The sequence below is a fragment of the Apium graveolens genome, chromosome 6 (genome assembly GCF_009905375.1).
Source record: "Apium graveolens cultivar Ventura chromosome 6, ASM990537v1, whole genome shotgun sequence".
Classification (NCBI taxonomy): domain Eukaryota; kingdom Viridiplantae; phylum Streptophyta; class Magnoliopsida; order Apiales; family Apiaceae; genus Apium; species Apium graveolens.
Genome location: NC_133652.1, coordinates 4,779,037 through 4,851,125, shown reverse-complemented (window position 1 = coordinate 4,851,125; position 72,089 = coordinate 4,779,037). Strand labels below are relative to the sequence as shown.

Genomic DNA, 72,089 nt, shown 5'->3' with positions numbered 1-72,089 from the left:
TGGGAAGATTGTTATTTGATGCAAGTTCAGATGTGCCCAAATAACGCGGCTGATAATATCTGTATGGTATCTGATTTTTTCAAGCTTATACAATATTTCTCCACAATTTCAACCAAAATCAGTTATCTTGAAGAAAATGCATTGAGAAATGAAAGAATCAAATATGTACTCGTGAAACGATTTAGAACTCAGAAGAACTGGGAAATAGGATATGGGAGGGCGACAAACTAAACCGACCAGGCGACCACAAGTAACAATCACTTTGAGGCGGGTTCCTTATTAGCTCTCTGGATTATTTTTGAAATTTAGAACAAATGTTATTGTTTTCCAAGGCACAAAAAAGCTCGGAAATGTTGCAGGCATGGATATAGTCTATTTCTCTTCCGTTTAGAGGGGAGGTTACGAGAGTTTAATAATAGACCTTGACATTTTATTGAAGTACCTAGCTAGAGAGATTGATGAAGTAACAAGGTACAGAACAGGACTCGGAATTTTTGAAGAGACTACAGGAAGCATGAAATTGATAAACCCCTTTTTAATTTTAGTTTCACCAATTTTTGGTAACATCAACTTTTGGTTTCATTTATTATATCTTATAACTAACATAATAGCCCGTGCGAGGCACGGACCATTCTCTAGTTGACTTTCATTTTGGATGTTTGATGTTAAATAAAAAAAATTCATTTTGTAATGAAATTTCTACGTCGTGCAAGCTGAATGTGAAAGAAGTAGGGTTAAACCAGAAACTTAAAGTTGCAATTATTCATGACATACAAACGAAAAGAAAAACAAATTGTAAAATGCAAAGTTCTAAAGCATAGATGTAGAATACATAATATCTTTTTATATTAAAAGGAAAAATATCTTTGTAGACGATTCAGGATCCTTCTATTTTTTCAACTGCGTACCTAAATCATTATTGTGGTCAACTTTTATAAGTGATAAGCACTACAAGACACATGTGATTATATATTTCTCAAAGTGTTGGATAACAAAATATATTTATGATTTTAACTTGGAATGCAAAGAGTTTCAGAATGATATTCTTGAAATAACATCAAGTATTTATGTAATATTTTTAGTGTGTTAAATATTAAATTGGTCAGTAAAATGGAGCCCGTATATCAGTTTTGTTCGCCGATCTCAACAAGTTATCATTTGCAGTAACTTAAGGTGGTCTAATTATCAGTTTTTTCATCTTTCAATTTTAAAAATATGTGTAAATATATTTAAAAAATAAAAAATAAGAAAAAAATATGGCTATTAAAATTATATACAGAGTTTTGTTCTTAGATTTTATCATAAAAAGACAAAAATAGTTGCTTTTATTTTTGAAAAAACTTTAGTACGGGTTTTGTTAGAAAATAAAATGTATAGTACTTAATAATTTACTTGAAGTGTGGTAAATATATCACTCGCCCAATGATTGTTTATACTTTTTACTGATGAAATATTTTATAGTGTTTCAGTTTTTTTGTTTTCAGTCTTTGATAATTCTGGTTATGATAAATATTTTGGCTAGATGTAATCTTTGAGTTAAAGATTTGTGGATACTATTTATAGTTTGTGTAGGTCAAATATTTATGGGTATACGATAATTGAAACTTGTTGTATTTGGAATCGACTATGTCTCCGTCTAATTTCATTGATATCGTATTAAAGTGTCCGTACAAAATTATTATATTCATATCGACGACGTGTACTTAACAATATATGTATGTCACTTGAGATATGTATTTGAGAATATGTTATAGATAACTGTGTTGACATAGGTCATACATGGATTGTTTTCTAGTATATGGATTAATATAACTTTATTTTAATCGTTGACGACTTTTATTCGTGAATGATTTCAATCTTTCTCCATATACTAATTCAATAATAATATTTATTTATTTATTAAAATTGTTTTCATAAAATTCGACTCAACTTTTATAACTATTTGTTTAAATTTTTAAATCATTTTAGAATTTTATAAAATAATTCTATGACATTTGTCTTGAGTAATATGATTATACTTCTATAAATATTATAGAATGGATCCAATAAAATAATTTAATTTAGTGTGTTTATATATATTTATTAATTTAAATTTAATATATATTGTCAGTAATAAATTGGGATAAAATATATCTATTGAACCATTATATATATTCCATCGTAAATGTATAATACTTAATTTTAATTTAATTAACCATGCTTCATATCATGTGTATTTATTGAAATATGACATATATGTTAATTATAAAAATATTGTATAATAATATGATACAAAGTAGCAAATTTAAAAGAAAAATATAATTATAAGTTATTAGTAAGTCTCAATAATTGAAATACCAAATATTTATTCGTTTGAAGACACACAAGCATACTTAATATGTGTATAATTAACAACACATATGGTTTAAGTAGCTGAGTGGTTAGAGCTCTTACCAAAGCAATTGTAAGACCTAGGTTTGATTCCCTAGAAAAATATATTTTTTCTAATAAATAACACATACAAGGGTAAAATAGTCATTTTAATGAGAATAAAAAAACTCATTAATTTTATCACCATGTTCTCTTATTATATATAGAAGAGATTCTACTTTTGTATGTCTTTTAATTCTACTAAATTTTTGATTACACAATTTATTCGTGTTATACTTCTACATGTTTTACGATTCTATTAAGTTTGGTTTTATTTTTGTTATCTTATACTTCTACATGTCGTATAATTATATTAAGTTTAGTTTTATTTTTGTTTCCTTATACTTCTACCTATTAAGTTTGGTTTTATTTTTGTTTCACCCTTCTGGCTTTAAGTTTTGTATTATTTATTCCCTTATGTATTGTTAATTCAATATATTATACGTTTTTGGTTTCATCAACTTTTGATTTACCCTTTTGAATTTCATTATAACTCTAAATGTATAATTTTTATTCCTTTTTTACTCCTATATGACTTATGCTGTTCACGAACCGAGCTGTTCGTGAACAAGCTCGAGCTCGGATCGTTAAGAGCTCGTTCGGCTCGGCTCGTTAACGAACTCGAGCTCGAGCTCGAACATACAAATATGTTCGTTAAACAAAACGAGCTCGAGCCGAGTTTAGGTTGTTCGGCTCGAGCCGAGCTTTGGGTTGTTCAGCTCGAGCTCGCTCGTTAAAACTCGAAAAAATTATAATATATCCTGAATATTTTTATATAGGTATGATTTTTTTTAAAAAAATCCGACTTCACTGTATTTTTTCATCTTTCAACGATCATTTTGCAAACCATATGCGCTATATTTTGACATGATTTAGAATTTTTTTATTTTAGTTTCTAATTTTAAAATCCGGCTTCATAATTATATTTTAGTTAAGCTTTTTTTTAAAATATTTTTCATCGATCCAACTGTATGGATGTTATAAAAAATATATATTTTTTAATGATATAACCAAAGTTTCAAATCAAAACAATTTTATTTGATTTTCTATTTAACGGTCAAACATTAGTTTGACTAGTAACGCTAACTAGTATTTAGTCCGGATCTGTTGTTTCGATTATTTTAAAAATATTTTATATCGATCCAACCGTATGGATGTCATAAAATATATATTTTATTGATATAACCAAAGTTTCAGATCAAAATAATTTTATTTGGTTTGCTATTTTAACAGTAAAACATTAGTTTGACTAAAACTAGTCATTAGTGTTTAGTCTTGTATTGGTGTCTTGACTTATTTAAAATTATTTTTAATTGATCCAACTGTATGAATGTTAAAATAAATATATTTTAATGATATAACCTATGTTTTAAATATTGATAATTTTATTTGGTTTGTTATTTTAACAGTCAAACATTAGTTTGACTATTAGCGCTAACTAGTGTTTAGTCCTGATTCGTTGTTTTGATTATTTTCAAAATACTTTATATTGATCCAACCGTATGGATGGATGCCATAATATATAAATTTTATTGCTATAACCAAAGGTACAGATCAACATAATTTTATTTGGTTTGCTATTTTAACAATCAAACATTAGTTTGACTAATACTAGTAACTAGTGTTTAATCTTGTATTGGTGTCTCGACTTATTTAAAATTATTTTTAATTGATCCAAGCGTACGGATGCCATAATAAATATATTTTAATGATACAACCAAAGTTTCAAATTAAGATAATTTTATTTGGTTTGTTATTTTAACAGTCAAGCATTAGTTTGACTATTATCGCCAACTAGTGTTTAGTCATGAATTGATGTTTGAATTATTTAAAAAATATTTTCCATCGATCCAACCGTATGGATGTCAATATATATATATATATATTAGTGATATAACCAAAGTTTAAAAAAAAATTATTTGATAAGTTATTTTCGAAGTCAAATAGCGGTTGACCTGAATTTTTTCTGGCTCGACTCGGCTCGTTTATGTTCACGAACAAGCTCGTGTTCGGCTTGTTAGTTAATGAGCTCGAACTTGAACACGTTTTTTATTCGATAAGAAAGCTCGACTCCGCTCGGTTCATAAGAAAAAAAAATTAAAGTACGGCTCTGTTCGATCAAAACTCGGTTCGGTTCGGTTCGTGAACAGCTCTAACTACCGCAACCGATTTAGTAGAACAGTCGGAAGTTACCGACCAATTTTATATGTGGTCGGAAATGATAACATATGCGCACAAATTTGCACGAGAATAATAAGGTTTGTGAAAAAATATAACCACAGTAAAAATAAGTATGTGAGGTAATAAATCTTAATTAGACGGATTCTTACTAAAGACTAGTATTGGTTATTGAATTCGGAATTGTTGTCCCTATTGAAGATGACAGATTTCCGCATTAAATCTGTCGAATGTCGAATGAGTAATAAATTTAATAGATTTTTGTCAATAAATTCAGACATCCATTTGTCTTTAAATTGAACATCATTTCCAATTAATGTTTGGGACCTTAAAATTTGGGTACATATTTTTCTTCAACGATGTGAATACAATTAATAGTCTAGGGCATTAGCTTCTTTTATACAACAAGAAACAAAAAAAATCTTTTGGAGTGCTATGTTTCTCCTATCCTGTCCATTCTTGTATCTTCTTTTTCTAATCTGAAGTTCATTCACTGCATGGTCCATATAGGAATGTTCTTACTGGCTGCACAGCAAGTCCATTCACTGCATGTTGACATGAAATGAAGAAGGGTTCTGGAAAGCGGCCTCGAGTGTCTGATCAGATAATGTGTTCAGATCAAAGAAATCGTCAGTACAGTTTTCACTTTTCAGGGACCGGATCCAAGTCTAGATTCCAAGGAATATCGGGCAGTGAACCTGGAAAACGATTTTCTTGGTCCAGGATATTGTTACCGAATAAGGTGGATGCATCCGGATTCACATTCCACTCTGACTCTGTTGTTAATGGGGGTAATGGACTATTTTGATGCTCCATGTACTGAGGTATTAAATTTGAAGTGTTGGATTCCGGATACAAGTTTTGATTTGTTACCTCAGAGGGTAATGGTGGAAGAGAATCTTGCTGGTTGATAAGGGGATAGTTGGCCATATTCACATCCGTGTTCCATGGTGAATTTGTAGGAGGCAGAGAAGTCATTGTATGATTGTTGGGGAAAATCTGCTCCATCTCAATATTGTCAAGTAACTCCGAGGCCAATGATTTCAGAGATTCCAGATAACTTTGTTGATCATAGGAAGTGCCAATGTGCCTTGAAGAGAGAGAATTCATATCCACAGTCCGGCTCGTCCCATAATTAAATCGCTGTTGAGGGATGCTGTTGATAAAGTTATTCTCTTCAGTCTCTAATTCAGGCAAAGAATTGTCGACATCAAATCCTGGTAAAGGAGGCAATGAGGGTTCTTCCATATGATCTTCAGATTCTGGAAATGGAGGCAATGGAGAATCTTGTGCAGAAATTTCGATATTAAAACTTGGGATTGTTGGCACTGCAGATTCTTGATGATGAAAACCATTTCTCATTGTCAAATTATTTCCTGTAGAAATGATTTCAGGTCTGTTCAAACTGCCAAAGAGACGTGATTTTCCATCATTAGCAATTCGAAGACCCATAAATGCACTATTACTAGCGCTTGAGCTTGTAGCATGATTATCAGAATTGCTACACCATGGCTTAGTAGAAGTGCTCGTCAATATATTCCTCTCCTCGTCACCATAATATTGGAAGCATTTATTCGCCTCGTTCCTTAGGCTGTGTTGATTGTAAATGTTTTCTGTGAGGACAGAAGGCAATGAGGATACATCAAAACACCAGTAAGATGGCGGTGCTAGACGGACACTAGAGGCACCAATCCCCGTTCTTATTCCACAAAGCAAGGAATTACTGGAAGAAGGCATTGGAAGATAGTTCCCCTGGGAAGAGCCATACATATGTGGTGCCTTTTTGTAATTTGTTTCTGCAGTCAATCCCTGAAAGTTCGTATCCCTTTCCTCTTGGGATTTTTTTAAACATATACGATATTTCTGCACAATTTCAACTAAAATCAGTCATCTTGAAGAAAATGCATTGAGAAACGAAAGAATTGAAAATGTATTAGCGAAACTATCATCAACTCGGAAGGAACATATGAAAACAGGTAAATAGGATATGCGAGGGGCACAAACTAAAACCGACCACAGTAGAGATTAAAAAGTTTTGCAGAGACGTGATTACATAAAAGCGACCAAAAGTAATGGCAATCGCTTTGAGGAGGGTTTCATGATTCACTTTCCGGAAAATATTTGAAATTTAGAAAAAAATGTTATTGTTCTCGAATCGATTGGAAATGTTGCATAGCCGGATCCAGTCGGTTTTTCTTTGTTCAGGGGACAGGGGATAAGAGTTTAAGAGACCTGGACATTTTTCTGAAGTAGCTAGCTAGAGACTGGTTTTTTGAAGATACCACAGAAATGCATGAAATATATATAACTACATGGAGTATAAAGAGTGGGATCTGGAATAATTGATTTTGATGCCGAGATATATTGCACATGCATAAATATTAATATCTTGAATTATCTTGAATTGTTAATGTAAGATTATATATTAATCAGAAAGATTATCACTTGTGTGTAATAATTTATTAGGAATTTTAAATAAATCATAGATTTCTTCCTCTCAATGCAATAAATTATTTGGCATATCAGCAAGATTTGATGAAAATGCAATAAAATACCTGCAAATGGCTTGCAACATTTTCTCTGGTAAGTCCTGGTTCATCCATGAGTTCTACAATTTTCTTCGGAAAAACCCCTGTACAAGTATGAAATACACAATGGTTGCCACCCGGTTACACAGCCTTAGACAGTGGCGTGTGTGCGAGAGATTACAGTGAAGATATGAAAGAACTAAACAATAATAGTAACAAGTAAACTTACTATCCTCTCCTAGTTGTGCAATGGAATCCACAAATTTCTGATGCATTTCACTTGTCCAAATTAATCTTTTTTTCTTTGGAACATTAGATTCATCTTCACCGTCATCGAGTGGTTCACTCGAAGTCTCTTCACATTCTTCTCTTTTTCTGTTCTCCCTTGCCTGAATTGTTTAATCACCTGAATATGTATTTGCTTTATTACTCGTCTCACCCACAATGTTATTAGTATCTTCGCGGACTGTCACTGCCTCGGTTCCACGTTTTTCGTACATGTTCTCCATATATATCCTCTACACTCAAATCTTTCATAAAACATTAAATGTTATAAACTAAACATATGCATCGCACAACGAATTAAAAGATACATATAATTCATTTATATGTAAACGACCGCTAGGGCTGTTCACGAACCGAGCTGTTCGTGAACAAGCTCGAGCTCGGCTCGTTAAGAGCTCGTTCGGCTCGGCTCGTTAACGAACTCAAGCTCGAGCTCGAACATACAAATGTGTGTGTTAAACAGCTTGAGCCGAGCTTTTGGTTGTTCGGCTCGAGCTCGCTCGTTAAAACTCGAAAAAATTATATCTGAATATTTTTATATAGGTATAATTTTTTTTTAAAAAAATCCGACCACTGTATTTTTTTCATCTTCCAACGATCATTTTGCATACCATATGCACCATATTTTGATATGATTTAGAAATATTTTATTTTAGTTTCTAATTTTAAAATCCGACTTCATAATTATATTTTAGTTAAGATTTTTTTTTAAATAATTTTCATCGATCCAACCGTATGGATGTTATAAAATATATATTTTAATGATATAACCAAGGTTTCCAATCAAAATAATTTTATTTGATTTTCTATTTTAACGGTCAAGCATTAGTTTGACTAGTAACGCTAACTAGTGTTTAGTCCGGATTTGTTGTTTCGATTATTTTCAAAATATTTTATATCCATCCAACCGTATGGATGTCATAAAAAATATATTTTATTGATATTACCAAAGTTTCAGATCAAAATAATTTTATTTGGTTTGCTATTTTAACAGTAAAACATTAGTTTGACTAGTACTAGTAACTAGAGTTTAGTCCTGTATTGATGTCTCCACTTATTTAAAGTTATTTCTAATTGATCCAAACATATATATGTTAAAATAAATATATTTTAATGATATAATCATAGTTTCAAATAATGATAATTTTATTTGATTTGTTATTTTAACAGTCAAACATTAGTTTGACTATTAGCGCTAACTAGTGTTTTGTATTGATTATTTTAAAAATACTTTATATCGAACCAACCATATGTATGTGATAATATATAAATTTTATTGATATAGCCAAAGTTACAGATCAAAATAATTATATTTTATTTGCTATTTTAACAATCAAACATTAGTTTGACTAATACTAGTAACTAGTGTTTAGTCCTGTATTGGTGTCTCGACTTATTTAAAATTATTTTTAATTGATCCAAGCGTATGGATGCCATAATAAATATATTTTAATGATATAATCAAAGTTCCAAATCAAGATAATTTTATTTGGTTTGTTATTTTAACAGTCAAGTATTAGTTTGACTATTATCGCTAACTAGTGTTTAGTCATGAATTGGTGTATCGATTTTTTTAAAAATAATTTCCATTGATCCAACCGTATTGATGTCAATATATATATATATATATATTTTAGTAATATAACCAAAGTTTCAAAAAAAAAATTATTTGATAAGTTATTTTCAAAGCCAAATAGTGGTTGACCTGAATTTTTTCCGGCTCGGCTAGTTTATGTTCGCGAACAAGCTCGTGTTCGGCTCGTTAGTTAACGAGCTCGAGCTTGAACACGATTTTGTTCAATAAGAAAACTTGGCTCGGCTCGGTTCGTCAGGAAAAAATTAAAGTTCGGCTCTGTTCGATCAAAACTCGGCTCGGCTCGATTCGTGAACAGCTCTAACGACCGCAACCGATTTAGTAGAGCAGTCGGAAGTTACCGACCAGTTTTATATGTGGTCGGAAATGATAACATATGTGCACAAATTTGCATGAGAATAATAAGGTTTGTGAAAAAAAATTAACCACAGTAAAAATAAGTATGTGAAGTAATAAACCTTAATTAGACGGATTCTTGCTAAATATTAGTATTGGCTATTGAATTCGGAATTGTTGTCACTATTGAAGTTGACGTATTTTCGCATTAAATTTGTCGAATGAGTAATAAATTTAATAGATTTTTGTCAATAAATTCAGACATCCATTCTTTTTTAAATTGAACATCATTTCCAAGGAATGTTTGGGACCTTAAATTTGAGTACATGTTTTTCTTCAACGATGTGAATACAGTTAATAGTCTAGGGCATTAGTTTCTTTTATACAACAAGATACAAAAAAATCTTGTATCTTCTTTGTCTGATCTGAAGTTCATTCACTGCATGGTCCATATAGGAATGTTCTTACTGGCTACACAGTAGGTCCATTCACTGCATGTTGACATGAAATGAAGAAGGGTTCTGGAAAGCGGCCTCGAGTGTCTGATCAGATAATGTGTTCAGATCAAAGAAATCGTCACTACAGTTTTCAGGGACCGGATCCAAGTCTAGATTCCAAGGAATATCGGGCAGTGAACCTGGAAAAAAAAATTCTTGGTTCAGGATATTGTTACCGAATAAGGTGGATGCATCCGGATTCACATTCCACTCTGATGTTAGTGTATACTGAAAATATTTATTTGAAGTATGTACATTTATTTCTGGCCAGTTTATTTGAGAATCATTTGAATGTTTACATGTTGTCTAATATTATATATTGTGAACAATCTAGTATCAAATGGGATACAGAATATTAGATTGTTAAATACGGTTATATAATATAATAAGGTTCACAGCACAGGTGGTGTTGGACAATCCACTGGTATGACTTTAGTATTATTTAGATTAGTTTATATTGTCTAATAAATAATACTAGTATACTTTGTGTATATTGAAAAGATCAAATTTAGAATTGTTCCCTTAATACTGATTAAGAAGGAGAACTAAAATTCTATGTTATAATTAATGCTTAGGTTCTTAATCCGGAAATAGTAATTGACATGTGTATATTATTTACATGCTTTGATTTATATATGAAATAATTCTTTTGAATTATATCATTATATTTTGGGTGATGGAATTATATACATGGTGGATATTATTTAGTGAAGGAATCCATGTCCTGATAATATTCGGGTTAATGATGTCCCCTTGAAAGCTCAAAAAGATTTAATTATGTGAAACCCTGCAGGTGGAATTTATTCTGGCATAATTAAATAAAGGTTGAGTGGATGATCAAGGATAAAAGATATTAATTAAATAAATTATCAGTAATTTATTTAATTAATGGACATATGATATTTTAAACATGAGGAATTTAATAAGCAAATAATATTGGAACCGAATTAATTAAATTACGATATTAGGAAAGGTAGTGCAAATATTAATTCTTTAGTGGATTGAATTAATATTTAATTACATTGGGCTAGACTCAAGATGTAATTATAAGGCCCAACCTAATTATCCATGGTCCCTATTGTAGCCTATATATATTCTTATTCTCTTCTTGCTTGGCAATTGTGTGAAAATATATTGTAGCCACCAAGGAGCAAGAAGAGAGGATAACTTGAGAAGACGGAGGTCGCACTTCGCTCAAGGGAATTTGGGAATACAATAGAAGAGCGTGGAATCAACCATTAACAAGGTAATCCTCTTTTCGTAATCTTTATCGTAAAACGTAGTAACACCCTAAGCCCGTGGTTCCCAACAATTGGTATCAAGAGCCTGGTAATGGGTTCTACGTTTTATGATATAATGTCCATGTCGTAATTATATATGTGTGTATATAGTGTTTTGCTTGTATTGGTTTTGATGAGGTTGTTAATCCACTATTATGGCCATGTATATTTTAATTATGTGTTTGGATCCCACGTGATTTAATCGTGGTTAATTTTTGTTTTGGTTTCCACGTGATTTAATCGTGGTTGTAATTTACACGAGGGTTGATCGTGTTAGAATAGATTTTACAAAATTAGTTTTGTATTAGATCTATTTTTTTTGTAATTATTCCGGGTATTTTGTAATAGTTATGTGCGATCGGAAATCAATTCCGGTAGTTTTTTGTTCCGCTGTGCGATTACAAGGGGCTGATGTTGATGTTTGGATCGAACAAAATTAAAACAAAACTCACAGAAAAGCAACAGGAGCGCGCGCTGCGGCCGCTGCGGCAGCTGGGGCTGCTGCGGCAGCTGGAACTGCTGGGGCTGCTGGGGCTGCTGGGGGCGTCGGGGCGCGCTTAGGGCAGATTTTTATTTGAGAGCTGGATTTTTTTTTTCAAGGGCCATAATAGTGGAAAATTTATTTTAATTTTTTTCATTAAATTTTAATTATTGCTTTAATTTATTGATTATGTGTGTCGTTAATTATGTGTGTAATTCTTTTAAAATTGCATGTTTAACTTAATTAGGACGACATGGACATAAATTTTATTTATTGCTTTAATTAAATGTTATATGTTGCTAAAATTATGTGTGTATTTTGAATGCATGATTAGACATAATTATAACAACATAGGGCCCCATTTAATTTTAAAATTTCTCAATTTTAATTAAAAAAAAAATCTAAGTGGGAGAGAGAATTAATATGAAATTAAATCTCATGGTCTCCATTATTGGTTGTAGGTAATTTAACATGAAGACGAATATAAATTATATATACGTCACCCATCGTGGCATGTAATTTATGGTGTCTAGAATGTTATAAAAATTACTAGAACAAACTTCTTAAATTAATAAATTTTGAAAGGAATAAATACGGATTTTCTTTATTTCTGATTTGGGGCGATTTTGTCAAAAACGGGTTCATCGAACTTGTAAGGCTGTGGGTTTTAAGCGAGACCGATTTGACTCCTCCACTACCTGGAAATCAAACCATTGATGAATATTGAATTGAAGTATTCTATTCAAGGCAAAATTACGAATATTGGAAGGTATACACGCCACCCATCGTGGCGTACCAAGTTCCATAGATTTCGAATAATTTAAGATTTGATGATGGTATACACTTAGCTATGAAAAATAATATAGTCCACCCCAACGTGGCATATTGTTTAGTAATAGGACCGAAGTAACATTTAAACAAAATTAGGTGGTATACATGTCACACATCGTGGCGTACCAGAAGCTTATGGTGTTTATATGTTAGTGCATTAAATTTTAATAATTGTTAGAGGAATCAATAGATCTTAATAATTAATGCAGCCTTATTTATGTGATGTTTTTATGCATGATTCTCAGGATAAAATGGGCTTTAATCCACTATTCACCATACTTAAGGATAACAAACTTACCGGACCTAACTATAATGAATGGAAACGAAATTTGGACATTGTGTTGACTGCTGAGGAGTACAAGTTTTGCACTTATGAACCCAAGCCTGAACAACCTGCTGCTGATGCTCCTGAAGATGAGAAAGAGTATTATAAACGGTGGATTAAGGCTGATGAGATGTCGCGATGTTACATTCTGGCAGCAATGTCGGGTGTTTTGCAGCATCAGCATCAGTCTATGGCCACTGCTTCGGATATGCTCTTTAATCTCAAGGAACTTTTTGGAGATCAGAATAGGGTTGCTAGGCAAGTAGCCATGAAGGCTTTAATGAACACTCAGATGGCTGAAAGTACACCTGTAAGGGATCATGTTCTCAAGATGATGTCGCATCTGAATGAGATAGAGATCCTTGGTGCTGAACTTGACGGGGAAACCCAGATTGACATTATCCTTATGAGCTTGTCCAAGAGTTTTGAGCAGTTCTGCTTGAATTACAACATGAACAAGAGGCAGTATAGTCTCGCGGAACTGCTGACAGAACTTCAGGCAGCTGAAGGATTATTTCGGCAGAGTGTTCAAGTGAATGTGGCTGAGAAAGGTTCTTCCTCTAAACCGAAAGGTATTGAGAAGAAGAAAAAGGCTCAGACACAGAAAGCTGTGAAGGCAGTGGGAGTTCAGGGTGGTGTGAAAAAGCCTAAGGGAAAGTGCTTCAGATGCAAACAGTCAGGTCACTGGAAACAGGATTGTCCTCTTCCTAAGAAGACAAACAATACTGGTATGTCTCTTTCTCTAGTTATAGAAACATTTATAGCGGCTATATCTACGAGCACTTGGTGTGTAGATACAGGAGCCACTGATCATGTTTGTAATTCTATGCAGGGGTTCCAACTATCCAGAATGCTTAGAGATGGTGAGATATACGTGTTCATGGGAGATGCTACGAAAGTAGCAGTAGTTGCAGTAGGAGTTATTCATTTATCTTTTGGTTCTGATAGGATTTTGGTTTTGAACAATTGTCTTTATGTACCTTCTTTTAGAAGGAATTTAATTTCGGTTTCTAAACTTGCTTTGGATGGTTATAATGTTTGTTTGGATCGTAATGTTTCTATTATGATGAATAAACGAATTATATGTTCTGGTACATTGCAAGACAATTTGTATATAATTAATCCTAGTCAACCTGCACTGCAACTGCAATTTAGGGAATTGAACAACGCATCTTCTAACTCTACTAAAAGAAAGGAACCTTCTAGTTTGAACCAAACATATCTTTGGCACTTGAGATTAGGTCATATTAACTTGAGGAGGATTCAAAGACTAATAGTAGACGGGCCTTTAAGCTCATTGGCAGTGGAGCCATTTCCAGTTTGTGAATCCTGCTTGGAAGGTAAAATGACTAATAGGCCTTTCAAGGCAAAGGGGAATAGAGCCAAACAAGTATTAGAATTGGTTCACTCTGATTTATATGGACCCATGAATATCCAAGCAAGAGGTGGTTATGAATATTTCGTCACTTTCATTGATAATTATTCTAGATATGGGTACGTTTATTTGTTGCGCCGTAAGTCTGAGTGCTTTGATAAGTTCAAAGAGTACAAAGCTAAAACGGAGAAGCGACTTAATAAAAGTATCAAGTCACTATGATCAGATCGTGGTGGCGAATACTTGCTTGGAGAATTTAGGGAATATTTACCAGAAAATAGGATAGAATCCCAGTTAACTGCACCAGGCACACCCCAGCAGAACGGTGTAGCAGAGAGAAGGAACCGGACTCTTTTAGAGAGTGTTAGATCGATGATAAGTTATTCGGATTTACCCAAGTCATTTTGGGGACATGCCTTAGAGACAGCAACTTATCTTCTGAACTTAGTACCTTCTAAGTCGGTTCCTAAAACCCCCTTAGAATTGTGGACCGGGGATAAACCGAGTCTAAGACATATTCGAATATGGGGTTGTCCAGCACATGTGCTGAACAAGAACGCGGCTAAGTTAGAATCTCGTACAGAAGTAAAGTTATTTGTAGGCTACCCCATGGGAACGAAAGGATATTTATTTTATAGTCCGAAGAATCGGGATGTCATTGTTAGCACCAATGCAAGATTCTTGGAGGAGGACTATATAATGAATCACAAACCCATGAGTAGTGTCATTTTAGAGGAACTAGTGGGAGGGACAAATAATACCCATGAAGCTGTAGTACAAGTAGAACAACCACAACATAATGTACAACCTGTCACTAATACCGCACCAGTGCCTCGTCGTAGTGGGAGGGTTGTTCAACAGCCTGATAGATTCATGTTTTTGGGAGAGTCTTCAGACTTGGTCCCTGGTGAACATGATGATGATCCCCGTACATACGAAGAGGCAGTACAAGACAAAGATGCAGATCTTTGGCAAAAGGCGATGGAATCTGAGATAGAATCAATGTATTCTAATCAGGTCTGGGAGCTCGTGGAACCACCCAAAGGTATAAAACCTATTGGATGTAAGTGGATCTACAAGAAAAAGAGGGGATTAGATAAAAAGGTGAAAGCCTGGAAAACAAGACTTGTTGTGAAAGGGTATACTCAGAAAGAAGGTATCGATTATGAGGAAACCTTTTCAACGGTAGTCATGCTTAAGTCAATCCGTATTCTTTTATCTATAGCAGCTCATCTCGATTATGAGATTTGGCAAATGGATGTCAAGAAAGCTTTTCTTAATGGAAGTCTTGAAGAAACCATCTATATGCAGCAACCAAAAGGATTCATTAAGGAAGGCCAAGAGCATCTGGTATGTAAGCTTAAGAGGTCTATTTATGGACTTAAACAAGCTTCTAGAGACTGGAATATTCGTTTTGATCAGGCAGTCCAGTCATATGGATTTGATCAAAGTCCAAGCGAATCGTGCGTGTATAAGAGAAGTGAAGGTAATGCAGTGGTTTTTCTAGTACTATATGTAGATGATATTTTACTCATTGGAAACAATGTTGAGATGTTGTCATCAGTAAAGGCATGGTTGTTCAAACAATTTGACATGAAGGACTTAGGTGAAGCGGCATACATCCTTGGGATCAAAGTTATAAGGGATCGCAAGAAAAGGATGTTGGCTTTATCTCAAGAGCCCTACATTGATGAAGTATTATCTCGTTTTAACATGCAGAACTCCAAGAAAGGTTTTTTACCTTTTAAGCATGGAGTTGCTCTATCTAAGAAGCAGTGTCCTTCGACACCTAAGGATATAGAGAGCATGAAAGCAGTTCCTTATGCTTCAGCATGTGGAAGCTTAATGTATGCTATGTTATGTACGAGGCCTGACATCTGCTTTGCTGTAGGCATGGTTAGTAGATATCAGTCGAACCCAGGTCAGGAACATTGGAGTGCAGTAAAAACTATACTCAAGTACCTGAGAAGGACTAAGGAGTATATGTTAATTTACAAGGCCTCAGATCTATTTCCTTTGGGATATACTGATTCAGATTTCCAATCAGATAGGGATAAGAGGAAATCAACCTCGGGATATATTTTTACTTTGGGAGGTGGAGCCGTTATATGGAGGAGTGTAAAGTAGAAATGCATTGCAGACTCCACCATGGAGGCCGAGTACGTGGCGGCCTCTGAGGCTGCCAAGGAGGCTGTATGGTTCAGGAATTTCCTTTTGGACTTAGATGTGGTACCTAATTTTCCTTAGAGCTTGACGGTGTATTGTGATAACACTGGTGTTGTGGCAAATTCAAAGGAACCGCGAGACCACAAAGCAGCTAAACATATTGAACGTAAGTATCATCTCATACGAGGAATCGTAAAGCGAGGTGATATAGTTGTGGCTCACATATCATCAGAAGACAACCGAGCAGATCCTTTCACAAAGAGCTTGCCAACCAAGGTTTTTGACAAGCATGTGGAAGCGATAGGAGTCAGATGGATGGACACATAGTTTTTTATGTAATAGTGGATTAAATAAATACTGATGTACACATAGAATATTTTGAGTATAAGTGGGAGATTGTTAGTGTATACTGAAAATATTTATTTGAAGTATGTACATTTATTTCTGACCAGTTTATTTGAGAATCATTTGAATGTTTACATGTTGTCTAATATTATATATTGTGAATAATCTAGTATCAAATGGGATACAGAATATTAGATTGTTAAATACGGTTATATAATATAATAAGTTTCACAGCACAGGTGGTGTTGGACAATCCACTGGTATGACTGTAGTATTATTTAGATTAGTTTATATTGACTAATAAATAATACTAGTATACTTTGTGTATATTGAACAAGATCAAATTTAAAATTGTTCCCTTAATACTGATTAAGAAGGAGAACTAAGATTCTATATTATTATTAATGCTTAGGTTCTTAATCCGGAAATAGTAATTGACACGTGTATATTATTTACATGCTTTGATTTATATATGAAATAATTCTTTTGAATTATATCATTATATTTTGGGTGATGGAATTATATACATGGTGGATATTATTTATTGAAGGAATCCATGTCCTGATAATATTCGGGTTAATGATGTCCCCTTGAAAGCTCAAAAAGATTTAATTATGTGAAACCCTACAGGTGGAATTTATTCTGGCATAATTAAATAAAGGTTGAGTGGATGATCAAGGATAAAAGATATTAATTAAATAAATTATCAGTAATTTATTTAATTAATGGACATATGATATTTTAAACACGAGAAATTTAATAAGCAAATAATATTGGAACCGAATTAATTAAATTACGGTATTAGGAAAGGTAGTGCAAATATTAATTCTTTAGTGGATTGAATTAATATTTAATTACATTGGGCTAGGCTCAAGATGTAATTAGAAGGCCCAACCTAATTATCCATGGTCCCTATTGTAGCCTATATATATTCTTATTCTCTTCTTGCTTGGCAATTGTGTGAAAATATATTGTAGCCACCAAGGAGTAAGAAGAGAGGATAACTTGAGAAGACTACACTTCGCTCAAGGGAATTTGAGAATACAATAGAAGAGCGTGGAATCAACCATTAACAAGGTAATCCTCTTTTCGTAATCTTTATCGTAAAACGTAGTAACACCCTAAGTCCGTGGTTCCCAACAATTGGTATCAAGAGCCTGGTAATGGGTTCTACGTTTTATGATATAATGTTCATGTCATAATTATATAAACGTACTTGATGCTGTCTTTGCAGCTCTTGATGCCTTGAATTTTCGTGACATTAGAGTTGTAGTTTCGGAGACTGGCTGGCCTTCTGCAGGCGGGGAGAAGGAATTTGGTGCTGGAGTGGCCAATGCTGCATTGTATAACGGAAATCTTGTGCGCAGAGTACTCACAGGCGGTGGCACCCACTTAAGGCCCAACCAAACACTCAATGTCTTTCTATTTGCACTGTTTAACGAAGATCAAAAGAACGGACCTATTTCCGAGAGAAATTATGGTCTTTTTTATCCAAACATGCAAAGAGTGTACGATATTCCTTTGTCCTTGTATGCATTCAATGGTACAGGTCCGGGCGTCGATAATGAACCAGCTCCTTGCAAGTGACCCTTCTTCTGAAAATTCCAACAAACAATATCCTTGCGATCTTTGGATTTTCCTCTCTTCCGTGACTTCGATCTGCTACGCCTCTTATTCTGCCCCTTTTCGAACTTTATGCCTCTACTTTATGAAATTTTAATGTCAGCTGCCAAGCCAAGTTTTAGCAGTGAAGCAAACATGTTTTTCATAGCAGGAACGAGATAAGGCGTGTTTTGTGGGTCCATGAACACTTCATTTCCTATAGCGATGGCTTCAATCATGGTTCTTGGATAGAATGGTACTATTCTGGCCTGAAGCCATCTGTTGGTGAAATTTATGTTAGTAGCAGCAGCAGCGGAGAGTAGCTGATTAGGCATAGCAACTGTAACCTTAATGTTCGTATCAGCGAAAGCAGAAACAATAGAAGGATTAGCGTCAAAGATTTTAACACGGCTAATGCCATTGGATTTAAGAAGCTCTACAACTTGAGGAGGATCTGGAAGATCATTAACAACTCTACCATAGTTGACACCAATGGAACCAACATCAGAGGACACAGCTCGAAACAAGAACAAACAAAGCAGACATACTAGAAATTTTAAGATTGACATTGTCATTGGATTTACAACAATAGTTATGGAAACGAAAGAATAGCTAGGAAGATGGAACCAAATCAGGCTCAACAATGTTTTGGTTTGATGCAGCTATGTTTGATATATATAGGTTGAACAATATTTTGGTTTACGGTTTACAATATAGATTTGAATTTGATTTTGGTTTTTCGTGAACTGAAATCAAAACTCAATTAAAATTTGAATTGAAATCGATTTATATCTGAATGAAGTGTTAAAATTTGATTACAGTGTATATTTTATTATTTGATATGTATTTGGTTTTTTATATATTTCCTCCCAACAATAGTAAATTTATAAAGCAAATTTTATAATAATTATAAATCTCAATTGGTCGAATAAGAGTATTGAACTTAAAATATTAATGTTAAATTCGATAGATAGTTGTCAGCTAGTAACTTAAATTAAGTAACGATATTGCTAAATTTAACATATTTTTGTCTACTCTAAAGACAAAGCTATTGAATTCAGATAAGAATGTTTCTCATGCTGCCGATATAGCTTTGTTCACCATTTGTTAAGATGTCTCAGATAGTGAAGGAGACATGAAATTTTGCTCGTCTAAAAAATTGCCATTATATGGTTGAGGAACTGATTCTGCGTCAAGATTCCAAGGAATTTCGGATGGTAAGGAGGAAGAAGACTTTGTTGGTCCAAAATATCATTACTTCCTGGCATAGCATCCAAGTTCACATTCCATTATGACTCTATTAATAAAGATGGCAGTAGATTTTGTTCGTCCGTGACTTGTGGTATCGGGGTTAAAGTCGTGAAGTCCGGATAAAAGTCCACTGGCATGTCATATGGTAATGGTGGCAGAGGATCTTCTTGGTTAATTATATTTGTGTTGAGTGAATCTGGCTACTCATATCCATCCCAGCACTCTCAAGTGTCTCCCAGGGCGGTGTTTGTAGATAATTTTGCTGCGCACTCTCAAGTGTCTCCCAGGGCAGTGTTTGTAGATAATTTTGCTGCTCTGGTAAAATGCTATCAACTGGGAGGTCATGAATATAATCTCTCTTTCTTCTTGTTCCACAAAAATAAACTGAGTCCACCAATTCAGGTTCAATGTCATAAAGTTCTTTGCTGATGGTTTTCCGCACCCCTTGTAGCTCATGAGCCACGTTCTTGAAGTAAAAATAAGGAATGAGTGGAAGTATATACGGGAAAATAGTTATTTGATGCAAGTTAAGATTTTCCCAAATAATCCCTTTACTCATTCGATTTTTTCAAGCGTAAACGATATTTCTGCATAATTTCAACTAATATCGGTCATCTTGAAGAAAATACATTGAGAAATGAAAGAATTGAATATATACCGGTGAAACTATGTGAACTCAGAAGGAAAATATATATAAGAACTGAAAAATAAGAAGTGTGAGTGTGAAAGACTAAAACCAACTACTAAAAAGATTGAAGAATTAAAGAAGAAGAGAAGAAAGACAGAATTTTTAAGAGACCACAAAATTGCGTGAAATATATATAATGACATGGAGTATAAAGAGAGGTATTCGTAGTAATTGATTATGATACGACATTTATTGATCCTGTATAAATATTTATGTCATAAAATATCTTGAATGGTTAATTTAAGATTAGATATTAATCACATAGATTATCACTCGCGTGTAATAATTCATTAGGAATTTTAATGATATCATAGACTTCTTGCTCTCACATTTTTTAACATATCGTGTGATTGTCATATATATTTTGTCAAAAAAAAAGTTGTTATACACATAGTAGCTAGTATCCAGATTTGTGTATCGTAGTGTCGTCAATTCCTAGTGATAAAGAGAGGGATCTATTATTTAGTTTATTCAATTATTATCTTATACTTATATTATTTTTAGGCTTATAAGTTCTAGTGGGAAAATAAGTTCACTGGCGTTATGCACGAGTACATATTTTAATACTAGACAACGATATTAAATCTATACTCTTTATTAATAAGCGAAACCATGTATAATTTGGTGCTAAAAGTATCAAATTACCAAATTTTGGTATTTACCTGACATAAGTTAGACTTCTATTCTTTATAAAAAAAATTTAACACAAATCGATTTCTATTCTTTATAAATTTTATTTTCTTTGCAAACTACTAAGTAAATTACTAACACGAATCGATTTATATTCTCTGTAAACTTTATTTATTTATAAATTATATTAAAAATTTATTAAGTTACGTTAAATTCAGTAAAATAACATATATAGGCTGAATAATGTTTTGGTACACCTTTTACAATATAGATTTGAATATGATTTTGGTTTTTCATGAACTAAAATCAAAACTCAATTAAAATTTGAATTGAAATCGATATATATATGAATAAAAAAAATTGAAGTGTTAAAATTTGATTACGGTGTTTATATTATTATTTGATATATATTTGGTTTTTTATATATTTTCTCCCAACAATAGTAAATTTATAAAGCAAATTTTATGATGATTATAAATGTCAATTGGTCGAATAAGAGTATTGAACTTAAAATATTAATGTTAAATTCGATAGATAGTTGCAGCTAGTAACTTAAATTAAGTAACAATATTGCAAACCTTTACATATTTTTGTCTACTCAGGCAAAGCTATTAATTTCAGATGAGAATATTTTTCATGCTTTGTTCACCACATGTTAATATGCGAAGACAGTTGTTGAAATGCATCTTGAGGTGTCTCAGATAGTGAAGGAGAGATGAAATTTTGCTCGTTGAAGAAATTGCCATTATATGGTTGAGGAACTGAGTCTGCGTCCAGATTCCAAGGCATTTCGGATGGTAATGGAGGAAGAAGATTTTGTTGGTCCAATATATCATTACTTCCTGGCATAGCATCCGAGTTCACATTCCATTGCGACTCTAATGATAAAGATGGCAGCAGACTTTGTTCGCCTGTGACTTGTGGTATCGGGTTTAAAGTCGTTGAGTCCAGATAAAAGTCCAATGGCATTTCACATGGGAATGGTGGCAAAGGATCTTCTTGGTTACTGAGAATTGTGTTGAGTGGATCAGAGGCCGTGTAGGAATTCAGATGCCATGGTGATAGACAAGTTGTCGCATGATTGTTGGCACGAATCTGGCTACTCATATCCATCCCAGCACTCTCGAGTGTCTCCCAGGGCAGTGTTTGTAGATAATTTTGCTGCTCTGGTGAAGTGCTATTTTGCCCTGAAGAGCGAGAATATATGTCTTCACTCTGCAGGTTGGTCCCATAAGGCCTTTCTCGTTGAGGGATGAAATTGAAAGGATCATTCTCATCAGTCTCGAGTTGTGAAAAAGGGCTTTCGATATATATTTCTGGTAAGGGAGGCAATGAAGTTTCTTCCAAATGATTCCCTGTATCGAAATCTGGCATTTGTGGCACTGAAGGACCTTGAGCATAATTCTCAACATTAAAACTTGGGAATAGCTGCGAAGAAGATTCTTGACAATACAAGCCATTCCTCATTGTTGAATTATTTTCTGATGTAACAATGTCAGATCTATCCGAACTGCCAAATAATAGAGATTTTCCATCATTAGCAATCCGAAGTCCCATGAACGAACTATTATTAGTGCTTGTAACTGTCACATGATCATCAAGAGTAGAACTTGGCCTTCTATTCATAATGCTCTGCAGCTCCTCATAACCATATGCTCGAAAGCTTTTATTAGCTACCTCCGTCCGTTGATTATATTGATTATAGGCATTCCCCAGGTTGAAACGCAAAGATGAAACATCAAAGGATGAGTATGATGGAGGTGCTAATCGGACTCTAGAGGCCCCGATTGAAGTCCTTACTCCGTAATTCAAGAAATTACTTGAAGAGGACATAGAAAGATAGTTCCCTGATGCAATTTGAGATGATCCCATATAATGTTGGTGAAAGGTTCCCTGTGGATGGTACTTGTCCATTTCCTCTTGGGATTTCTTCAAGCATATTCGGTATTTCTGAAAAATTTCAATTAGCGGTTATCAGCAATCACTTTGAACAAAATGTACTGAGAAATTAAAGCATGTAATATAATGATAACTCATTGACTATCCCTTATTCTCGTTAATAAGAAGTCGAAAATTCAAATTCCAGTGAAAATCAACGTGTGCACGAGTATTTAAATTTCTTGTAGTGGACCTTAAATGATTGTGATATGATCCATACCGCATTGACTACCCCTTATTCTGAGTAATAAGAAGTCGAAAATTCAAATTCCAGTGAAAACAAACGTGTGCACGAGTATTTAAATTTCTTGTACTGTGCCTTAAATGATAGTGATATGATCAATGCGCACATGTACGAATATCTAAATATCTGTGTCGTAAATTTTCTTACATTGTTAATACTAGAAGATTAGATATTAATCTTACAGATTTGTATACATGCCTCAACTTGATTTTACCACTCGTGTGTAAATTTCTTTAAAGGAAATTAAATGAAGTCATAATTTCTTCCTTTCTATGCAGTACTGTGATATACTCAATAAAATATCAAGAATGAAGCAATAGAGAACCTGTAAATGGCTAGCAACATTTTCCCTGGTAAGTCCCGGTTCATTCATCACCTCTACTATTTTCTTCGGAAAAGCCCCTACACGAACATGAAAAACAGTGTGATTACAAAGTTGAAATGCATGTAATGAATCAAACAGTATAACCAAACAAACAATGACATTATCCTGTTAAAATTAGTTGCGGATCTGAATAATGAAACCAAACATACCAGGTATATCTCACTTGAAAGTAGCGTCGTGAAGGGAAAAATGTACGCAGATGTTATGCAAGGGAAATTTCGACAAAGACATTATTTTTAAAATACTATTAACAACGACTGAACTTACTGTCTTGCCCTATTTGCGCAATGGCATCCAGAAATTTTTGATGCATTTCACTCGTCCAGATAACTCTTTTTTTCTTTGGAACACGAGAATCATCTTCGCCTTCACTACCCGATCCACTGGAACTCTCTTCGCGTTCTTTCCTTTTTCTGTTCTCCGTTGTCCGAATTGTTTCAGCCCCTGAAGATGTATTTGCCTTAAAACTGGTGTCACCTGTAATATTATCAGCAGTTCCACCCACTGTCAAGGCCTCGAATCCGTCTTTTTCGTACAGATTCTCCATATCCTCCGTGCTCAAAACCTGAACAAAAACACAAAGTGTAAATTTCAGAGTAGCATTTATGTACATGTGCACCAAGTATGATAATATTTGAGAAACAAACAATGTATGAAAAAATAGTACCTTTACAACCAGTCGTCGAATTTTAATGTCGATGAGATCCTAGTCTAATGACGAACTGTATACGGATTTTAACAAAGATGAGGAAGGAAGGAAGATGACTTCTAAGAAATTGTTTCAGACAAAATGTAATGAACCATGTGTGATCTATATATAAGCTGTCTGAGCCTCTGAATTTGAATATATCAATGTAATATTCGGGATTCTTCCAAAATAATGATTTTAATTTTTTAAAAGTATGTTTTGTATGACATTTTCCAGAAATATTACAATGATTTAATGAATATACTCATTTAAATCTGTATTTGGAAAATTTTGCTTACTGTGAAATGTATTTGATTTGATTTATACTTTGTACGAGTATATTGTGTTTTTTAATTTCACTGATAAATAAAATGGAGAATGCATGGCTACTTGTAAATATACTTTCTTGTGCTTCCGAATATATTTAAGAAGTATTTTATATTATTTTATACTCGCATTTATAGAAGGAGTATTTTTTTGTAAATATGATGCTCATTTTGTAAATACATATTCGCACGGGTGGATCCAGAAATATATATTTAGGGGGATACCGAATTTTTTTTGAAAAGAAACTTTTATGATTTTGATTTTTTTTATCGTAGGTAACCGCAGTCGCTACCCTTCGGTGCGCACTGGATAAACTCTACGGACTCACGCAATAGCCTGCAAATCACGTGCACCAAGGTAAACCGCATTTAAGCAACAGCCTCTAACTCAGGAGTCATAATCATAAATTCTCCTCCCGTGGGATTTTGAATTTTATGGGAGCACTTTCATATATTTTCAAACATTTTAATGCCGAAAAAAATGTAAAATTTGATTTTCAAAAGTATCGAAAGTCGAATCCGTATGAAGCCCAATACGGCCTTTGCACAAGGCCCAGAAGGGACATTCCAATCTTATCTGCCATAAATTTTAATTGATAGGCTAGCTTATGATTCATGTAGATTTTGGGCCTTAATCATCAAGGCTCCTCATGGACTCGGTCTAAAATCTTCTGTTCAATTTTTATTGGGCCACGAATGGGTCTTCAAAATTATTAAAATACACATGAAATATTTTTATTCTTATTTAGTAAATAATAATTTGAAAATTATATATTTTTGCAAATTAAAAAGTATTTTTGCAAATATTTTAAAACAATGACAGTTTTTTTACAAAAATATTTTTAGACTTGGATATTTTTTAGAAAAAGCCCATAATAATTTTGGTATATATTTTTGTGTAATGTCATGGATTTCTGCTATGATCCGTAATTAGTGTTGTTATTTTCCATTTGTTATGAATTCATTAGTATATAAAATAATTTACATGTGATTTTTGACATATAAATGGCCCCGGATAATTAATTGGCTCTTCATAACAATTGGGCCGGGCCTGATCGAATTATTAAAATTATTTAAACCATATTACACTAATACGTCGAATTTAAGGTGGTAAAATAAATAAATATTATATTATATAATAAATCTAAATAAATTATAAAGTTCAGCCTAGTCTACACGGGTTTTTGAGGCACGGCCACAGCCAAGCCTAATAATAAAACAAGAAGACTACAATATTTAACTAAAACGAATATGTTGACATTTAGATATTATAATTAACTAAATTTAACAAACATGCATAGCCGCGTAGGGTTTGAACCTGAGTTATTTAATTTACCAACCTGAACTATGATACCATTTCAAATAATCAGTAATTCATCTAAAATCTTAAGATATTAGAGGAAGAACATTTTCTTAAATAATTGTGATGAGTTTAGGCGAATTTCAACCAAATTCTGGAAAGTAATAGAACAACATTCCTCCGTTAAGACCCTTACCTTAATTCGAGCATCAACTTTAAATCAAATATAGGATCTTAAAATAATTAAAACAAAATAAAAACAAAAAACACCATTTTAAATGAGTAAAATTTAGACAAAATTATACCAAAAATACTAAGTTTCTAAGTTTTTTTGCGATTTACTATCCTCTGAATTTTTTTACAAAAATACGGAATCAAACAAAATCAAACAGATATGCAACTGGTTGAATCAAGTTTTTGGTTGCATTTGAGATTGCACGTGGTTGCAGAAACTCGTCAAAGTTTGCATCCAGTTGATTTGCAGTTGTCAAAACCCGTGTTTTTGCAAAAAAAAAAATGAAAAATAGTATTTTTACAAATAAAAATGTATTTTTGCAATTTTTTTAAAAAATGATAATATTTTTGCAAAAAAAATTTAAACTTGGATAATTTTCAAAAAAAGCCCTAATATTTAGCATACACCGGAGAAAAAGGAAACAGACTTGTACGAATCATTTGTAAATTAGCCTAATGTTAAAACCTCTCCTGATCTACTTGGCTCCACAGCTATATAGAGTATCAGGAAGGCAACAAAAAAAGTAATGCAGGTTGCATGTGTGCAATTCTTTTTTCCTTCTTGCTCAATGCATACATGCATTGTATAATCCACTAAGAGATAGTTGGAACTTGGAAGTTTCGGCGGTACTTTCAGCTAGTAATTTAGTACTCCCTCCGTCCCTAAAAACGTTTCCTATTTATGTTGGACACGTTTGCCAATGCACACTTTTAATTGTTAATATCTTTAATTTCCTATTAGTACGAATCCAACAAAATCACTCATGACTACGTTTGATCTTATAGATTAGACGTAAATTAGTAGTCAATCGCTTACCATAAACAGTACGAAAAGTTAAAATGAGAAGAATATTATGGTACGGAGGGAGTATTGTGTTAAAATGGGGGCTGTTTTTTACGGGATGAATGGGGAAGGTTTCTTCGAGCTCGAAGCAATAGTCCCTGAAACTTCAGCCAGGAGAGGTAGAAGTAAGAAAGAGAGTTGAGGGAGGCCCTCGACTGAGGACCGGAGAAACAACAAGTGTATGTTTGAGTGCGATGCAAAACTTTTGGTAGACGCAATAAACGGAATTCGAGGCAAAATTTACTTTGATACAATTGTTAACGATTGTCGTGATATATTTAAACATTTTGATGAAATATTTTTTTACGTTTGCAAATAGATCTGCGAATAATGCAGAGGGCGGAGCTACAACCAAGTTGTGATGAGCCTTAGTAAAGGTAAAAAGAAATTATTCAATTTTTTTTATAGTTCAACCCATATATTTTAAAATCAACCTATAGAATTAGCGCATTTTTATGTTATTATTAGTTGTATGTCTCGTAGCCCAGGTTAAACTTTTTCCGGACTCTGAATCTGCGAATAATGTTGCCCATATGCTATTAAGTGTATTATGTCTTCGGGAATGGCTATCTATGACTCATAATTTCAGTACATGTAATCTTATTTATTTAATATATGCAAGTATATATATTTATTTCAAAAAAAATGGCATAAAATATATTACCTCCGTCTCTCCCAATTGTTATCGTTTCTGAAAGAGTGTCCGGCACGCATTTTAAGATGAAGAAAAAGTATAGTTCTTTAACTTTTTTTAAAAAAATTATTTTTCTGAATAAAAGTTTAAACATTTTATTTTTATTCAGAAAAAAAAATTAAAAAAAATTATAGAACTATACTTTATATTCATCTTAAAATACGTGTCGGACACTCTTCAAGAAACGATAACAATTAGGAGGGACGGAGAAAGTAGATCTTTTTTCTGATAATCGATTGTCAAAATCAGCTTACATGATATATTATATCATACGGTTTGAACGGGTCAAAAATAAGATAAATTTATGAGTATGAAAAGTAACCGCAGTTCAAATTTATAATTCCAAAATAAGTTTAGTAAATATATCAAATTTAACAAAAACATGAAAAATAGCACTCCCAGTAAATATTTATAATTCAGTGATTAAATAGATACATAAATACATACATTGGATCCCTTTGTAAACAACAGTAACACCGACATGTACCTTGTTATGAAATCGCCTTCCATATCTATATCACACCAGTTGTTTCCTCCTGTGGGAGACAATAATATATATTTCAATATTTATTTTTTGGATTTCTACATGAACTTGTTCAACTGCTTACTGCTCTTCCAATTTTGGTTTTAGGCTTACATCTTAAAGATTAATTACTACTCCCTCCGTCCCACTCCGTCCTACTGGATTGTTTACGTTACTTTTCGGCACGCTTTTCAATACTCGTTTAAAGTATACTTTCATAATATTTTTTTTAAAAAAAAATCTGAAAAAAAGTTTCATGTTTAAACTTTTATTCAAAAAAAAATTAAGAAAAAACATTATGAAACTATACTTTATTGAAGTCTCGAGATATGTGCAAACAGTCTACGTAAACTATCCAGCGGGACGGAAGGAGTAGTGGAGGGAGTAGTAATTAGCAATCTTAGTATACGATTACTAAATATTGATAATAATTATTAGATTTTATATTTTATTGCTTTTTGGCGATTACATAAATCTTTCTGAATATCAGTATCCTCCTGCAGGACCAAATGTGGGCTCAGAGAGAATGTGATTCCCCTGAACATGTACTCCCTCCGTACAATTGTTTACATTTTTTAGAGAGTTTCCGACACGTATTTTAAGGTGTATATAAAGTATAATTTTGTAAAAAAAATTATAATTTTGTTATTCTGAATAAAAATTAAAAAAATTCAATTTTTATTCGGAAAAAAATTTGTAAAAATAAATTACATAACTATATTTTTTATGCACCTTAAAATGTGTGCCGGACACTTTCTCAGAAATGTAAATAATTGGAAGGGACTGAGGGAATATTTTTTAACAAATCATAATAAAAATCATCAAAATACAAAATTTGATGCTTCTATAAAATAAATTTAATCATAATAAAAAATTTACGATCACTAATACTTACCTCCTTAATTACCTCTGTATTTTCATGTTCGTGGTAATCATTATTTTAGAAATCGGTCAATATTTTAAAAATTATCGATAAATTGTTTAAAATTGGTTAAAAATATTTGAGGTAATTTTACCGATAAATAATTTTTTTTAAAATGGTAAATTAATAAGTTAATCAAATAATTCCGAATTCGGAAATATGTAAACACCAGTTCCAAGTTCGAAGTACCATTTGTACAAATTGAAAACAATTAATATTCACAAGACTCCCATGCTGACTAGTGACTAATACGACAATGGCAGTACCTCCTCATCGAAACCGCCTTCTCATAATCAATGATCATGTTCTTCACACAGTGTTACAGATTTCGGAAATCGGAATCGGTTGAGGTACCGATTTACGATTTATCGGACGATTTTTAAAAAATCGGTTGATTTATCGGCGATTTATCAGAAATCGGTCAAATCGGATCAATATTTTTGACCAATTTTTGAGCAATTTATCGGCAATTTTTGAAAAATCGGCCGATTTGTATAACAGAGTCTTCACCTCTAATATAATACTCCAGATGTTTGACTATAAGTTTTGGCCGCACACCTCTCTTATAAAATATATACACAGACACTGGTCTCTCCGTTTCAGATCAGTATTAATATTACTAAACTTCCAAGAGGGTCTTGTATAATTCGTGATGAATTGTTAGCATCATACTTGTCTTAAGTAGTTTAAGCAACCAATTTATGTGAATTTTAATGATGATACTTAAATATTTAAAATTACGGTTAGTTATCATAGGTGGAAGTAGACTTGATAAAATAGTTCTGGATCCGAAAAATCGAACCGAATTTTATGAAACCGAGATCCGATCCGAGATCCGATCCGAGATCCGAATCATACAATCCGATAATTATCCGAAAATCGATTTAAACCGATCCGAAAAATACCTGAACCGAAAATTTAACTAAAAATGATATGAAATACAAGATCCGATTATAACTTGTAACCGACTAAAACCGAATGATTTATTACCTGAACCGAATATGACCCGAAATAAGCAAAATGTATACTTTAAATAATTTTATGTGTATGATAACATACTTATTTAATCATATTCTTTTATAAAAGTACATTATATTGTATTAAAAATACCAAATTAGATAAAAAAATATATTTTTTGAATCTCAAAAATTGAAAAATTAAATAAATTATGATCTGAAAATATCCTAACTGAATTTAACCCGAACAAAATTTTATCCTATCTTAATCCGAATTTTATCCGATTTTAATATGAATTATACCCGAACCGAATCACATCTGATCTGATCCGAATGGTCTTCAAATATATCATAATCCAAAAGCAGATCTGATCCGAAACCGAACCGATTATCCGAATTGCCAGGTCTAGGTGGAAGGACTCAAAGTCGAGATGTCTCCTCTATGAACTGATTCTTATAAACCGACTATGATATCATATCAAATAATCAGTTCATTTAAGATGTGAGAAGAAAGTCGTAACGGGATCTTACAAGTACTACTCCCTCTGTTTTTTTTTATTTATCGTTTTGACTTTTGCACACATTTTAATGTCCTTTGACCGGCTAGTTAAAATTATAATTTATAAAATTTTCTTTTTGTAAATAAAAGTAGACAACTTATATTTTAATTCACAAAAAGAAATTTTTTAAAATCATATTTATAACTAGCCGGTCAAATCACATTAAAATACGTGTAAAAGTCAAAGTAACAAATAAAAAAAACAGACGGACTAATACTCATGAAGGTGAGTTTACAACATCTGATGTAGTTTCCGGGAGACTGCATGCATGTCGTTGACTCATCAGTAGGGGTGTTCATGGGTCGGGTTGGCCGGGTTGGAGGCGTTTTTACGACCCAACCCAATTAAATCGGTTTGAAATTTTTCGACCCAACCCGTAAAATATAAAATCGTAACCCAACCCAACCCGTCGTACATCGGTTTGGGTCGGGTTGGGTTGGTTTGAACGGATTGAATGATTATATAAAAAAAAGTTTCAATACCATATATAATTGATAATTTCGAATAGTAGAACTTACGATTATAGTACTATTCTTTAAATTTGATTAAATTGAAATTTTAGTGATGTATATCATGTCGTAAATCATATACACATACACGAAATGTAACTATAAATGAAAATAATTATATTGTATAATATACAATTGCATATAATATATAAATTATATTTAAATTATCGAACGAGACTTAAGTTAAATCGGGTTGGGTTGGGTTGGCCGAAAAAAACTTGAACCCGTATCCAACCCATTTAATGCGGTTTGAAATTTTTTTAACCCAACCATGGATCGGGTTTTTTTAAAACGGTTTAATCGGCCTAAAAGAGGGTTGGGTTGGGTCGGTTTGATCGGGTTAACGAACCCATGAACACCCCTACTCATCAGTAATTGTAAATTATTTACAGTGTGCTACAATACAAACAAATGGGCAACAGCAGTGTTTATCTAACCCTACTATCAAACAAAACTCGAGAACACGTGCAATTCATAAAAATATGCTACAACTAGGGATTCACGTTCAATCTGCTTAATCGTAGAAATTATCAGCAGCTGATTTTCATATTACGGTTAATCATAAAACGTGAGTAGTCATGGATGTAATTTTAAATATCCATTATTTTACGGTTTGATTACGGATTCATTATTTTAAAAGTTACGAAAATTCAACCGCCCAACCGCAAATTATATAAATTAATATATTTGGTCCAATATAAATAAAGTCCGCAAAGTTTTACATCAACTTTAATATTCCAGTATTAATTTTCTTTTGTAATATGTCACCAAATTATTGAATTTATTTGTCGCTTATTAAATTTTAGAATTATTGAATTTCTTTTGTAAAGTCTTTTAAATTTTTTATGCAATATTTATTGAATTTAATTTTTTTAATATTTGAGCGGTTGAACCACAATTACGTGGGTGTATTTGTTTGATTTTTATATACCAAAGATTTAGTTAGAGCAAGTCCAATGCAATATTATAAGTGGTGTCATTTCCATAATTTGAAACTAAATGCTAAAAATTTCAAGTCCAAAGGAGTTCTATCCTTGAATGCATATATCCATCCTTGGTTCTAAATTTGAATCCAAGGATGCATTTATGCGTCCATGCCACATTATCAAGTAACCATAAATGACATGCATATTGGTAAACTTTAATTAAGATACAGGAGGAAAATACAAAAATGAGTTAAATTTGGAATTATTTGATTTCAAAATGTAACTAGAATTGGAGTTGAACTTCTATTATAGTACCAAAAAATACTTTTTGATGTCAAATTATAGCAATTACTATAATCATTTTGTATCTAACATTGGACATGCTCTTACATACGGAGATATTGGAAAATTACAAATTACGGTTTGGTTTGATTTTTCGCCCTCCGGCCCAATGAAACCACACCCTAGCTCCAACCATGCAACCCTGGTTAAGAATGGTCAGTCCAACTCCAAAATTCACCTTCCTTCCGACACCGTTCACAAGTCCCTACAAAACAAGTATCATTCACAAAATCTTGTCCCCTCAGCCTTCATTTTAATATTACTATATACTCTTCACCCTCCATACCTTCTACGGCTCCTCTGTCTTTTTCTTCCCCGTCCATTGTTTTCTCTTCACATTTTCAGAACCTACCTTCCTCTTTCTCTTAGATGCCTTATTATATATGTGTACATCTCCTTCTCCTTACACACCTCTCACTTTACCTCCTTTCATTCATCATCTTTCATTTTGCAAAGTTTGCTCACACTCTTCTATATCTTACATTCGTCGCACACTACTTCCGAGTGAGATTTATATACTGGTCTAGTTCAGTTCTGCTTTCGAGTGAGATATATACTGTTTTAATTCTCACATGCCCTCCTTTCATTCATTATCTTTCAATTTGTAAAAATTGATCATACATTATTCAATATCTTACATTCGTCGCAAACTACTTCCGAGTGAGATATATATACTGGTCTCATTCTGCTTTCGAGTGAGATATATACTGCTTTAATTCTCACTTGCCCTCCTTTCATTCATTATCTTTCAATTTGTAAAGATTGATCATACACTATTCTCTATTTTACATTAGTGCACACTACTTCCGAGTGAGATATACTGGTTTAATTCTTACTTTCTTTCAATTTGTAAAGATTGATCACACGCTATTCTATTTCTTATATTTTCAAGCCCTATAAACTATTTCCGAGTGAGATATACTGGTTTAATTCTATTTCCGAGTGAGACAAACTGGTTCAATTTTGTTCACTATGGCTTCTCATCAGCTCGTACCAATTGGTCAGAAACCGAGAATGCTCAAAGATTTCCTTGCCGACAATTCACATTCGAAAAGAGTTTCATTTTTTCAAGACAATCTAAACATGACATTTTCAAATAACCGATTTTCGAATTTTCTCGTTAAATACCTCCCGTTTTCCTCCAATATTAAACCTCCTTCAATCTTACCAAGAAGCATTACAAGGAGACTTTCGAAATCGAGGAATGTCAATCGAAATGTCAACTTGAAAGAGTTGATGGTCAAGGTCAAGGTGAAGGACATTCTACGGTGGAGATCGTTCCGAGACTTGGCTGAGACGGAATCTCCACCGTTGAATTTTTCATCATCACCTCATCATTGTACAACTGTTACTACTACAACAGGCTCTACAAGTTTGACAGGTAGCAGTGGCAGGTCTAGTTGGTGTGACAGTGATTTTACTGCAGAAGATTTACCGTCTTGGGGCGGTAATTCTAGTCGGCTTTTACTAGATGGTGACGTGGAAATATATTCGATGACACCTAAGGTAAATATTCGGAATTAAAAATTTAATGTTTCAACCAGTTTTACAGATTTTGTAAATCGGAATTATTCGGTTGAGGTACCGATTTGTGATTTATCGGACGATTTTTAAAAAAATCGGATGATTTATCGGTAATTTATCGGAAATCGGTCAAATTGGACAAATCTTTTTGAGCGATTTATCGGCGATTTTTAAAAAATCGGCCGATTTCTATAACAGAGGTTTCAACATATAATTTACTATATTATGATATATATCTGACTCTCACTTACGAGTAACTTATAAGTCAGAATTATATACATTTTTCAACTTAAATGTTATTGTTAAGATCTCCCAAACGAGCTCTTACTTTTTATGTTGATTCTTTAAAGTTGTGAAGATCTAATTAATTTTGATGCACACATTTTATAGGTACAATGGTTATGTGATGAGGAAAAGGAACAAAATAGTCCACTTTCGGTTCTTGATTTTTGCTCCCAAGAAGACGAGAAATCGTTCTCGTATTTTCATCGTACCCCTAGGAGAAAGCAAGCTCGAACCGAGCTGTTCACGAACAAAAACATTACTCATGAAGAAACGGCAAACGGGGTTGAAGAAAAGGCAATGCAGCTTCTAAATCAAGTTAAAATAAATACATCAAGCTCAATCGGGTGTTTGGAAATCGATGAAGAATTTCTACTCTTAGATTTCTTTACGGAACAATTGAGTGACAACAAAAAAGGCGAGGATGAATTGTTGAAAGTAGCAAAGGAGTGGATTAGAGGAGAAGATGATGAATGGAAATTGGTAGGCAAGAAAGAGTTTAGTATTAGAGATATGGAGAGAGGAGTTAAATGGAATAAGTTTGATGAAGATGAGCAAGGAGTGGGACTTGAAATTGAAAATCAAATGTTCAATCGCTTAGTAGATGAGGTTTTATTTGATTTTCTTGATCTATGATAAAACAGAGCACCGGAATAATATACGTGAGATGTAATAGAAAGTTAGGTAGTACTTAGTGCACAAGTCTGGTTGGCACGATATCAAGAAGAATAAATGCAAAAATTCGCCGTATAATCCCGGAAAGCCTAGATTATTAGATTATTAGTGAGTACTTAATTAGCTTCTGCAGATTCATATGGTGTATATGAGCCTAGATTATGTACAAAACTATTTTTCGATTTCGGTTTTTCTAGTCACTACCATTAATCATTAATCATTATATATGCAGAGTTCTACTATTGAATAAATCTTGGCATACATACGTAAACACTACAATCACACTACCAAGATTATAAGATCGTATGAAAAACTTATTTTGCCAAACCTACGGCAATAACATTCTTATTAATGGAGCAAATATTGTAAGAAGGGTGCTACGAGTATAAGAGAAGAAAGAGAAATAAAATAATATTAATTTTGATAATTTGGCTTGTTTGGCTATTTTGTTCAACACCCTCCATCGAAGATGTTCTAAAAACCTAGTACGGATATATACTAGATGATCCATAATTTTCAGATCTGTTAATTTCCAAGACAGAATCATTATTTTTGGCAGTTCGGACAGATCTGAAATTGTTACATCAGAAGTTAATTCAACAATGTGGAATGGGCTTTATTGTCAAGAATCTTCTTCTCAGCTATTCCCAAGTTTTATTGTTGAGAATTATGCTCAAGGTCCTCCATTGCCACAATTGCCAGATTTCGATACAGGGAATCATTTGGAAGAACCTTCAATGCCTCCCTTACCAGAAATATATATCGAAAGCCCTTTTTCACAACTCGAGACTGATGAGAATGATCCTTTCACTTTCATCCCTCAACGAGAAAGGCCTTACGGGACCAACCTGCAGAGTGAAGACATATATTCTCGCTCTTCAGGGCAGAATAGCACTTCACCAGAGCAGCAAAATTATCTACAAACACTGCCTGGGAGACACTTGAGAGTGCTGGGATGGATATGAGTAGCCAGATTCGTGCCAACAATCATGCGACAACTTGTCTATCACCATGGCATCTGAATTCCTACACGGCCTCTGATCCACTCAACACAATTCTCAGTAACCAAGAAGATCCTTTGCCACCATTCCCATGTGAAATGCCATTGGACTTTTATCTGGACTCAACGACTTTAAACCCGATACCACAAGTCACAGGCGAACAAAGTCTGCTGCCATCTTTATCATTAGAGTCGCAATGGAATGTGAACTCGGATGCAATGCCAGGAAGTAATGATATATTGGACCAACAAAATCTTCTTCCTCCATTACCATCTGAAATGCCTTGGAATCTGGACGCAGACTCAGTTCCTCAACCATATAATGGCAATTTCTTCGACGAGCAAAATTTCATGTCTCCTTCACTATCTGAGACACCTCAAGATGCATTTCAACAACTGTCTTCGCATATTAACATGTGGTGAACAAAGCATGCAAAATATTCTCATCTGAAATTAATAGCTTTGCCTGAGTAGACAAAAATATGTTAATGTTAGCAATATCGTTACTTAATTTAAGTTACTAGCTGACAACTATCTATCGAATTTAACATTAATATTTTAAGTTCAATACTCTTATTCGACCAATTGAGATTTATAATCATCATAAAATTTGCTTTATGAATTTACTATTGTTGGGAGGAAATATATAAAAACCAAATATATATCAAATAATAAAATATACACTGTAATCAAATTTTAACACTTCAATTCTTTTTATTCAGATATATATCGATTTCAATTCAAATTTTAATTGAGTTTTGATTACGGTTCATGAAAAAACAAAACCAAAACCAAATTCAAATCTATATTGTAAACCGTAAACCAAAACATTGTTCAGCCTATATATATATCAAACATAGCTGCATCAAACCAAAACATTGTTCAGCCTGATTATGGTTCCATCTTCCTAGCTATTCTTTCTTTTCCATAACCATTATTGTAAATCTAATGACAATGTCAATCTTAAAATTTCTAGTATGTCTGCTTTGTTTGTTCTCGTTTCGAGTTGTGTTATCTGATTTTGGTTCCATTGGTGTCAACTATGGTAGAGTGGCTAATGATCTTCCCGATCCTCCTCAAGTTGTAGAGCTTCTTAAATCCAATGGCATTAGCCGTGTTAAAATCTTTGACGCTAATCCTTCTATTGTTTCTGCTTTCGCTGATACGAACATTAAGGTTACAGTTGCTATGCCTAATCAGCTACTCTCCGCTGCTGCTGCTACTAACATAAATTTCACCAACAGATGGCTTCAGGCCAGAATAGTACCATTCTATCCAAGAACCATGATTGAAGCCATCGCTATAGGAAACGAAGTGTTCATGGACCCACAAAACACGCCTTATCTCGTTCCTGCTATGAAAAACATGTTTGCTTCACTGCTAAAACTTGGCTTGGCAGCTGACATTAAAATTTCATCTCCTCTTGCTTTCAGTGCCTTGGAGAATACTTTTCCATCCTCGTCTGCAAAGTTTAGGTCCGACTTGATCAAGCCTGTTATTGAACCAATGCTCGAATTTCTTCATCAAACTCGTTCGTATCTTATGATTAATTTCTACCCTTTCTTCGCTTATGAAGCCAACAAGGATACTATCTCTTTGGATTATGCTTTGCTTCGCCCCAACAAGGGAGTCAAAGATCCTGGCAATGGGATTGTTTACACGAGCCTTTTCGAAGCCCAACTTGATGCTGTCTTTGCAGCTCTTGATGCCTTGAATTTTCAAGACATTAGAGTTGTAGTTTCGGAGACTGGGTGGCCTTCTGTAGGCGGGGAGAAGGAATTTGGTGCTGGAGTGGCCAATGCTGCATTGTATAACGGAAATCTTGTGCGCAGAGTACTCACAGGCGGTGGCACCCACTTAAGGCCCAACCAAACACTCAATGTCTTTCTATTTGCACTGTTTAACGAAGATCAAAAGAATGGACCTATTTCCGAGAGAAATTATGGTCTTTTTTATCCAAACATGCAAAGAGTGTACGATATTCCTTTGTCCTTATATGCATTCAATGGTACAGGTCCGGGCGTCGATAATGAACCAGCTCCTAGTGGGCCGTGTAGAAAACCGGGCGACTGCAATCATATGAAATATAGCCACTCAGAACCCGGAGCTAGTCTCAGAATATTTGGGATTCTCCCTTGTTCATTATTATTGTTACATTTTCTTCTAGGCATGTAATTAGTAAAGATGCAATTTACGAGAATCTGACAGTGTAATTTGATGTTATCTTTGTATTGTTCTTTGGTTATTTCATGAGAATTGTAAAGTTATCGATTTCAATAATTTACAAGTCAAAATGGCTTTGTTTGTAAGTGAAGCTTCATCAGCCTTTTTCCTCTTCTTGGCAGCAAGCCTTCGTTCTTCATCAGCACTACTTTTTTCAGTCTTCACTAGCTTTCTGCATCCCTTCTTTTTCTTTTTCCGCTTCAATTCAGCACTACTTTTTTCGTTCTCAAGAAGTTTCTTGAGCTGATTCAATTCAGTCTGCTCTTCAGATACTTGTGCTTGAAACTATCTTGGTACTTTTGTCTGAATTTGAACTCCAGTTTCTGCATCAATTCGATTTGAGACTTCAGTGCAGATATTTCAGCCTTGAAACCAAGTCTAATAGCCAGTTCCTTTTTTTTTCTTCTGTCTCTTTGTCCGCGTCCATTTTTATAGCACTACAATTTTCTGCATCATCCGTTTTCCTCTCTCAACGAGAAATTTTTAAAAAAAATTATAGAACTATATTTTATATTCATCTTAAAATACTTGTCGAACACTATCTTAGAAACGATAACAAATGAAACGATAACCAAGATTTCGAAACCCCAGTCTGAGGCTAAGAAAGAAAATCGATCCAGAAGTAATATTGAAGGCTTGAGAATATTTTCTGTCTCAGATTAGGCGACCGGGCCAAGCCATAAGAGAAGCAAAAATTGAGATACGTTTCACAATAATTGGTATATCTTCAAAGCAGGTTCAAATGTAGCTTTTTATTGTTAAGAATTTCACAAATTCATAAGGGTAAAATCCCGTAAATTCAATTCAAAAACTCTTCTGGGATATAATCTTCCACCATCCATTTCAACTCTGAAAAAGTGGGCACTCTTTTTTTAACTGAGGACAGCGGCGTGACCGAGCTCATATTAGATGCTTTTGAATTAACTTTTGAAGGAAGACTTTCCAGAAAGTCATCAGTGCATTCTGCAAAACTAAACAAACAAAAAAAAGATTAAAATATATCTAGACAAGAAGACCAAAATTGTAATAAAAATGGTAACAACAACAATGAAGGATAACTGAGCATACTCAAATTTTGCACCACCCTTATTTTCAATGATGCTATAAAGACTAGTACCCTCCTTTTTGTCAATTTTGAAGTCACCGAGATAAAGGGCTTCCTTCTGAAATATAAAATTTACATTTATATACAAGTATTGACATTAACTTCAGATTCCAATATGTTGTACACAAACACAAAACTTTCAAGTCACAAAAAAATGCAGTAAATTGATCAATTTTGGAACCAACTTTTACCTGTATCTCCTTATGAAAGTGTATGCTCTGAATTATACGACAAGCTTCATATCTCACGATCTTATATTGACGGTGTAAAAGAGTGAGAAGGCGTTGCAATAGACCTTTTTTTAAAATAAACTGAAAGAACCAGTAGTTGATTAAGTAAGCATCAGAGTGAAGGGAACTCTCCGTCCCGGGCTTATTATATAAACTTATTATATAAACGTTTTTTTGGCGCATTTAAGAAAATAAGGGAAAACTTTCAAGTACTTGTTGCTAGATTATACCTGTATTTGATGATAATTACCCCATGCCAAGATGTTCCCAACTACTTGCAATGTAGGAATCACAATCAAAGGATCGACGTGACTGAAACATCAATATAAACAGATGTCAATAAAAATATAGTCAATAACAAAATAGAGTGCGTAAAAATGAAGTTTCCATATAATGTGACTTAACCAATTCTCTTACTGGATGAGCCCAAGAACATTTTTTAAGGCATTCCCTTCAAATGCCACATAGTTTCCATGAGAAAGATATGAAAATGCACATAAAACTTGTCGCTTAACTTTATCATCTCCGTATTGCAGAAGTACTTTGACTGTACGAAGAGCTACCCTTATCTGCGAACAATTCTAATATTTTTAGAAACTGATGAAATTGTTATAAATAGCTCTAGAGGTAGAAAATTGGATCATTTATGAACCTCACAAGTCGGCAAATATAACTTTCCACGACAAACAATAGCCAAAAATGTGGCACAATGTAATAACACACTGGAGTCGCTCCGATCACTTATAACAATATCCTCTAGAAGGTGCAACACCCCAAATTTATGGAGATCTCTGATAGACTTGGGAAAATCATAAGTTATGCGCATCAATACGATCAAGCCCTACATTACAGAATATATTGTACACCTGAATTTGCATAGTCAATTGATTTTATTAAGATAAAAGACCCGGCTAAAGTAGTGAGCCATACATTCATCCGTGTGTGCCTATGTTTAGAGATCATCAAGTCTACGAGGAGTGGAATTGCTTCATTTTTCATAATCTGACCGCCATTTGAATCAACATTTGTGAGAGCGAAAGCAGCTTCAAACTATAAGATAGTCACAAATTGTTCTACATGTAAGTTTGAGATAGAAAAGAATGTGAACAACTTTACATAAGAATACAACACTTGAACACAACAAACCTGGAGTTTTGGGTTTTGTTGATGCTTGAGAAGTCCAATTAGGGATCGAACATCCTCGGACCTCAGATCACCTAGCCTTTGATCTGTTGGTCAACTTTGTATCACAATTTAGGTTTAAAAATTATTGTTAAGAAAAATAGACGTTTAGTTGTGTATACCTTCAGCAAGCAGTCGAGCCAAGTGCTTGGTTCCTTTCATCTGAACATCAGGGTCATCTGAGTACATATTCTTAATATATTCATCACGCCGCCTCCGCTGAAAAATACCACAAACAAATATCAGCACTTGTCCCACTTCTTCACATAAAGATGTTCTTTCACATATATACGTTCTACTTTTTTCTATAGGTTTGGCTCGATAAATGTACTTGTTAATATGAATATGTAAAAATTAAGGAACAAATGTTAAGTACATTTTATGAGCATGTTTAAAAGCATGACATCCACATTGTTGTGTTGCTTATGTTGAAATTTCTTGCTGATTATGAAGGGTTTTAGGTGTGTCATTCTCTAGGAGGAAGAAGTGGATCTGGTACAGGTACACTTCTGCTTTCTAAGATCAAAGAGTAATACCCTGGAAATTTGATGCTTACTTTCTCGGTCTACAAATTATCCAGTCTCAGATATTGTACCTAGAGGCCTATTGCAATCTTGTCTGATCATCAACTTGTTGAAAATGAGGTAGTGGGGAAGGCTCCACTTCTGGTACTCTTCAGATGATGCCGCAAGACATCTTAGGACATAAGGAAGGTATTAATTATGATATCAAAAAATAATAAATATGTTTTAATAAAAAAAATTAAAATTATTATGTTAGTTTTATAGGATTAAAAGAAAAATTGTAGGGTATAGTATTAAAAAAATCATATAGAGAAGCAAGGAACTTTCTAAAAACATTATAGTACTAGTACCGAAATGGATATAGCGTGTTGGAGAAGGAGCAACCAAAGAAAAAATCAAATCCATTATGAATTATTAGCTAGGAAATATGAAACTTTGAGGGAGAATTTAAGTAGACGTCAAGAACCCAATAGGCCATATTACGAAAAGAAAGAAGATTGAATTAGCGTGATCCCAAATCTTGAAGGAACTTCTAAGGAAGAGATGCCAAAGTTTAGGGTTCTTTAGGCCTTTTAATTATTCTGGTAGTTTTGGTGTTCGTACTATATTTTATTCTTTTTCAGTCACTGTATTACATGGTATATCGGCTATCCACTATACACTATCTATGTTTGGTTTCTTAGATTAATAAAATTTGATTAAACATGCACAAGGTTTAATAACGAGAATTAATATAAGAATAGACATTTAGGTCTATACACACATACCAAAATACACAGACATATATCATATATAGATACTCACCTTTCTTTTAACACAACCATGCAACATGTCGCCAACATATCGAGAAAGCTCATCTTTCAGGCCCATGCCAAAATTCAACGGTTCATCAGTGTATACACCAGCGATAGGAGATGCTACCGGAGAAGGCCTCTGCATAATAACATATGACAACATATTGTTCGATAGTCTTTTAATTAAAACCTATAACTTATTCGAAAATAATTATATTTGATAATATTTCTCAACATTTATCCGTGACTCTATTATACATCTACGAGATCAGACGATTACCTCATACTTGCTACCGGGCGCCAATAAACGACTGCAACCAATTTGCACCAACTGTCTGCGATCTTTAAGTATCTTAAACAAAGCCATGTTAAATTCAAAATTACTTGTATGGAGGAACATTGGAACATTACTGCCTTTAATGATGTTAGCCCCAACATCGTCGTCCTTACACTTTTGAACAATTTTCATGGTGACACCCTCCAGTACAATACTATCAAATGGCAATTCACCAACAAAACAGCTCATCTTATGCTTCTTGCTCTTTAATTTATTAGATGAAGAATACCTCAAAACGTTTAACAGATTGCTTTCAAGAATAAGACTCCCTTGACTTCTAAAATCACTAACTTCAACATAACATAACAATTGAAGACTTCTGATACACTTAAGTAGCCTACCATGAAATTGCAACATGTTAGAGACATGATTCTCAGTTGACACGATTAGGAGTTTCGTGTCACGTGGAGCCTTCAGTACTGGATATGTAACACGAACATCATCTTCAAAATTTTTAATAGAATTATATGAAAGGGCTGACATGCAATAAGTAGTAGAATGACCACTACTAGACACTTCACAGGTGGCCCTCCATCTAAAGTTCTGCAGTGTAAGTGGTGATCCGTGTTTCAAATACAAAATACGAATGTACTTGAACTTTTTAAGGATCTTGGGGCAACAATCATACAATTCGCTTACGCTCCAATGAGTGATGGAAAGGCTGATGAGGCCAGGGATTTCTGCATTAAATTTCTTTGAAACAAGTGAGCATCGGCAAAGAAATTTAATGTCAGCGAGATTACTATCCTGATCATTGTTAATAAGTTCTGTGAAAATCAATCTGAGGACTTGGTCCGGAAGATTTTGAAGATGACCGTCCTCTTCCATCTAAAGTTTATTATCCAACTATTTGATATTCAACTGTACAGAAAATTAAAAAAAAAACAATAAATCCTGGCTCGTAATAATAAGAGAAGAGGGTTAATGAAAATAGATATACTACTTCAGTGACAAGTAGATGAGAAGATTAAATTTGATAATCTCGAATTCCTGGTTCGATTTTATTGCTTAATGATGCATCTCCTGTGAGATTGATTGATTTGTTGGAATTTAGGGTTCTTCAAAAATAATGTAATACATTATACATTAGGCTACTTTTGCAGTTTACAGAAAAGGGGACCAATGAAGAGAACGACAAAAATTTAACAAAAAATCTAAAAAATCGAATTGTGCATATGTGTGTATATGAATTGATGAAGATGAGATGAAACTACCTAATTGAAGAAGAATCGGTCAAGAGGATCAAGAAGAAGATTATGTTAATAATCTACCAACAATTCGCCCAAATCCGACCTGAAATCACCAACAATTAGCCAAATCCGACCCGAAATCAATGCATCTATATTATTAATTACCCTTATTTTATTATTCTACTTCTAATGGGTATTGGCCCTTTCTATCACAATTTTAGAAAAAATGACTCCAAATCTCACAATCCGGAAAAAAGACCTTTTTTATCACTTGAAAATGCATTTTTAATTCACATTTTTATAAAACGCATTTTTTATTTACGTTAATATTAATTTAGAATATAAAATAAATTTTAAAAAAATAAAAAAATAAGTAAAATTTTGAAAAAGCATCTAAAAGATGCGTTTATGGTATTTTCAAAATAAATAACGCATGAAATACATGCGTTCCCTTCAAATTTGTTCAGGCCAATTCAAGGCCCTTTAACAAAACTAATACTTTTAGTTGTTTTTTATAAACGCAAATTTTAGTTGCGTTTTTCTGTGATAATAAAGACGATTTTTCTAGTTTGTGATAATAAAGACCATTTTTCTAGTTTGTGATATTTTGGATCATTTGCTCCAGAATTGTAAAATTAAGGGCCTTTTTCAATTCTAATTCTAATTAAAATTAAAGTTAACTTCCTCTAATAATTTAAATTCTACTTCATATCGAACTCTATATCATTATAATTGATATTTAAGTCAACTTTTTTTACCAATTTATATTTTATTCATATTGAGTTCCACATTATTTTAATTAATATTTCGGGTCGAAATAAATTTAAGCGAACTAAATATAATAAGTTGAATTTTGTTGATATTATGCGCCTTTATTTTATTATTCTAATTCTAATTGGTAGGTAGGTCAATTCTAATTCTAATAAAAATTAAAGCCAACTTCCTCTAATAATTTAAATTCTACTTCATATCGAATTCTATATCATTATAATTGATACTAAAGTCAACTTCTTTTACCAATTTATATTATTCATATTGAGTTCTGCATTATTCTAATTGATATTTCATGCCGAAATAAATTTAAGCGAACTAAATATAATAAGTTGAATTTTGTTGATATTATGCGCCTCGGGTTAAGACAAAATAATAAATACTACCGAGGCTAAAAAAATAATACTGTTGAACTTGGATAAACAAATTAATATATATTACTCATCCATGATAAAAAGTTTATTACACAACTGATCCAAACTAACACAAAATTAAAAATTAAAATCAAAATATAATTTGATCAACAGGAACAAAATCATAATACTAATTATTTGGGTTAAAACAAAATTAACTAATTAATCAGGGCTTAAAAAAATTAAAATTTTACTAAAAATAATTAGTTGGATTTAATCGGAGTAATGGGCATCGAACTAAAATAAAATATTGTAAAGCACTGATGCGGAATAAATCAAATTAATTTTGTCTTTCTTTAAATAGATCTTATAGTTAATCGATTAAGTAATAATTTCGCTAAAATAGTATTTTTCTAATGTCCCAAACATAATGGAGAAATTATATTTTTTATACGTGTATTAATCTAATTATCATGAAGTCATATCATTTAAAATTTAAAATGAGCACATTTAATAATCAATTCAAAATAATTTTTTAAAAATTATATATAATACTAAAAAAACGTGCAATCCGTGCATCGCACGGGTTTTAAGTTAGTATTCCTAGATTGCGATGTGAGTTAAAGTTTGTCAAATTGAGAAGATTTAGGTTTTTGAGAAGTGTGGGTTTATCTCGTGTGTTCGTAGCTGGGTTTATGCGGTTAGGTTTGGTGGTGCGATTGGGAGGTCAAAACCACGTATAACGGTTTTCTTAAATTTTCGACCTCAATCGCAATTGCGGTTGATCGCGACTTTGCGTTGGTGCGGATCGACTTGCGCTTCAACCACCGACTTGTACGATAAATGAATAATAAAATAGTTCATTAGAATATATCTACCAAATCTTAAAATTTTGTAAAACTAAAATGTTCTATACGTAAATACTGTAAATTGTAAAACACATCCAATAGTATACTACAACAAAATAAAAAGATAGTATCCCAAAACCCAAACCTCAAAGGCCCAAACTTTTTATTTTATAACTTTTATATACGGTGTTTTATAATATATATATGTTTATTTATTTATTTATTTATTCATATATATATATATATATATATATTTTCTTAGGTAACTCGCATCCGCTACCCTTCGGGTGCGCACTGGGTAAACCTTACGGGTTCACGCAATAGCTTGCAAAACACGTGAACCAAGGTAAATCGCATTTAAGCGACATGCTCTAGCTCAAGAGGCATAATCATAAATTTTCCGGATTCGAACATCTGACCAAGAGGATAGTTATCCCCTCTTTAACCTACTAAGCCAACCCTTGCGAGCATTATATTTTGATATATATATATATATAGCGGTTTGCGGTTAAGGTTCGATTTTTACGATTATCTAAACATCAAATCCGCAGTCAATCCACGAATTTGCGATTCCTGTACTTTCAATTCATATTCGATCCACATTTTGCGATTATCCGCAACAAGTGATGCGATTGCCAGTGGTGCGAGCAATTAATGCGACTCAGCGAATTACCTGTACATCCCTAGTTCGTAGAGTTGATGATGACTTAAGAAAATTTTTTATTTTGATTTTTGAGATTTAAATAAGTAGAGTATTTATTTTTATAAGGGATATTTAATAGAGTGAAAAACAAAAATACCCACCATTTAATGCCCAAAATACTAATTGGCAGAATACCCGCCATTTAATGTCCAAAATACTAATTTGTGAGATTTTGCCACGCTGGATTCATTACGATATTACGAGTTTTACAGATGGACCAACATAACACAACAACACTCTCTTTGCATCTAAAACAATAACAGCACCAAAAAAAGAAAAACAATTAGCCACCTCCCCCGCCCTTTTTAATGTGAGCTACAACACACAAATTTGGATACTACATAACATCATTTTAAGAAAAAAAAATTACAAAAACGAGCTGCTACTCTACTAATGATATTCAAATCATAAGTAGCAATCGGGGATTTATACATCCTTTTGTTTTTCACTTTTTACTATAATTATTTAGTTCTTACATGTCTTTACTAACTGTCTCCTACACAAGATTTGCATACATTTTACCTTTTCGGCACCACTGTCTAAAGTGGCGTCATGGGTTGTCTGATTTATACATCCTTTTGTTTTTCATACTTGTACAGGGGCTTTTCCGAAGAAGATAGTAGAACTGATGAATAAACCGGGAATTATCTGAAAAAATGTTGCTAGCCATTTGCAGGTATTTTTGGTTCAGTCCTTATATTTTTATTGAGCATAATACATAACTGCATAGAATTGAAGAAATTATGACTTCATTTACTTCCCTTTAAAAACTACGACAAAATCTGTAATATTAATATCTAATCTTTTTTTAACAATTCAAGAGAATTTATGACACATATATTTTTACATGTGCAATGATTATATTGCAATCACTTAAGGTCCACCACAAGAAGTTTAAATACTCATGCACACGTTTGTTTTCACTGGAATTTGAATTTTCGACTTCTTATTGAAATTTTTCAGAAATACCGAATATGCTTGAAGAAATCCCATGAGGCAAAGGACAAGTACCATCCACGGGGAACTTTTCAGCAGCATTATATGGAGTCATCTGAACTTGCATCAGGGAACAATATTTCTATATCTTCTTCAAGTAATTTCTTCAATTACGGGGTAGGGACTTCAGTCGGTGCCTCTAGAGTCCGGTTAGCACCTCCATCATACTCATTATTTGATGCATCACCTTTATGTATCAACACAAGAAATGTATATAATCAATATAAGCAGACGGAGGTAACTAATAAAAGTTTTCGAGTATATGGCAATGAGGAGCTGCAGAGCATTATGAATAGAAGGCTAGGTGCCACTGATGATCATGTGACAGTTACAAGCACTAATAATAGTGCGTTCATGGGGTTTTAGATTGCTAATGATGGAAAATCACTATTATTTGGCAGTTCGGACAGATCCAAAATTGTTACATCAGAAACTAATTCAACGAGGAATGGCTTTTATTGCCAAGAATCTTCTTCTCAGCTATTCCCAAGTTTTAATGTTAAAAATTATGCTCAAGGTCCTTCGGTGCCAGAATTGCCAGATTCCAATACTGGCAATCATTTGGAGGAACCTTCATTGCTTCCCTTGCCAGAAATTTATGTCGAAAGCCCTTTTTTACAGCTCGAGATTGCTGAGAATGATCCTTTCACTTTCATCCCTCAATGCGAAACACCTTATGGGACTAATCTGCAGACTGAAGACATATATTCCCTCTCTTCAGGGCAGAATAGCACTTCACCAGAGCAGCAAAATCATCTACAAACACTACCATGGGAGACACTTGAGAGTGGTGGGATAGATATGAGTAGCCAGATTCATGCCAGCAATCCGACAACTTCTCTATCACCTGGCATCTGAATTCCTTGACGACCTCCTATTCACTCAACACAAATCTCAGTAACCAAGAAGATCCTTTACCACCATTACCATCTGACATGTCATTGGACTTTTATCCGGACTCCATGACTTTAAATCTGATACCACCAGTCTCGGACGAACAAAGTCTACTGCCATCTTTATCATTAGAGTCGCAATGGAATGGAATGTAATAATATATTGGACCAACAAAGTCTTCTTCCTCCATTACCATCTGAAATGCCTTGGAATCTGGACGCAGACTCAGTTCCTCAACCATATAATGACAATTTCTTCAAAGACGAAAATTTCATGTATATATCCTTCACTATCTGAGACACCTCAAGATGCATTTCAACAACTTTCTTCGCATCTTAACATGTGGTGAACAGTGTCATACCTCAAGTTGTCAAAAGTATTTGTAACAAAGTTGAATTTTCGAAAGAAATAGGTATATACAATTTGAGTCACATAGTCGAAGAGAAATATATAATCAAATTTTAAGGTTAAATATATTTCTAAGAAATGGTGTTTACTTATAGTTGAATGGATGTTTGAATTCGATTGACAAAAATCCATCAACTTTATGTAAATTCAATGTGTACATCTATCAATTTCAAAATTGATAATATTCCAAATTATATTCTAATCTTTAAATATATATATATATGTCTAATTAAAACGATTTATCTCCCATAAACTCGTCAGATTTGGCATCAACTCCAATCACCTAACTCCGAATATATTGATTGTATATTTTAACTTTTAAAAAAAATTGACAATATTTCAAAATCAAAAATTTTATTCAAGTTTTTATTATGTCTCTTTAAGGAAGATTAGAACTTCATTACAGCAACAAAAATATCTACGGACATTTCCCTGGGAGACGACTCGAGAGTGCTAATATTGCCCAGATTTGTCGAAATTCCTAAACGAACAGCCACCGCCATATGGTTATAAGATTGTGCGTCATATACTACCTCCCGATTAGTTTATTTTGACGGACTGCTACTCATAGAACTACACCTTAAACATTCAGAAAAGAGAACACATTGTAATACAAGAAATACAAGTTCATGTTACGCTTTAACATGATAAAAAGAACCATTTTTCTGAATTGTGAAACTTTAGTCAGTTTAGTGCTAAATGTAACAGAACGGGTCATCACCCCGTACCTAGTCACATTCCATTGCATGATTTATTGGCAAACTCGACGGAAGGTATTATTTAGTCTACTAAAGTGCTTGCCATAATTTTACCGAGTTTAGACTTTCAAAAATCTAGGACGACGGGATGAGTCTTCAATATTTCTTGTAAATTATATAAGATTTATTATCGTTGTCTAGTATTAAAATATGTACTCGTGCATAACGCCATTAAACTTATTTTCCCCATTAGTGCGCCTAAAAATAATATAAGTACAAGATAATAATTGAATAAACTAAATAATTGATCCCTCTTTTTATCACTAGGAATTGACGATACTACGATACACAAATCTGGATACAAGCTATTACGCGTATGACAACTTCTTCTTTTTGACAAAATATATATGATAATCGTACTGATATGTTAAAAAATGTGAGAGCAAGAAATCTATGATATCATTAAATTTTCTAATGAATTATTACACACCAGGGAGAATCTGTAAGATTAATATCTAATTTTATATTAACAATTTAAGATATTTTATGACATATATATACATGATCAATAAATGTCGTATTATATCAATTACTCTGAATACTTCTCTTTATACTCCATGTCGTTATATATATATTTCACGCAATTTTGTGGTCTCTTCAAAATTTTGAGTCTTTCTTCTCTTCTTCTTTAATTCTTCAATCTTTCTAGTAGTAGGTTTTAGTTTTTCACACTCATATTTCCTATTTTCCAGTTCTCATATATATATATATATATATACATATTCAAGTCTTTCATTTCTCAATGCATTTCCTTCAAGATGACTGATATTAGTTAAAATTATGCAGAAATACCGTCTACACTTGAAAAAACCGCAAGAGTAAAGGGATTATTTGGGCACATCTTAACTTGCATCAAATAACTATTTTCCCGCATATACTTCCACTCATTCCTTATTTTTACTTCGAGAACGTGGCTCATGAACCACAAGGGGTCCTTGGAATCTGGACGCAGACTCAGTTCCTCAACCATAGAATGGCAATTTCTTCGACGAGCAAAATTTCATGTCTGCTTCACTATCCGAGATACCTCAAGATGCATTTCAACAATTGTCTTCGCATCTTAACATGTGGTGAACAAAGCTATATCGGCAGCATGAGAAATCTTCTAATTTAACTTCAATAGCTTTTCCTTTAGAGTAGACAAAAATATGTTAAAGTTAGCAATATTGTTACTTAATTTAAGTTACTAGCTGACAACTATCTATCGAATTTAACATTAATATTTTAAGTTCAATACTCTTATTCGACCAATTGAGATTTATAATCGTCATAAAATTTGCTTTATAAATTTACTATTGTTGGGATGAAATATATAAAAGAAACCAAATATATATCAAATAATAAAATTTCAGTTCAATGAAAAACCAAAATCAAATTCAAATCTATATATTGTTCAGCCTGATTTTGGTTCCATTCCATAACCAAAATTTCTTCCTAGCTATTCTTTCTTTTCCATAACTATTGTTGTAAATCCAATGGCAATGTCAATCTTAAAATTTCTAGTATGTCTGCTTTGTTTGTTCTCGTTTCGAGCTGTGTCCTCTGATTTTGGTTCCATTGGTGTCAACTATGGTAGAGTTGTTAATGATCTTCCAGATCCTCCTCAAGTTGTAGAGCTTCTTAAATCCAATGGCATTACCCGTGTTACAATATTTGACTCTAATCCTTCTATTGGTTCTGCTTTCGCTGATACGAACATTAAGGTTACAGTTGCTATGCCTAATCACCTACTCTCCTTTGCTGCTGCTAACATAACCAATATGCTTTCATCATTTCTGGCCACCCATCCAAAACCAAATTGCTCTTCAGCTTCAAAAACAGAGGCTTCATCATGCCTTTTAATGAGTAATTTTTCAGCTTTTTATATCGAATGAGAGAATAAGACCTGGGTGCTCTTTTCCATTCATAAAGACAGAGAGCAGCTGATCCCAGTACTTCATCAACTGATGTAGTTCGCTGTTGCCACACTAGCTTCATAACGATATTACAAGTTTTCCAGATGGACCAACATAACAAAACAATTTGCTGCACTCTCTTTGCATCTAAATTGATAACAATATTAATCAACGATGCACCGAAAATCTGGTGGTCTAACCCTGCTTTCTCCCATTGCAACCCTACTCCAACAACTTTGTGCAAACTGCAAAGTAACACGAGACCAGGCTATGCATGATTGTTTCCACCTGGGTACCGCGAACTGAACAGTAAAAATAGATTTGAACATGTTTAAAATTGACATAATTGAGGCCTAGAAAATAAATTAAGTATATTACAATAGAGAAATGGCCTAAAACAATTAAAACTCCAGAAAGAAGAAAAACTAATGAAACAATTACCAGATTAAAATTAGAACACACTTCAAAAAGTGATACGTCGGTAACTTCCGACGGCTCTACTAAATCAGTCGGTTAATAGTTTTAACCAACCTTGTCGTCCGTGGCCGTATACACATAAATGCATTTATATGTTTATTTTAATTCGTGCCATGCTTATAATACTTTATCACATTTTATGTTTTGCGAAGAATTTGAGTGTAGAGGATATGGAGAACCTGTACGAAACGCGAAACCAAGGCAGTCACGGTCAGTGAAGATGCTAATAACATTGTGAGTGAGATGAAAAATAGAGAAAATACATATTCAGGTGATGAAACAATTCAGACAAGGGAGAATAGAAAAAGGAGAGAACGTGAAGAGAATTCGAGTGAACCACTCGATCACGGTGAAGAAATCTAATGTTCCAAAGAAAAAAAGATTTATTTGGACAAGTGAAATGCATAGAAAATTCGTGGATGCCATTGCACAACTAGGGGAGGACAATAAGTTTACTTGTTATTAATGTTGTTTAGTTCTTTCATGTCTTCACTGTACTCTCTCACACACACGCCCCTGTCTAAGGCTGTGTAACCGGGTGGCAACCATTGTGTATTTCATACTTGTATAGAGGCTTTTTCGAAGAAAATAGTAGAACTCATGGATGAACCAGGACTTACCAGGGAAAATGTTGCAAGCCATTTGCAGGTATTTTATTGAATTTTCATCAAATCTTACTGATATGCTAAAGAATTTATTGTATTAAGATTAAGAAATCTATGATTTCATTAAAATTCCTAATGAATTATTACACGTTAGTGAGAATCTGTCTGATTATTAACGTTGACAGCTTACATGTCTCAGCCACCTTGTTTCTCTGCCATTCTTCATGGACCACTCTGATACATGGACCACCTGGACCACCTGATTTTCTGTTAGACTATATTGTCTCTATCTATGTACTTTCCTTTTATGTCTTATTAGCTCCCTACCGTTAGTGTTGATGTTAGTATCACTGTTATTTTGGGGTTATGAATGAAATGATAATCTCTGCTATCTTTGCTCAAAACTAGATCTATACTTTGCATTTCCTGCTTTCTGTATATTACTCTTTATGGTATCAGAGTCAACAATGCGGATATAGATTTCCTTGTTACTCACAAAGATTGAAGCAACTTTTTCATTCTAATCACTATTCGATTGATTCCGATTTGAGAGCACAGAACCCTCCTTAGTTCTTGACAACTCACAAAGATTGAAGCAACTTTTTCGTTCTAATCACTATTCGATTGATTCCGATTTGAGAGCACAGAACCCTCCTTTCTTAAATAGAGTTCTTGACAATGACTACTCAAAATCATTTCTCTTTTTCTGATATGCAAAACCCACTATTTATTCATCCCTCTGATGGACCTCTGTCTATTAGTGTGTCAAAGCTGCAGAGGGCGAGTGACTACAGGTCATGGAAACGTTCTCTTGAGATCCAGCTTTCATCGAAGAGGAAATTGGGATTTTTCAATGAGACTGTCACACGCAGCACTGCTGATGAGACACAAGCCGCTCAATGGGACACCTGCAATGATTTGCTTCATAACAATGTCTCTGAAAATATCAGCAGTCTATTCTCTTTATAAATCCTGCTCATGATGTGTGGCTTCACCTAGAAAAGCGTTTTATGCTAACTAATGGGTCTCGAAAGTATAAACTCACTAGAGATCTATTTTCCCTCAAACAAAACAAAATGAAGATAAATGATTATTTCACTACTCTTAGTAGTCTCTGGGAAGAAATAGACTCTATTAACACTCTACCTATTGTGACCTCTACTGCTGACGATATTGCAAAGTTTATGACAGCTCTTCAGTCCTAAAAAGTTGAGTCAAAACTATTCCAGTTCCTCAATGGCTTGGATGACTGTTACTCAACCTTGAGGAGTCAGCTCCTATTGCTGCAACCTTTACCCACAATTGAACTGGCCTATGCAGCCATCCAACAAGAAGAGTCCCAGAGTGACCTGTTGAGTAGGGCTGACATTGAACTTTCTGCAATGTTCAGTAAGAGTAATCTGGACTCTCGAAATGTTTCTTGCACGGCTTGTGGTGGGAGAGGCCACTCTACTGATAAGTGTTGGATAGTGGTGGGATACCCCAATTGGCACCACAAACATAAGAAGCCAACCCCAAGAAACTACAAAGGGTCACACCCTAAAAATGAAAATTACAGAGCTAATAATGCTCAAACAAGTGGCAGTGGTGACAAATCAGAGGTGGTATTATCACAGCAACAACTTCAACAGATGCTGCAATTACTCCCAAATTCTCATGTGTCAAAAACTAAGGGGTATGACACTGAGGATGAATTGGAAAATTGTTTCTCTGGCATGATCACATGTAATTTTTCTGCTGCTGACAAGGACATCTGGATCATTGATTCGGGTGCCAGTGACCATATGACCGCAAATTTTCATCAGTTGGTTAACGTGCAGCCAGCTGAATTAAAGCTACTTATCAAGTTGCCTACTGGAGATACGTCTACAATCACTCACATTGGAGATGTGCACCTCAAGAATGGTCTAATTCTACAAAAGGTGTTGTATGTCCCACAATTTAGGCACAGCCTACTGTCCATACATAAACTCTCAAAAGACTCCAATTGTGTTGTCAACTTCAAACCTGACTCGTGTGACATTGTGGACTCGAGTTTCAAGATTGTAAAAGCTACAGGGAAGCTGCATAATGGACTTTATTATCTGCAAGATAAAGCTCAAAGACGGGAAAGTATTGTCTATGCTAACACTAGCTCTGTTATGAACAGTTCTTATGTTCTTTGGCACAACAGGATGGGGCATGCCCTAGACTCAAACATATCCCTACTATTGGCATCAAGGCACAACATACAACTCAAGTGTGCATCACATGCCCAATGTCGAAATTCACAAAGCTCCCATACGATCTCAGCACTAGTCAAGCAGCTGTGCCCTTTAAGCTTGTCCACTTGGACACTTGGGGCCCTTACAAGGTCGAAACTCGAGGTAAATACAGGTACTTTCTGACTGTTGTTGATGATTGCACCAGATTTACATGGGTATTTCTTATGAAGCATAAATCTGACTAACTAGTTGTGATCAAGCAATTCTTTCGGTATGTTAAAACTCATTTTGACAAACCTGTGCTACACTTAAGAACAGATAATGCCCCTGAATTTTCTGATCCAGAGTGCAAAAGCTTTTATGCCTCAGTGGGAACTCTTCACCAAACCTCGTGTGTAGGACGTCCTCAACAAAATTCTAGAGTTGAGAGACGTCACAGGACAATTCTGGAAATGGCTCGGTGCCTAAGGTTTCAAGCTTCTTTGCCTTTAAGCTTTTGGGGAGACTGCGTAATGACTGCAGTACATCTTTTTAATAGGCCGCCTACCCCTGTTCTAGGTAATAAATCACCCTTTGAATCTCTTTATCATAAAGCACCAGATTATGAAGAAATTAGAACATTTGGGTGCCTTGCTTTTGCCACAAATCCCGAACACACAACAGATAAATTCAAACCTAGAAGTGTTCCTTGCTTGTTTATTGGCTATCCTACTTCTCAAAAGGGATATAAACTTTTTGATCTGACAACTCAAACTTCCTTTGTTTCTCGTGATGTTACATTGACTGAAAATATATTCCCATATAATGCTTCCAGTCCAGCCAAATATATACACCCAAATGTTGTTCTCCTACCACATCAAACCAGCCACACCTTCTCTTATGATGACTTCATTGTTCAAAACGATGTTGATTCCGACTCTCACATGCACTCACCACCTCACACACCAGAATCACCCCCTCAAACCAACAATACACCACCTCAACCACCTATCAGAAAATCCACACGGACTCACAAGCAACCTGAATGGCTAAATGACTATGTAACACCTCAAAACCTATCTGTCAATGTTGTTGAAATTATTGAACACGAAGTTACACCAGTGTTCCACTGTTTCCTTGCTACTCTTGAGAAATAAGAAGACCCTTTGACATTCAATCAAGCAGTTAAACATCCTCACTGGATCACTGCTATGAATGAGGAACTGCAGGCCTTGGAAGAAAATAAAACCTGGACCATCACTACTTTACCACCTGGGAAGAAGTCGATTGCATGTAAATGGATGTACAAGATGAAGTACAAACCAGATGGTAGTGTGGAGCGTTACAAGTCACATTTGGTCATCCTTGGGTGTAGGCAAACATATGGGATTGACTACATGGAAATGTTTACTCCGGTTGTGAAATTAACAACCCTTCGGGCTCTCTTGGCTGTCACAGCCATTCAAGGATGGATCACCGTGCAAATGGATGTGTGCAATGCATTTCCAAATGGTGATTTAGAGGAACAAGTGTATATGAAGTTCCCCCTGGATACACCAGTTACGGTTCAAGAGTTTCTGCAAAAAGTTCAATTAAAGGAGTCACGAAATTTGTATGTAAACTTCTCAAAGCCTTGTACGGACTCAAGCAAGCACCACGTCAGTGGTTCAGCAAGCTATCCTCCATCCTTCTTCGAATGAACTACACCCAATCTCAAGAAGATCACAGTTTATTTGTTAAGCATAAGGCTGATGCAGTCACTCTAATCTTAGTCTATGTGGATGATATTCTCATCTGTGGAAATTCTGAGAAGGAAATTCAAAACATCAAATCCATGCTATCTGCCACCTTTCACATGAAAGATTTGGGCCCAGTAAATTATTTCTTGGGTCTTGAAATTTCCAAATCTCCAAGTAGTTTTTTATGTCACAGAAAAAGTACTGTATATTATGTTGTACACAAACACAAAACTTTCAAGTCAGAAAAAAATACAGTAAATTGATCAATTTTGGAACCAATTTTATCTCTATTTCCATCTGAAAGTCTATGCTCTGTATTATATGACGAGCTTCATACCTCACGATCTTATATTGACGGTGTAAAAGAGTGAGAAGGCGTTGCAATAGACCTTTTTTTTAAAATAAACTGAAAGAACGAGTAGTTGATTAAGTAGGCATCAAGGTGAAGGGAAAAATCAGTCCCGGACTTATTATATAAATGTTTTTTTTGGCGCATTTAAGAAAATAAAAGGAAAACTTTCAACTACTTGTTACTAAACTATACCTGTATCTAGTTATAGTTACCACATGCCAAGATGTTCCCAACTACTTGGAATGTAGGAATCACAATCAAAGGATTGACGTGACTGAAACATCAATATAAACAGATCTCAATAAAAAATAGTCAATAACAAGATAGAGTGCATAAAAATGAAGTTTTCATATAATGCAACTAAACCAATTTACTTACAGGATGAGCCTAAGAATATTTTTCAACGTATTCCCTTCAAATGCCACATGGTTTCCATGAGAAAAATATGAAAGTGCAGATAAAGCTTTTCACTTAACTTTATCATCTCCGTATTGCAGAAGTACTTTGACTGTACGAAGAGCTACCCTTATCTGCCAACAATTTTAATATTTTTAGAAATTGATAAAAAATTTATAAATAGCTCTAGATGTAGAAAATTGGATTATTTATGAACCTCACAAGTCGTCAAATATAACTTTCCACGACAAACAATTGCCAAAAATGTGGCACAATATAGTAACACACTAGAGTCGCTCTGATCACTTATAACAACTGTTAGGTCACACTTTCACTGTAGAGGGGGTGAATACAGTGTTTATCACAATCAAATCAAACTTCAATAACTTATGTAACAGAAAACAAACTTTATTTAAACAATAAACTCTGTTACAATCTGGAACTGTTATCTCTCAGTGATGAACAAAATATCACGAGAGCTGCTAGAGTTATACTTAATAATATTCTCGATAATGATAACATTTTTAGTGTAAACCCTATGTCTGTGTTTATGTACTACACAGTTACAAGATATTCGCTAATTGATATGGAATATAATTCTGCTTCCTAAAATATATCAATCAGATATCTTCTATTCCAAGTATTCCATTCTTCACGGAATTCCTTCTTCATGCATATCTCTTCTTATGTTTATCTTGATCTTCTTAACTTTAATCAGCTACTGCCCTTATCTGATCGTCCTTCAGCACTTAAGTTCTGATATCTATCTCCTGATAACATAAGTACTGATATCCCTTAAGTTCTGACTTCCAGTATAAGTACTGATCAGTTAAGTACTGATTTGTTCTGTTCAAATAAGATCTGAAATCTAAACATAAAACATATTAGCCATGACATTATCAAATATATCTAACAATCTCCCCCAACTTGTAAATTAACAAAATATACAAGTTTAACAGATATTTGATGATGTCAAAAACATTAAGTACAAATGCATGAGAAATAGACAAGATAACTACAACTTACAGTCCTTAAAGTTTTTACCAATTCAACTTCTGATAACAACTTCAATCTGTATAAATATCAGAATTTAAGCAGTTGTAGATCTTCGACTTGGCTTCATCATTTTCTGATCTCTCTGATGTCAGGAGTTGTTCTGAGATAATTCTTCAACAAACATTTCTCAGCATATCTGAGTTCATCAATCATTCTCCGTTTGACATCTTTAAGCTCTGCAGTATCTTCACCAGTTTGAAATATTGCAGCTCTGAGATCATTAAGCTTTGCTTTTCTCAACTCCCGATCTAGTCTTATGACATAAGCTTTATTAGACTCTAGATTGAATTCAAGCCCCTTAATACCAAGATATGTTCTGATCTGTGCAGTATTAGGCTTCATATCAACAATATCACCATTGTGATTTCTGTACTTTGGAACATATCTGCTGTCAGACTTAACAGAATAAAGTCTTTTCTGTCTCTGAACCTGTTCCTTTAAGTAGTTTGCAGCAGTCTCTGTTATTCTGTCATCCACTTGAAGTAAGAACAATACATGCTCCAATTCTTCAAAATACTTCAACGGAATGGCATTTTGTCTTATATGATAAACCCTACCATCTGTCATGAAATACAACATGATGTATTCTTTCAAGTAGGTATGGTAAACCATCTGTACAGATTCTAGTTGATTCAATCTTTCAGGAGTTGCTCCAATACCTGGTTCACACAAGGAAGTTGGATCATCAGTAGTGTTGTGTACTCTTCTTTCATCAGCACTTCCCAATCCAGTTTTATCTCTAGCTTCCTTTCCAGTAACTACTCTTGCTTCAAAAACACTTGAAGTAGTCTTCAAAGATTGAGTCTGTTTTGCTTTAGTGAATCCTGGTAGGAGTGTTTTAGATTTATTTTCTGATATCAAGTTAACTTGAGCACTGTCAGAGGTTACTTGCTTCTTCTGAATATCAGAACTTACAATTTCTTGACTCTGAACAACTTGAGCCATGTCAGAGGTTGTTTTAAGAACTTTTCTTGAAGTCAAAGCAAGATTATCTTTTCCATCAGTAATTTCTTCTTCCTCAGGAGGTACATAAGGCTTGACAGGTTCACCAACCTTTTCTTTACCCTTGGATCTTGGATCTATCTGTGGTTGTGATCTAGCCAAAGTTTCTTCAGTATGTATCCTTTCTTTGATCACAATGCCTTTAGGTTTTGGAAGTAACTTTTTACCAGAAGCTTCAGATTTAGATGTGACTTTCTCTGATTTAAGTCTGGCTTCTTCTTCCTTTAAACTTTCCAAGTCCATCCCTGGATTTTCTTGAAGAAATAACTGTCTTGACATTTCCTCATCAAGATCTAGAAGTTCATCAGAACTTATCCTTTTACCAGCAGCAGAACTTATTCTTTTCCCAGTATCAGAACTTGTTCTGTGACTAGCTTGTCTTGATGTAAACCTTCTACCTTGACTATGACCACTACCCATTCCAGAGTTTCCTTGGTCATCTTTTCCATCATCCTTTCCTTGCAGTGACTTGTTGGTTTTGCATTTGGACTTAATTACCTTCTCCCCCTTTTTGGCATCAGCAGGTAATAAAAGAGAGATAAGTAGTTCCACTGAGGTCTGGATTTCAGTAAGTTGCGATTGCTGAGAAGCTTGATTTGTCAGAATTTGATCAATCTGAGCTTGTTGCTTCTCTTGAGTTTTCTCAATATAAGCAACCCTGTCAATGGTAGGTTGGAAGAACTTTTTCTTATCAAGTTTCCAAACTTGTTCCTGTTTAATAAAGTTCTCCTGAATCTTGTGTAGCTCTGCATGAGTATTGGAATGAAGACCTTGTAGATGTTTAGTACTCAATGCAGTGACTCTAAGCTGGGTTTTAAAATCATCAGAATTTAACATTTCATCAGCTTTAGTCAAGTGCTCAGCAAGATGTAAAGCATTTGGAACACATGAAACTGAGTTCCATTCCTTAGTCCACTCCTGACCTGCAGGAGTTTCACTCCAAGGTACTGGTGCATCCCTGATAACAAACTCCTTTAGCAGTTCAGACTTAGGAAGAGTCAATGGAGGAGTATGTCCTGAAGGACCTGCTGCATCAGCATCTACAGTTGTAGCAGCTTCACCAGTATCTCCAACATTTGCAGCATCAGAACTTAAAGAATCAGTATCTTCTGATAAGACAACTGTGTGAGTAGCAATGGAGGCTTCAACATCCTCTAATTGCTGATCGGATACTAAGTTCTGATCAACAGCCATATCCTGATGCTCACCTAAAAACTGATCATCATCTTGATGCAGAGAAGGTGATAGTGATAACTCAGGAGTTTGAACAGCATCAGTAACAGGTGTTGTGGAAGGATTATTTGTTGTTGGAGCTTCTAACAAAAGTATTTCAGGCACAACCAAGTTCTGAATATCAATTTCAGCACTTGTGCCTGGATCAACAAGAGATATAGAAGGTGAATTAGCCTTGTCAGATACAGGTTCCGGAGATTGAGTTGACGGAGAAGAAGTGACTGGAGCAAATTCCTTGTCTTGCGAGATCAGAGATTCCTGATCCCCTTCCTTAGCTGCTTCCTCCTTATCATCTGAAACTGGCCTCTGTGCCCTCTGTTTCTTGTACTTCCTTGTTGATGTGGATTCCTTGGGAGTTGCAGGAACCGTCATACGTCTAAGCCTCTTGAGAAGCCTAGAACCCCCAATTGCAGAATCCTTCTGAGAAGTTGCCTTCTCAGCTTCATATATCATAGGTTCTGAAGATGGAATCTGATCCTCAGAATCTGATTCATCTCTCAAAATAATCCTCCGCTTCTTCTGAGATGTTTGAGGAACAGTCTTTGTTCTCTTTGGCTTAGAGGATGTAGGCTTCACAGTAGGTGCTGAAGAAGAAGGTTGAGCATTCTGTGAAGTGGAGAGATAGGATTTGAGATAAGTTCTGAGGGTAGGTTGAGTAGAATGAGAGGTAGGGACTGAGGTTGATGGATTTTGGTTATGGTGAGTTGGTTGAACATTTGAGTAAGCAGATTTGTAAGTAGCTGGATCAGCATTTACCAGAATCTGTTTCACAGACTGAGGAATCTGTAATTGTCTCACCATTGATTTCTTTGTGTCAGCATTTATCAGGTCGTTAAAGTACCTTTTTGCAACCTTAAAAGGTGGGGTTTGAGTGCTGACTAACTGGGGTTCAGCAGTACAATACGTATAAATAAGTTGACAGAATCTAGCAAAATAAACAACATCTCGATCCTCTGTCATCCTATCCCCAATTAAACCAATTATCCCAGTTGCAAAATCAAAATGAGTTTGATGGATAATAGCATACCCGATGTGCTGACTTAGAATTGGGATGGCATCAAAATTTGAACACTTGTTGCCAAAGGCCTTGGTGATGCAATCGAAGAAGAAACTCCATTCTCTTCTGATATTAGCCCGTTTCAATTGTCCAAGTTTCGTCAGACTCTTTTCATATCCCAATTCAGCCATTAACTCCCGAAGGGCTGAGTCCTCTGGAACTGAGAAAGTACAATCCTCTGGAAGATGTAAAGCCCTGCGTACTGTACCAGGAGTGACTACAAAAGATGAATCACCCACTTGGAAAATAATACTGGGAGTTCCACGGTTACCACCATCATCAAAAACGCCAGTCCTCCAGAACCTCAGAACTTGTTGACTTGAAAAGAATTCAGGCTGAGTTAAGGCGTACCCAACCTCACTATGTGCAAGAAGATCTTGCACAAAATGCAATTCAGATGGAGCTTCAGTATGATCAAGAATTGCAGCATAGTTGTTTGGAACGAACTTTGCTCCATCAATGATTAAATCCTTTGGTGCCATGTGAAAAAAATATTGAAATTCAAGTATGCCTGTTAGGTGTTTGAGATAATATCTGTATGAAAACAACGGAAATAGTAAAGTGAAAGAGAGTAAAAGTAAGAAGAGAGATAGAAGATGAAGAAATTAAAAAGATTAAAGAAATCTTCTCTCTGCTGTACTTATACAAAAAAAATGTTACCGTTGGACACCTGTCAGACATGCAGTAATAACGGATAGTTACTGGGCTCGAGAAAACAGTAATCATGACTTACCCATTTGCCGAGTTTCAAGGAAAAAAAAAACTGTTCCTTTTATCAAGGGAAACAAATCAAATTTTAACCCGTTATCACTGATTGGATTGTTTTTCACTGCAACATTAATATTCTGAAAATGAATCATGTTAAAAATGACCGAGATAATTTCTATGAATAAGTGCTGACGGAGAATCAGAACTTAAATAAAAACAAAATTTAAATGGTCATCAGAATATCAATCAGGATTTATCAACACAAGATAAAATAACTCAGAGACAAAATCTTGAAGTAAAGACAGTTTTCATTAATATATCAAGTCAATACATATATGAAATAGAAATTACATCAATACAAGATTTTCCCTAAGCTTCTAATCCTAACATCAACAGCTTTAGTCCTAGCTAAGAAGCCTGACAAAGCTGAGGATGAAGAAGAACAGGAAGAAGACGAGATTAAGTCATCTTCCTCTTCCTATCTTCGACAAACAAGATAGCGAGTCGAATGATTCGTTCTTGCTGACGGATAGCTTCCCGCCTTTCCTCCTCCAGGCGCTCCAGATGGCGATGATAATCCATCTCGAAGAATAGAAGGTGAGCCAGCACCTCCTGTGGGACAGAGTCCCAGATCTCCTCAGGAATGGCTGTAATATGCCACTCCTGCCGCCACTCGGCACAACTGAGTTCCATTGTGAAGGTTTGTGTGTTCAAAAACATGTTGAATCGAACCATTTTGTTTTTGACAGAAGAAGGAGGATAAGTGTGTGAGAAGAATGTGATGGAAAGACTGATGTGAAGTGGTTGTATATATAGGCAAGAGAATGCCAAGAGACACAAAGATATTGAATGCAGACAGGTAGAATTAATTCTACCTCGTCTCCCTAGACCTTGAAAAAGAATAACAGTCATTGGAAAAGGAATGTGCACATGTAACAAGAGTGAACTGTTCAAGGACGAGTGCCATTATGTTTTAACCATAGACTATTTAATCTTCCACTTCAACATTTCGAAATGAGACTGTTACCAAATTTTACTCATAAATAAGTCAAGTAAAGGGTTAGACTGAAAAATCAGAACTTAGACCTATACCAGAACTTAACAGTCATCAGAACATAATGTCTTAACTCGAACAAGGAATATCTATCTTAGTAAATACTCATACAAGTTCTTAGTTATGAACGTCAGAACTTGTCCTCAGAATTTGTGCAGAAGTGACACTATAACTGTTTATCTAAAATAACATAGACCACCACAGAAATTGCATCATTCATATGGAGTGATGTGTGTGTGCATTAAGCTAAATAACAGACAAAGAGTAAAGTCTGATCTACTTCAGTACATCTTAGAAATAAGTCATAATTAAAATTTTGCTAAAGAGCTGTCATTATCCTGAAACCTACTGATAAATGAGTTCATGCATGAGTCCACCTCTACTGTTTTTGTGCTAATTTTATGCATCTTTTGAAATTCTATTTTACAGAGGCTTCTCAGTGTAAGTGAGTCACGACTGTTTATTAGAATTTATGCTATTATCAGAGTATTTCTCCAGTAATCATAGAGTGTGAAAAGTCACCAAGAAAAATATTTTGCTTTTCTAATGCATATTTACTTAATACCAGCAATGCACTTGGGTCGTCCCATTCACATTTTTACTCTAGATCTCAAAGGAGTACCTGATATTTTTCTTTGATTCTTTTTCTTTTTCTTTTGATAAGTGAGGTTTATCAGCACTTAGTACATTCAGCAGTTTTACTAGAATCAGAACTTAAACAGATGAGTAGCATTATTCTAATTTGTGACTTAGTAATAAGATATACAAAGTAAACTTAACTAAGCTCAGTTATCAGAATTTGCTTGTGTCATAAGATTTCCACATAAATAATTACTTCTTTCATGGGATCATTTGTTTATTGAAGACTAGTAGGTCAGTATCTAGCACAGTTATCCTCATGGGATTAAATAGTTACTGAAACAGACATATCACTTATCAGAGTTTAGAAACATATATCAGACAACAGTCAGTACTTAAAGACATTTATCAATTAATGCACAGAATATACAAAGAGATTAATTCTGTAAATACTGATCATAAAGTCTGATAACATAGAACAAGTTTAAGCAGATTTAGAGAAAGAACCTGAAATCATTCCAAGTTCATTTACCAATTTTGAAAAGGTAGCTTCACACAGTGGTTTTGTGAAGATATCTGCTACTTGTTGATCTGTGGGAACAAAATGCAATTCCACTGTACCTTCATCCACATGTTCCCTGATGAAATGGTACCTGATGCTGATGTGCTTTGTCATAGAGTGTTGAACTGGATTACCTGTCATAGCAATAGCACTTTGATTATCACAGTAAATAGGGATTTTGAAATATGTTAACCCATAATCCAGTAACTGATTCTTCATCCAGAGAATCTGTGCACAACAGCTTCCTGCAGCAATATACTCTGCTTCTGCAGTTGATGTGGAAATTGACTTTTGTTTCTTGCTATACCAAGAAACCAACCTGCCTCCAAGAAATTGGCAGCTTCCACTTGTGCTTTTCCTGTCAATTTTGCAACCTGCAAAATCTGCATCTGAGTAACCTATTAATTTAAAATCTGATTCTCTAGGATACCATAATCCTAGATCAGCTGTTCCTTTAAGATACTTAAAGATTCTTTTTACAGCTGTTAAGTGAGGTTCTCTTGGATCTGCTTGAAATCTTGCACAAAGACAGGTAGCAAACATGATATCTGGTCTACTAGCAGTTAGATAGAGAAGTGAGCCAATCATACCTCTGTAATCAGTAATATCTACTGAATTACCAGTATCCTTATCCAGTTTTGTTGCAGTGGCCATGAGAGTGGATGCACTTGAACAGTCTTGCATTCCAAATTTCTTCAGCAAGTTTCTGGTATACTTAGATTGACAAATAAAAGTTCCTTCTTCAGTCTGCTTGACTTGAAGGCCCAGAAAATAACTAAGTTCTCCCATCATACTCATCTGATATCTTGACTGCATTAGGTTGGCAAACTTTTTGCAAAGTTTGTCATTTGGAGACCCAAAAATAATATCATCAACATAAATCTGGATCAGAAGTAAGTCCTTGCCATGATTGAGATAGAACAATGTTTTGTCAATAGTTCCTCTGTTGAATCCACTTTCCAGAAGAAACTGAGCTAAAGTCTCATACCATGCTCTTGGAGCTTGCTTAAGTCCATAAAGTGCTTTATCAAGCCTGTAGACATAATCTGGATGTTTGGAATCTACAAAGCCTGGAGGTTGTTCAACATATACTTCCTCTTCCAATTCTCCATTGAGAAAAGCACTTTTCACATCCATTTGAAAGACAGTAAACTTTTTGTGAGCAGCATAAGCCATGAATATCCTTATGGCTTCTAACCTAGCAACTGGAGCAAATGTTTCATCATAGTCAATTCCCTCCTGTTGAGAATATCCTTTTGCAACCAGCCTTGCCTTGTTCCTTACAATTATGCCATCACTGTCAGTTTTGTTTCTGAATACCCACTTTGTACCAACAACCGATCTATTCTTGGGTCTTGGCACTAAGGTCCAGACTTTGTTTCTTTCAAATTCATTCAACTCTTCCTGCATTGCTTGCACCCAATCAGCATCTTGAAGAGCTTCTTCCACTTTCTTTGGCTCAGACTGAGAGAGAAAAGAATTGTAAAGACATTCATTCGAAGTACCTGTTCTAGTTCTGACACCTGCCTCAGGATTTCCAATTATTAAATCAGGTGTATGTGATTTTGTCCACTTCCTTGCAGATGGAAGATTTTCTCTAGAACTGGATGCTCCCCCATGATTCATGCTGTCTTCGGTTTCATTTTCTGATGCTCCCCCTGAAACTATGCTCTCTGAGTTGGATCCTTCAGTATTTAGATTTTCAGCACTGTCAGTACTTGGCTTATCAGAACTTGACGAATCAGAATTTGAAGAGCCAGATGTATGTTCTGATGCTTCTTGAGATGTGATAATATCTTGAGTATGCTCCCCCTGCATTGGTGCATCTTCCTTTGACGTAGTCACCACAGTTTCAATAACATCAGAGTTTAATCCATCAGAATTTACAGTATCAGGACTTAGACTGTCAGGAATTGAGATATCAGAATATGAATCTTCATTTTCAAATCTCAGCTTATCATGATCAATGCAATCTTCAAGTCCAGTGATCTTCTTGTCATCAAAAGAGACATTGATAGATTCCATGACCACTTTTGTTCTCAAATTATAGACTCTGAAGGCTTTTGTAGAAAGTGGATATCCTACAAAGATTCCCTCATCAGCTTTTAGATCAAACTTGGATAGCTGTTCAGGATGAGTCTTGAGAACAAAACATTTACATCCAAATACATGAAAGTATTTGAGATTTGGCTTCTTGTTCTTCACCATCTCATATGGTGTTTTTCCATGCTTGTTAATGAGTGTTGCATTTTGAGTAAAACAAGCAGTCTGCACAGCTTCAGCCCAGAAATAGGTTGGAAGCTTTGCTTCTTCAAGCATTGTTCGTGCAGCTTCAATTAGAGTTCTATTCTTCCTTTCAACAACTCCATTTTGCTGTGGAGTTCCAGGAGCAGAAAATTCTTGCTTTATTCCATGATTTTTGCAGAACTCTTCCATTATCAAATTCTTGAATTCAGTGCCATTATCACTCCTCAAAATTTTCACAGAATCTTTGATCAATTTATCCAGATGTTTGACATGATCAATCAGGATAGATGCAGTTTCACTTTTTGTGTGCAAGAAATACACCCATGTGTATCTGGTGAACTCATCTACTATGACCAACGCATATTTCTTCTTTGCAATAGACATGACATTCACTGGACCAAATAGATCAACATGAAGTAGATAATAAGGCTCAAGAATTGATGATTCAGTCTTGCTCTTGAAAGAAGATTTTCTTTGTTTAGCCTTCTGACATGAGTCACAAAGACCATCAGGAACAAACACTGATTTTGGCAGTCCTCTCACAAGATCTTTCTTGATCAGTTCATTTATCTTGTTGAAGTTTAAATGAGAGAGTTTCTTGTGCCAATTCCAGCTTTCTTCAGTTGAGGCTCTACTCACTAAACAGATTGCAGAACCATCAGAACTTGTTGAAAGCTTAGCTTCATAAATGTTACCACGCCTGAATCCCTTCAGAACAATTTTTCCTTTGAATTTACTAACTATTTCACAATGTTCTGCAAAGAAATCAACATGATAACCTCTGTCACAGATTTGACTTATACTCAGTAAGTTGTGTTTAAGTCCTGAGACTAGAGCTACATCTTTAATGATGACATTCCCAAGATTGATATTGCCATATCTCAAAGTTTTTCCAATGTTGCCATCTCCATAAGAAACACTTGGGCCAGCTTTCTCCACAAAGTCTGATAGCAGGGCCTTATTTCCAGTCATGTGTCCTGAACATCCACTGTCCAGAACTAAAATATTTTTCCTGTTGCCCTGCAATCAAAAAGACCACTAATTATTAGTTTTAAGGACCCAGACTTGCTTGGATCCTTTGGCCTTTTTAGGTTTGTTAACATTTGCAGCGGATTTAACATCAGATTTTATGTTAACAGTTTTCTCATCAGAACTTATACTAGAAGGAACAACAGAAACTTTCTTTAAAGAAGGTTTTATTTGATAATAATCATAGTACAAACTATGATATTCCTTACAAGTATAAATGGAATGCCATAAACTACCACAATGAAAACAAGGATTTTGTGGTTTGTATCTAACAGACTGACTCTTAACTCCTGACTTTGTAGATAAGGAGTTAATATTCTTATTCTTCCTGCAAAAAGAAGCCAGATGGTTAGAACTTCCACAGTTATAACATGCTTTCCTAGGAGCATCAGGAACAGATTTATAGTTATTGCTTTTATTCACACCTTCCTTTCCATTCCTGTTTTTCCTAGGTGATTTTACCTTGTTTGCATTCTTAACATCTTTCAGCTTATGCTTAAGCTGCTTCTTTGTCATTAAGCCTATGTTAACTTCAGCTGTCTTTTCCTGTTTTAGTTTGTCAGAAGTTAATTCCTTTTTAACTTCTGATTTCTCAGTTTCGGATTTTTCAGTTACAAACTTAACAGGTTTTAACTTCGGCTTTTGCTTATCAACAGGCTTAATTTCTTCAGTTCCTTTTTCATTATTTTCTTCATAACCTAAGCCCTCTTTCCAGTTTCCACTGCTCAGCAAATTTTGAGTTGTTTTGCCAGAGTTAGTCCAAGTTCTGATAATCTCTCTCTCCTTTTCTAACTCAGTTTTTAGAGATTCATTCATTTTTAGCACTTCATCCCTAACATAAAAAGCATCATCTCTATCCTTCTGAGTTTGATGAAACATGACTAACTCTTTTTCTAAGAAATTATTTCTTTTCTTAAAAGCAAGATTTTCAGAAGTTAATCTTTCACATGTTAAAGTTTGATCTCTATAACTAACAAACATGGTTTTAAGATATCTTCTCAACTCATTAATATCATCAGTATGAAAAGCATAAGTAGTCTGAGGTACCTTTGTTTCAGCAGTTTCAGAACTGCTCTCAGAACTTGATTTTTCAGCATTTGCCATCAATGCATAGTTCTCCTCACTTTCAGAGTCTGAGGTGTCTGTCCAGCTTTTCTGCTTTGTGACAAGAGCTTTGCCTTTGTCATTCTTGGTCTTCTTGCACTCAGGAGATATGTGGCCTTTCTCACCACAATTATAACATTTAACATTAGCATAATCTCCTCTGTCAGACTTTCCTCCTTTTCCTTCAGATCTTCTGAAATTCTTCTTATCAGAACTTATGCCTTTCCTGGAAAACTTCTTTCCCTTCCTGAACTTCCTGTATGCAATCTTTGTGATTCCTTTCACCATAAGAGCACACAGCTTCATCATCTCCTCATCAGCATCAGTTTCAGGCAAGCTTTCAGAATCTGAGTCATCATCACTCTTAGAACTTGATGACTCAGTATCAGATTTTATGATAAGAGCTTTACCCTTATCTTTCTTTGAGGAAGGTGGTTTGGGGGATTCCTCTTCAACCTTGAGAGCAACTGTCCTTGACTTTCCTCCTTTTCTCTTGCTTCTTTGTTCCATCTCAAGTTCATGAGTCTTGAGCATTCCATAGATTTCATCAAGAGTTGTTTCATCAAGATTGTAGTTGTCTCTTATTGTTGTTGCCTTCAAATCCCAACATTCAGGAAGAGCTAACAGGAATTTGAGGTTTGTATCTTCAAGATCATACTCCTTATTAACCAATGACAAGTCATTCAAGAGTTTGACAAATCTTTCATACACATCAGTCAATGACTCATTAGTCCTAGAGTCAAAGTGTTCATACTCTTGAGTGAGTATTGTCTTCCTGTTCTTCTTAACTGTTTCAGTTCCTTGACACCTTGTCTCCGGTGCATCCCATATCTCCTTAGCAGTCTTGCAGTTGATTACCCTGTTTGACATTACATTATCAATGGCACTATGCAATAAGTGACGTACCTTGGCATCCTTAGCAATAGATGCTATATCTTCAGCAGTGTAATCATTCTTTTCCTTTGGTACGGTCATTGCTGCTTCACCTGGAACTACAACAGCGAGCTTGGTAGGTTTGTGAGGCCCTTCCCTGATTCTATCAAGGTATTCTGGATCTGTTGCTTCCAGAAACATGGTCATCCTTACCTTCCATATGGGATATTCAGATGGTCTCAATATGGGAACTCTGATAGTCTCATATCGACTCTGAATTGATGTCTTTGATGATTCCTCAGTTTTGGTAGGCTTAGTTGGAGTTTCTGTGTCAGACATGACTGTGTTTGGATCTTTAACTGTATGTGTGTTAACAGATAGCTCTGATACCACTTGTTAGGTCACACTTTCACTGTAGAGGGGGTGAATACAGTGTTTATCACAATCAAATCAAACTTCAATAACTTATGTAACAGAAAACAAACTTTATTTAAACAATAAACTCTGTTACAATCTGGAACTGTTATCTCTTAGTGATGAACAAAATATCACGAGAGCTGCTAGAGTTATACTTAATAATATTCTCGATAATGATAACACTTTTAGTGTAAACCCTATGTCTGTGTTTATGTACTACACAGTTACAAGATATTCGCTAATTGATATGGAATATAATTCTGCTTCCTAAAATATATCAATCAGATATCTTCTATTCCAAGTATTCCATTCTTCACGGAATTCCTTCTTCATGCATATCTCTTCTTATGTTTATCTTGATCTTCTTAACTTTAATCAGCTACTGCCCTTATCTGATCGTCCTTCAGCACTTAAGTTCTGATATCTATCTCCTGATAACATAAGTACTGATATCCCTTAAGTTCTGACTTCCAGTATAAGTACTGATCAGTTAAGTATTGATTTGTTCTGTTCAAATAAGATCTGAAATCTAAACATAAAACATATTAGCCATGACATTATCAAATATATCTAACAACAACATCCTCTAGAAGCCGCAACACCCCAAATTTTTATTTCAAAAATTAACTAGAAATTAAAATTTAGTTCTTAAAAAAAAATTGGTCAAGTTTTTCTTAAAAAATATTAGAAATTTGGATGAAATAGAAAAACTAGATTCAGTAAAGTTCTTTAAAAATTTTTGTGTTTTCATTATGTAAAAATTATATATATAATTTTAATAATTTTTCATATTACTGTTGCACTTATAGAAAGAGTTTTTAAAACTCAAGTTGTATTCTTCGAGTGGTGATTTGCTCAATATCTGGATCAGACCATTCTGCTCTAGGCTTTGGGATGGATGACTTATTTTCTGTAGCAGCTCTCATAGGAACATGTGGACCTTTCTCAATACAGTCCATATATCCTTCATTTTGAGATAGGAGATGTAGGTGCATCTTCACCTTCCAATGGTGATAGTTGTCTTTGTCCATAAAAGGGATTTTTACTCAAACATCTTTTCTGCTCATCATGTTAGTTGTTGTGATCTTTAAACTCTTTGTTCTTCAAGAGCTTGCTCTGATACCAATTGTTATTTCCAAACAATCTAAACAAGAATTACAGAAGGGGGGTTGAATGTAATTTTGGCTACTTTTTATTTTTAAGAACAGTTCTGCTATGAATATATAATTGTGTTTGATTTAGCTATGGAGCGGAATGAAAGTATTGAAGAAATTAAAACACGAAGTAATCAAATATAAGTATTTAAAAACTTTCCGGTGGATTGAATTTTTCCACCAGAGATATATATTAATAAGAGAACTCTGTGTTATAATGTTGTACACAACTGCTTACAAGTTTGAACTCACAAGAATAGAGAAATTCTTTACAGATGTAGCTTTTTCTATTTCTCTAGTAATTATTTACTAACTTGGATTCTCATGATTCTACTTGCTACACTTGGTTTATATATCACCAAGTTACATGGTAAAAAGACAAATAGATAAGACAAAATATTTCTAGTCTAATTTCATGCTTCTTCATTTCTCTATCCAGCATCTTTGAATATCTTCAGTTTAGCATGGAAATGGAAACGCTTATTTGTTCTGTAAACCCTACAAATAGACTGCCACATTCCATTTGCATACAATCAACGCATGTGACTGTCAAGTCACTATAAACTGCTCTTTTGAATTTGATCATCTGTTGAAACTTCACGGGTTCATCCGTTGAAACTATGGTTGATCATCCATTGGAATTTTGGTTGATCATTCGTTGAAACTTTGTGGAACATCCGTTGAAGCTTTAGTTGATCATCCGTTGAAGCCTAGTGAAACATCCGTTGAGACTGTCTTCTTGGCAGTTAACTCCATTTCATTTATACAAGATTACAAGGCATCTGATATTTACAATTAACCAACCTATCCTGTATATCAATGTAGTAGTCAACATGACTTAAACATTCTACAACATCTAGTTCACTAAGGCATTATGATATGCAGAAATGTGCTACTAAACTTATTAATACATAAGCTACTCTTTCAACGGATGTTGAAGTGATCATCCGTTGAAAGCTACAATTTCACTATATAAAATCTACTAAGTATTTTGTTTAGCTTATCATCAAGTTCACAACATATTCCTAACAATCTCCCCCAATTTATGTATACTAGAATTGTAGCCATAAATTAAGAGAAATTTGATGATAACAAAACACTCTATGAATACAGACTGAATTATAATAGATAAAATTTACAAGTGCTGCAATTTATTTGATAAACATAAAGAGGAAGGTTTGTAGAGAATCTCACAGGCCATTTTCAAGGTGCTCCTCTAGACTGAGCAAATTTAGCTTATTTCCTTGACCGTCTTAACTTCCTTCCCAACTTCACATTATTTTCTTCAATTTGGTATTGGAGTTGCCTGTTGAACTCAGATTCATCTTCATTTGTCTGATCCATCTTTTATTGCATCTCCATGAGAGTTTCATTGCTT

At 34.3% G+C, this 72,089-nt stretch overlaps 3 protein-coding genes across 4 annotated transcripts; 2 read left to right on the top strand and 1 right to left on the bottom strand.

The window, feature by feature from the left end:
- The first annotated feature begins 32,488 nt into the window (after positions 1-32,488).
- LOC141668167 (uncharacterized) lies at positions 32,489-34,873 on the top strand. Its single transcript, XM_074474884.1, has 2 exons — positions 32,489-33,698; positions 34,107-34,873. The coding sequence occupies exons 1-2, from the start codon at positions 33,165-33,167 to the stop codon at positions 34,632-34,634; spliced, it is 1,062 nt and encodes a 353-aa protein (XP_074330985.1). The 5' UTR covers positions 32,489-33,164; the 3' UTR covers positions 34,635-34,873.
- A 1,644-nt stretch (positions 34,874-36,517) lies between these two features.
- Positions 36,518-37,848, top strand: LOC141664456 (glucan endo-1,3-beta-glucosidase-like). Its single transcript, XM_074470411.1, has one exon. The coding sequence runs from the start codon at positions 36,622-36,624 to the stop codon at positions 37,846-37,848; it is 1,227 nt and encodes a 408-aa protein (XP_074326512.1). The 5' UTR covers positions 36,518-36,621.
- A 732-nt stretch (positions 37,849-38,580) lies between these two features.
- Positions 38,581-43,407, bottom strand: LOC141668166 (uncharacterized). Of its 2 annotated transcripts, XM_074474882.1 has the most exons (12): positions 43,283-43,407; positions 42,012-42,929; positions 41,742-41,870; positions 40,536-40,632; positions 40,378-40,460; positions 40,162-40,281; positions 39,884-40,072; positions 39,649-39,800; positions 39,462-39,543; positions 39,193-39,312; positions 38,965-39,059; positions 38,581-38,867 (listed from the first exon to the last, which is right to left on the bottom strand). In XM_074474882.1, the coding sequence occupies exons 2-12, from the start codon at positions 42,894-42,896 to the stop codon at positions 38,696-38,698; spliced, it is 2,124 nt and encodes a 707-aa protein (XP_074330983.1). In that variant the 5' UTR covers positions 42,897-42,929; positions 43,283-43,407; the 3' UTR covers positions 38,581-38,695. The 2 variants fall into 2 exon arrangements, with proteins under 2 accessions (XP_074330983.1, XP_074330984.1); XM_074474883.1 differs by lacking the exon at positions 39,884-40,072.
- Positions 43,408-72,089: the final 28,682 nt, after the last annotated feature.

Excerpts from the sequence above, each read along its gene's own strand:
- LOC141668167 (XM_074474884.1), top strand. The coding sequence starts at position 33,165 with ATGGCTTCTCATCAGCTCGTACCAATTGGTCAGAAACCGAGAATGCTC. Across the intron at positions 33,699-34,106 it reads TATATTCGATGACACCTAAG|GTACAATGGTTATGTGATGA; the intron begins GTAAATATTCGG and ends CACATTTTATAG.
- LOC141668166 (XM_074474882.1), bottom strand. The coding sequence starts at position 42,896 with ATGGAAGAGGACGGTCATCTTCAAAATCTTCCGGACCAAGTCCTCAGA. Across the intron at positions 40,282-40,377 it reads AACAAAACCCAAAACTCCAG|TTTGAAGCTGCTTTCGCTCT; the intron begins GTTTGTTGTGTT and ends ACTATCTTATAG. Across the intron at positions 39,060-39,192 it reads ACTTTCATAAGGAGATACAG|AAGGAAGCCCTTTATCTCGG; the intron begins GTAAAAGTTGGT and ends TTTATATTTCAG.
- LOC141664456 (XM_074470411.1), top strand. The coding sequence starts at position 36,622 with ATGACAATGTCAATCTTAAAATTTCTAGTATGTCTGCTTTGTTTGTTC.